General features: G+C 40.1%; 3 protein-coding genes and 2 long non-coding RNA genes across 7 annotated transcripts; 1 reads left to right on the top strand and 4 right to left on the bottom strand.

Moving 5' to 3' along the window:
• Positions 1–11,583: 11,583 nt before the first annotated feature.
• LOC306841903 lies at positions 11,584–25,827 on the bottom strand. Of its 2 annotated transcripts, XR_013781610.1 has the most exons (4): positions 25,758–25,827; positions 21,313–21,339; positions 20,239–20,560; positions 11,584–11,672 (listed from the first exon to the last, which is right to left on the bottom strand). It is a non-coding gene; the product is annotated as an uncharacterized lncRNA (long non-coding RNA). The 2 variants fall into 2 exon arrangements; XR_013781611.1 differs by lacking the exon at positions 11,584–11,672 and having other exon boundaries at positions 20,202–20,560.
• On the bottom strand, positions 15,695–20,180 carry LOC306841590 (uncharacterized protein; the record flags this gene model as incomplete). Its single annotated transcript, XM_079371533.1, has 4 exons — positions 15,695–15,712; positions 15,768–15,883; positions 15,984–16,164; positions 19,944–20,180. Coding segments are annotated over 4 exons (552 nt in total), but the record flags the coding sequence as incomplete, so codon positions are not given.
• Positions 19,161–19,719, bottom strand: LOC306841905. Its single transcript, XR_013781613.1, has 3 exons — positions 19,638–19,719; positions 19,511–19,554; positions 19,161–19,411 (listed from the first exon to the last, which is right to left on the bottom strand). It is a non-coding gene; the product is annotated as an uncharacterized lncRNA (long non-coding RNA).
• LOC306841902 (uncharacterized protein) lies at positions 23,673–25,831 on the bottom strand. Of its 2 annotated transcripts, XM_079371937.1 has the most exons (6): positions 25,728–25,831; positions 24,910–24,978; positions 24,277–24,431; positions 24,049–24,165; positions 23,922–23,965; positions 23,673–23,826 (listed from the first exon to the last, which is right to left on the bottom strand). In XM_079371937.1, exons 3-6 carry the CDS (start codon positions 24,374–24,376, stop codon positions 23,713–23,715), a joined length of 375 nt encoding a protein of 124 aa, XP_079228063.1. In that variant the 5' UTR covers positions 24,377–24,431; positions 24,910–24,978; positions 25,728–25,831; the 3' UTR covers positions 23,673–23,712. The 2 variants fall into 2 exon arrangements, 1 of the variants encoding a protein (XP_079228063.1); XR_013781609.1 differs by lacking the exons at positions 23,673–23,826; positions 23,922–23,965; positions 24,049–24,165; positions 24,277–24,431; positions 25,728–25,831 and adding an exon at positions 25,111–25,193 and having other exon boundaries at positions 24,593–24,978.
• A 4,631-nt stretch (positions 25,832–30,462) lies between these two features.
• On the top strand, positions 30,463–31,783 carry LOC306841677 (uncharacterized protein; the record flags this gene model as incomplete). Its single annotated transcript, XM_079371624.1, has 5 exons — positions 30,463–30,502; positions 30,598–31,281; positions 31,386–31,517; positions 31,616–31,644; positions 31,730–31,783. 5 exons carry the CDS (start codon positions 30,463–30,465, stop codon positions 31,781–31,783), a joined length of 939 nt encoding a protein of 312 aa, XP_079227750.1.
• Positions 31,784–59,396: the final 27,613 nt, after the last annotated feature.

Below are 59,396 nucleotides of genomic sequence, written 5' to 3'. Positions count from 1 at the left end.
TTTCAAACCAGACTTGCTATACTGCAATGTTACTGAACTGAGGTAAGACCAAGTGGGAACCAAGCACATGTGTATTGTGATATGAATGTATGTGTTTTAATGTATTGTGCACATACTCTGAGTTGACTCGGTTGCTCGGCGACTGCAGATGGAAATTAGTAAACTGCTCTAATCTGGCATGAAGCATCTTTTCTCAATGAAATTAATGTTATTTTTAAATGCTCCCTGACAACTAAACTAATAAACTGGACTATATGAACGAAACCTCTGGTCTTGAAAAATTAAGCCAAAACGGAAGTGTAAATTCCTGCAGTTTGTTGACTGTCCACTTGAGGCTGGTTCCAGGAACACGAGACGTCACATACACATGACTGGCAAACAGCCATTTTTCAGCATAAAAGTTTACAGTCTGGGACTAAAGATTTAAATAGGTCTCATTAGTTGTTATCACGGACACACTGTACAGGTGGTGATTTTTTTAAACAGCTTCGTTTTCACCATTCTTCACCATTCTCACCTGTGCACCGATGTGAGTGGCAGCACATTCAGTAGCTCCATTTCCTGAATTTCCCTCGGGATCAATAAAGTATCTATCTATCTATCTATCTATCTATCTATCTTTTGATTTTGAAAATAATCCAGGTTATCCATAGCTAGTAGTGCAGCTGACATGATGTATATGTGAGCAAGAGACTTAAGACCTGGCTCTAAACATGTTGTTAGGTTGACTGAAAGTTAGGCTGAGACAGGATGTTCTGCATGGCGACTGTCGATGAGTCTCCAGAACTCCTGCAGGAACAGATGGCTGACAACAATCAGGCTTCGTCCATTAGATTCACAGTCTAAGGGTACGACAAGGCTCAAAGATGTAAAAATACTGCTGTAATGTCCCCACTGAACAAGTGGAATTATAGACACAACTTAATACGTAACCCCAACTCTTCCCACTGCCAAGAAATCAGGCATCATCAGTCAAATTCAGAGTTCATGCAGCAGTTTATTTTAACAAAGCGTTGGGCATTGCCCGAAAAATGAAGCAAAAGTCATCTAATAAAATCCCCAATGTTCCACAACCAAAAACACAAAGTTAAACATTTGACACATAGACAGGAGGGGAAAAAAGGACAATCAGAAAAGGTTACTCATTTTTACACTGCTGATAATGTGTTCAGTGATGTATTTATTATTAAAAGTTATTTACAAACCAATACTCAATAAATCCATCAGATTGTTGCTATAGTTTCAAACACAAACTATCTTAAAACTCAGACCTACATAATTTATAGAGCTAAATGCTGGTATTGTTGAGCGTGTGAGGTGAAGGAAAGGGAGCAGGCTGCAGCAGCTTAGGATTTATGGTGCATTACTTTTACTTCAAGATCGTATCTGAGAGCTGGGAATGAAATCACACCCGTGTTACATCTGCTCCAGTTGCCAGTCAGCAATAAGTCAGACAAGAAAGATGGACGCCTTCTGGAGAACCATTGATTTGTTAGCTAATACCAGGCAATAACAACACACTACGTGATCATTTAGTAACATGACAACATGTCCACAGATAACTAACACAATACTATCGCTGTGATTAATTTCATTACACAAAAAGATGACTAAGCTGCTAATGAACACAATATCTACAGCTTAAACGTTACTGTTGATGCACTTAGCAGCCATTTTGGATTTTAACCCACACTCATGAAGTTCCTCTGAATTTTTAAGTCAGAATTCCGACTTCACGGAGCGTTTCTGATGATGTATCAGACTGGATTTTCATTTCGGAATTTCTGACTCCTAAGATCTAATGTAATGCATCATCAAAAGCTTTGATGTCAGGCTTGATCCATTTAGGAGGAAGCAATTCTACTTGAATTGACCCATCAGACTCAGCACCTGCACCAGCATTTCACTGACTGACACAGTCACCACAGACACATTTAACCAAATACACATCCACACCGCAGGCGAGAAGACAGAGCTGCACATAATGTAACACATACAAAAAAACAAACAACAAATAAGTAACATAATTACAGAGAAACTGAAAGTCATTGTCCTAAATGAGTTTATTTTTTTCATTTTCAGATTTGTATTATAGTATTTCTGTTTTACTTGGAATTGAGCTTGTACAGTGCTTTTCTAGTCTTCTGACTTTGGCTTTTACACTGCATGTCACACCTACCCATTCACACACTGATGGCAGTGGTTGCTGTGTAAATTTGACCATCAGAAGTAACTAATTCCATAAGTGTCTTGCCAAGGACACATTGGACATGTTGCTTGCAGAAGCAGGGGACCCTAAACCTTCTGTTTGAGAGACGACGACTCTACCAACAGAGCCGCAGCCGACCCTACTTCAGACATTCCAGGTAAAACAATGTAAAAGGTCCCTGTTGTCTGAGAATCCAAATTACACAGTAAACAGTTTATGTCCTGGCACAGATTACCAAAGATGAAACCTCAAGATTACTTCTTTACTCCAGAGTACACACATTCAGTCATTGTGTCGTCCACATGTCTTCTTGATCTGCTGGCCTGGTTCACCCTTAAAGCAGCGTAATGAAGATTATCTTCATTCATGTGACCCTAAACACAGAAAAAAATGATAATAAGTAAACAGCAAAAACTTAAAGTACAAATATTCAAAGTAATTCTTCTGAGCTTAAGCGCAACAACAACAACAATACAAATCATAAACTGTATTTCTTAAAGAAAATGTTTAAACCCATGTTAAAAAGTGCATTACACCAATGAGTTGAGATAGGGCGGATACAAATAAAAAATAAAAATCCAAAATAGAAGTAATAATGAAATAACAAAAAATATAAAATGACATTAGATTGGGAGATTTACTTTGAGTGATCCAATACCCCCAATTAAGAATAACAGCTGATCTAATCTTCAGAAAATAGGTGCTCAAACAGGCTGTTTGGAGACTTTCCCTTCATGACATCACAAATGGCAGTAACTCCTCCCCCAGGTGGGTGACACTTCCACAGCGAGGTGTTTGTTCTGCCCTCTGAGTCTGCCTTCTCACTGTAAATAATAGGACATGGTGCAAAAAAGCCGAAGCTACCCAAGCCTGTTCTGAGCAGGGCTGACATAGAGGGGTTTATCAATCAAATGCAGGATCAGAGTGTATTTACAACAAGAAACTTCACAGACATGTTTTAGGAGCTCCGAGACTTATTTGAACTTTTAGAAAAGGAGTGTAATATGTGACCCTGAAGTCTTGGCGCCAAAACAGCTGCCACCTTTTGTTTGTATTTTTTTTGCAAAATGAAGGAGATTGTGGCTGGATGACATAAGCGGTCCCTATGTGATGCAAGGGATTAGTGTGATTGAATTTTAACTCAGGCTTAAATAACATGCAGAGATCAAAATCCTGGGTTGAACACACTGGGATGTTATTTGAGGAAATATTCAGGCCTAAAATAAAATGCTCAGTTATGTCTGAAGTAAGCTTTGGGACAATAATTTCTCGATAGCGGCCAAACAGTTTTCTAGAGATATTGAGTTGCTGGAGACGGTCGAGTTAACATAGACAACTGATCAGTGTAAAAGGACAACTGAAGACTAACTCAAGAATAAAGAATCTTTTCATAAATACTAGTTGCACGAAAATGCAGAAGAGACAGATTATTTTATTTGTTTTGCTCTATTTTTGAATATTTTGTTGATATTATCTATATTCTTAATTCTTTACATTTCAACTTTTCTCCAAATGATAAATGATACCCTTCCTCAGGAAGTAAGACTTGCTGTTCAAAATTCAAGTTATTGGTAATTTACTGGTAATTTGTACTTTATACTCCACTGTTGACGATTCGGGAGCACAGATGGACTAAATACAAAACCAAATTGCCCTCCTTTCTTTGAATGATCAGAAATTTGGTGGAAATACCTGTGAAGTCGTCACGGAAGAATCTGACGTTTCTGTAAAACAAAAACGAGCCATTTCATTACAATTCTAAAACTTACGATGATCCACTGTTTTATAGATATGCATAGAAACTAAAAAGTACTAATTACCTCTGGGGTGACAGCAGATTTTTCTCCAAATATTGAACAGTCTCACAGCGAGTGAAAAACTAAGGATGGTGGTGAATGTCAAAGCTCCACTCAAGAAATACACCAAGACATGGGAGTATTTCTCTTCTGCAAAGAGACAGACAACAGAGGTCATTGCTGAGCAGCTTCTTTTTCTTTTTTTTTTTTTTAAGTTTTCACTTGATTAGATGTAATTATAAGTATCAGAAAGCAATAGTTTCTGTAGGAGTTACTTACTTTCAACATTCAGCTTGGTCCCGTTTCCAAACAGAATGCGTCCACATGAGGCGACAGCGCAGTAGTAAGTCCCAGCATGAGAGCGGCTGACGCTCTTTAATGGCAAGTCGTAGACACAGGTGTGTGTTTGTGAGTTGGAGCTCCTCACACACTGATCATTCCTGCCTCCATGGGTGTAAATGAGTCCTGGATGAGATTCTTCAGAGTCTCTGAACCAGTAAACACTGTGTTCTCCATCACAGGTCCCAGTGTGGACTGTACAGTTCAGAGTCACAGAGCCTCCTGTCTGGATGGTCTGAGAGTCTGACTGATGGACAGCGGGGATGTTCAAACCTGAACTTTTAACACTGACGAAAGTACCCTTCACAAATTCAAAAGTTATTGAAAAGCTAACGGCACAGTAGTAAGTAGCTGCATCTGAAATTTGTAAATGTGTGATATTCAGAGAAACTCCACCATTTACAGCTTCCAGTGTAAAGCGTAGATTGTTCTTCCACTCATGATTAAATGCTGTCTTTATATTGGTCCCAAAGAAGGTTGACATCAGCCTTGGTTTCTGTCCGAGAGGTTGCTTATACCAGAAAAAACGTTGTACCGTTTTGTCTTCATGGAGACATTTCAATGTGATGTTGTCTCCGACATGAGCTGATATAAATTCTCTCTCTTGATGAACAGATGAGGATTGATCGGTCATCTGAGCTGAAGTGACAAGAAAGACAAAATAAATGTTAAATAGATTGTTAAAGTCTAATGTACTTTTTTACTATCAGAGGAACACATTCAGAGGCTTTAACAGGTAGAATGACCTGAACCTAAAAGAAAAGAAAAATCAACTCACCACTTTTGTCCAAGAGGAGTAATGTAAAATAGAAAAGTAACTTTGGAGATGTCATCCTGAGGAAATTGCAGTGCTGAATGAGAAGAATCTTGTTCCGTTCTCGTCACCTCATAGAGTAGACTGCCTTTGATTGGTCAACCTGTAGTGACACTTCATGTCCTATTATGGAAACAAGCCACGACATTCACTGTCAGCAACAGCCACATCAAACTGATCTCAGTTGAAAACAGTTTTGTGTTCTTTTTAAACACCTGCAGACCTAATTCTGTCTCCATTCTTTCTGTTGACATCTGATGTATTTAAACTTTGTGATGATGTCGGCTCCAATTATAAGTTTCAAGATAATTTGTTTTATTCTGCTGTGCTGTGTGTCATTATATCTCAGTGATGCAAGTGTCACTAGACAGAGTAGGAGACATCTCTCATCGAGAAATGGACTCCTACATGGCACAAGTCTTGGTTTCAAATTGAGGAGCGCAACAAGAGTTCCTTGTTTATGCCAATGTGTGAATTTAGCAGAATAATGCCATTCACAATGGGTAAAGTTTCCTTTAAAATAAATTCTGCTCACTTCATACAATGTGTTTTCTAGTGTTGCATTGATTCAGTGGAATAGTAACCCAGTAGAAAATTGCTCTCTGTTGTGTCATTTCAGTCAACGATATTGTTTATTTGCTTCGTAATCTGTCAATCAGGGTCGTGTCCTTTAGGTTTTGCTCCATATGGCTTGGTTGATGAATGCTTACTACTGATTGGCCATGGGAGGTTATGTTCAACCCCTTCCCGGGAGATGTCAGAGAGTGCAGGGTAAATTTCTTTCAGGTATGGCTGAAGTAGAAAAAACAACAACCTGTAGTAGCGCTATGAATACAGGAGATCGCAGTAATGCAACTCTTTGGATGCCAACCGCCTTTAAACACACAGTATATAAGATCTGCTGCGAGGGGGCTTTCAATCAAAACATAACAAAAGATGATGTTGAGGCAGGCAGGGAATCGTGGGAGTGATTCTTTCAGCAACTCCCCCCAAACCTCTATTTGAAAATCTAGCTTTTAATTGACAACAAGTTCTGAACAGGCCTGTAGTTTAACAATACCTAGAATGTATTAGGAATTTAGCAGCAGTGCTAACATTTAGCCTCATATATTGTCCATGAAGGGATAAACTTTGGGGCTGTTTCTTTTGTGATAACCTATGTGAAGACCTTTAAAATAATTATGCAGTTTCACAACAGACAATGTAACAACAGCTACCATGTAAGCCAGCAGAATTGCTCATGTTTAGTCTGAACAATATTCTGTGTTTACTTGATGCTAAATCCGGACCTACAAGTGTATGGCCTGGAGGCAGGGCACTGAGCCAGGACAGTCCAGACATGGAGAGTAGATTAGGGGGGCGGCCATGAAGAAGACCAGGAAGAGGCCAGTCCTTTTAGAAACAAGAGTGGGCAGAGTCAACAAGATCTCTGGCGCAGAAGTCAGAAAATGGCACTGGCTTTGTCAGCCCTTGGTCTTTTAGTGGAAAAGAAGAGGCGGAGGTGACAAGAAACGAGAAACCGCACTAATGGGTGAAAGCATGGATACTTCAGCAAGATGCTCAAGGGGCTTTCTCAAACCTGATTCAACAAGTTGAATTGACCAAAAAAAGGCAGACGGGGACTGACGGGTTGCGACACATGGTAAATACTAGGGCTGCTCACCAACTTTATATACAAGCGATAATAAAGATAAACAGCAGTAAAGGCATATACTGCTACAAGCATGTACTTTGAATGAAACATAAATGGCCACGGTGGTATATAAAGTAGCATTTAAATAAAGTTTATTTAGCGAAACAATGTTTTCATTACACAAAAAAACATGTCTGAAACTCAAACTTTGTCCGTCCAGAGTAGACGACAACAGGCCTCCAAAACTGGTTTTGCGAGCCCATACAGTCCCAATGTATGCCGAACAGAGCCTTCAGTCTCTGTTGCATCGCAGGTCACCCATGAGATGAACTCAAGACAAGACAGATCAATCATGTGTTTCAATGGATCAGATCAAGATATATATATATATATATATATATAAACATTACTGACACAATCGCAAATATAATATATACAAACATTTCAGAAAATATATTTAACAAAATGTCCATCTCAGTGCAGGTCAAAATTAATATCATATAATTAACTTAAGACATCAGACTCTCCCATTTATGTGTTTTTTTTTTACCTTTCATAATCTTTTTTTGGGATCATTTTATTAGATCACGTCAGGAAATTGGGAAATTCTAAACAAATGCATTTGCTCTCCTTTGTTTTTTTGTTTTTTTTCAAAGGTAGTAGTGCCCAGACAAGCCTATTGTTTTTAGTGTTTGGATATAACACAGCGCTGGTTTACAGTCTGTGTGCAGAAGCTCACAGAATACAGCAAGCGTTGGGGTGACATTTCTATCGTTAAGTGCTGATTGATGATAAATGCAGACACTAAGAGTCAAAGGCATGTGACTCGAGTCCACATCTCTACTTAACACAAATGATACAACGATAATTAACACAAGTGTCTCTCTGTTTGAGCATTTTGTAATAAGGCCATTCATGTTTTCTCTCACAGAATTAAATTAAACTGCAGAACTCTGAAGTTACACCCTAATGAAACTAAGCTTGTAAAGGCAAGTCTCAATGGTATGGACAAAAAGTCAGCCATTGGGGCTATGTGGACAATATTTATTATATACTGTAAGTATCCATGGAAAAAGTAACGTGTGAAAATAGAATTACTGCATCTCAAGTCAAGTGAAATTCAGTTAAATAGCACATTTCAGCAAGAAGGCAAAAAATAACAAGTGTTTCACACGAGACATGAAAAGACTTGTGACTAAGCCATCAACCATCACAATAAAATTATACATGAAGATATGTTAAAAAAATAAGATCCTAAAGAAATAAAGAAACTTGACATCCAGCAACAATAATAGAGTACAAAATAAATAAAGATCTTCATTTGAAAAGTAATGATGTGATCTGCGTGCCTTTCAATGCTTGTGCACTCTGAAGGAGCCTCATCACCGTCAGGATGATGAGGTCATGATGAGGTCATGACGGACGGATGTCATCCTGACAGACACACCTACTTTATCTTGCCCAATCAAAATGGGTTCAATGTTTACCAATCCAATTCTCAAGTATTTAGGCTCACAGTCTGCGCTGTCTGTGTCGGGCACAGCCCTGAAGTTAGTTTAAGACATCGGCCCCTCCCCTCTCCACTTCTCTCCTTTCCTTTTGTTTCCCCTTCTCTCTCTCTTAAAAACAAATAACAAACTTTTAAAAAGTTTCAGGAAAAAAAAGTTGGAGCCCGCTTCTCTCTTTAGAGCAGGGGTGTCCAAAGTGCGGCCCGGAGGCCATTTGTGGTCCTTGAGTGGATTGTTTGTGGCCCTTGACTTCGTTCGAAGAATCAGAAGATTTTGACCCCAGGCCTCATCAGATGGCATATTTCGTTCTTTTTCTTTTTCATGTCAGCGAGGGAGACCTATAAAAGCCTGACTATTCTTTCCAAAAAAATTAGAACACAACAGTTTCCCACTGCAATTAATTATTGTGTATTTACATTATTTTTTGAAGTGGTCAAAATACAAAAAGCTCCTTCCAATATTTAAAAAAAACCAAACAAACAAAAAACCCTGTGGCCCGTGAGCGATTCTAACATGACAATTTTGGCCCGCAAGAAAAAAAGTTTGGACACCACTGCAATAGAGGCTTGTTAGATGCATATAGGGGAAATCATTTTCAAGCTTTTGTCTTTATTGTGAATGTAGAAGTAGTAAGATAGCAGGTTTGATCAACAAATTGTTGAGATTCAGGTCATGAGGTTAAAAACTGAGATAGGAGCAACCTCGGACACCATCAAAACACAAAAGAAGAGATGCTAATAGGATTACCACCATGTCTTAAAGGCTCATTTATAGTATTGTTATGGTACCCATCACTTTTGTTACAGAGAAATGTTAAACATACATGTCTACTGTTTTATACCTGAGTACACACACTCATCTTCTGTGTTTCGTGGTCTTCTGGGTCGGTTGACCCTGTGTGCCCTTAAAGCTGCGTAATGGATGTTTTCCTCATTGTGGTCACCCTGTTAATAAGACATGAGTATTAGTAAATATCAGAAAATCACCATATACCATCTCAGAGTAAAGCTGAGTACTGAAAAAAGAACCGTATGAAAAACACTATTATTCATTTATTTTTCTTTTAAAAGAAGGGACGCATCCGACCAATAAACAGGTGACTGAATTTCTCTCAGAGTCTTTCGTACTAAATGCAGTGAGAAACTAAAGGTTAGTCATGGACATGTGCCAACATAACTATGAGTGGAGACAACATCACCCATGTGCCCATATGTGATTGAACATGTGTCCCAGTTCAGTGTGTATAACAAGCATACGTTGCGACGTGCAGAACGTTGGGATACATGGACTGGACAAAACACTGTCCATCATGGACGACACCCACCACCCTCTGCACAGCACCTTCACCAGGCAGAGGAGCATGCTCAGTGTCAGACTGCCGTCACAGTCGTGCTCCACGGACAGGCTCAAGAACTCTTTTGTCCCCGTGGACATAATACTGTACAACACTTCACTGTGACAGCAGGGGAAAAGCACACAGGGACTCCTGGACTGATCTTTTTTCCCTCACTTCTAATATGCACTTTGGTCCTGAGAGTCAGCGTCCAGTTGGACACTTTAATGCCGATCTGACAATCACTTTACTTCTGCATCTTTAATGTTTGGACATTTTAATGACAATAACTTTAATTTGCATCCTTAATGTCTGTATTCACTGTCTAATGTCTGTTGTTAATATATGTTTAAAAAAACACACTTTCAGACGGTCAACACTCGGGTATGCACAGATAACATCACTGTTCTGAGTTTCCTTAGCTGTTTGGACTTCTCTTTTTAAATTGCACATATCTTTCTTTTCCTGCAGAGTTCATTTACATTTCTTTTTATAAGTATAAGTCTATTTTTAATAGAGCAAATTTGATTTTAAATGTTTTATTTTTATTTGTATAGGGGCCCTTGTAAATTTTGTTTTGGGTTATTATATATGTAAGGGAGGTGGATAGCAGTTTATTCTTGTGTCCTGCATGTCTTGTATATTGCCTGGATGCATTGCATTTCCCTCAGGATCAATAAAGTATCTATCTATCTATCTATCTATCTATCTATCTATCTATCTATCTATCTATCTATCTATCTATGGCAACAGGGTCCCGACTTTTTTCCCACCCAAAGATTGATTTTAGTTTTTTTGTATTTGTTTAAACAGTAAAGTGGGTATAGCAGCACATCGGTATAGAGATTAGGGAATGACTTGAGGGGCTGCCTCATCGGAGGTTTAAAGCCTCTGTACATGTGATGCAACCTCACAGCTCAGCCATCAGCGCCCCAGCAACACTTCTTTACAGTTTTACTCCCTCATTAGATCATAACCATACATTTAAAGAAAGTGGTCTACAGTTGAGAGAATACACTTTGTTAGCTGCAATTGTAGCTTGTTTCAAAGAATCTTTCATTAAGATTCAAGATTTTTATCACATGCTCATACAGATGGTTAAATGTAAGGACTGTTCTGCAGGCCATACAACTGGTGGAAAGGCTTGGCAAATGGTTTGAGTGCTGAGGGCCCGTACTTCCTTACTTCAATATAACAGAAGGACGAGAGGTCAACTAGCAGGATTACAAACGCCACATGGTGACAACTGATGGTAGAAAGAACTTCTCAGCTGCACGGAAACAAGTGGTGGACTTTGCCGTGCGCCTGGAAACCTTTTTTTCTCTCTGGGAGAGCTCGCAAAACATCCCAGATTTATGAAACTAGTTTTTAAACTGTTTAATTTGGGAGAAAAGTGAATTGAATCATAAAGTACCTGTTCATTTGTTGTGGAGGGAGCCGAAATTCTTGCACCAGATTCTAGAAAATGATGAAAAAGATCCTTTACTATTAAACTGTATCATGTGATCAACACTGTTAAGAAAGGAAAGCGGTGAACGTACCTTTGCATTTGCAGCTCTTTCTCTTGTAGATTACATAGGTGAAGACCGCCAAGCAAGGTGACGGTAAAAGTCAAAGCTCCACTCAAGATATACACCAGGTCAAGGGTGTTCTCATCTGTAGAGAGACATGAGTGTTTTAATGTGCAGACTTGTACTTTAACATAAAAAAGACAATCCCTGCTAAAATACTAACGCACATCTGAACTTCAGCTGGGTCCCGTTTCCAAACAGAATGTGTCCACATGAAGCGACAGCGCAGTAGTACGTCCCAGTATGAGAAACATTCAGGTTCTTCATTGGTAAGTTGTATTCACAGGTTTGTTGGTTGGGTTTCCTCGGACACAAATTATTGCTGCCTCCATGAGTGTAAATAAATCACAGAGTCACAGAGCCTCCTGGCTTGGTGATCGCAGATGCTGACTGATTGATCAACAGCTGAAAGTTCAAACCTGAGCCTTTTACTCTTAGAGTAATGCTTTCCATGAATTCAAACACGGACCTAATGTTACGTGCACAGTAATAAGTAGCCGTGTCTGTGATGCGCACATCTGTGATCTTTAGATGATTATGACCAACTTTATTATCAAGTGTGAAGCGTGGATTATTCTCAAATCCACCGTATAAACTTGAATTTTTGTCATATTTGTAGGATGAAGAGAGGAGCTCAGGTTTCTGTCCCAGAGTTTGTTTGTACCAGTAAAACTTTGTTGCTAAATCACCTTCATAGAAACAATGCAAAGTGACCTCCTCACCAACAGTCGCCGATATGAATCTACTCTCTTGGCGCCCATTAATGATCGATCTTGGATCCGATGTCTGAGCTAAAGTAAGAAATAGAAAACGCTGAAATCATTTCAGATTGAAAAAATGTTCTTAATCAGCACAAAAGTTGAAGTAAATGTCATGAAAAGTGACCAAATAGCCTGTAAGACAATTCTAAAACATAACTCACCCATCTCCCCCAAGCACAGACATAAAAGGAAGAACACAATCACAAGAGGTGTCATCGTGTTCAAACTTCTGTGTCGACTGAAACACATCTTCGTGCTCTCTTCACTCTTAAGAGGGAGGACAAAATCTGATTGGCCAGAGAGAAGTGACACGACACATCACTGCAGATGAAAAATGTTCTTCTTTGAAATACCGCAGGAAAACAAATACGATTTGGCCAAGGGTATTTCAATTTTTGCAATTTAAGGTGAACAAACAACATTGGTGTTTACTTATTTAGATAAGCTATTCTATAATTGCGTCGTCACTACATTCCTTCGATGAGGATGAGACTTAATGAAATGAGTTTAATTTACTGAATAAGTAAGTATAAGTATAAGTTTGAGTAAAAAACACAAATATCTGTTATCGTTTTGAAAAAAAAAAGAGATTTTCAAAACCAAATTTAAATTGTAGTCAAGAGTGAAGATGTGAGGTTTCTTTTGTGTTATAGTGTTGCAATTTTTTTTCTTTTGGTGTTAACGTGGTTTTCAGCTAAAGGAACATGACAGAAAACCACAAAGCTTTTTCCACCTAAAGAGGAAGAAAGTGAAGGCATAGCAAAGGTTAACTTACTTTTTTATAGACACCTTCGGTTAATGTGACCGCTGTTTACTTTGTTTTGCTTCGATATTTGAAGAAGTCTTTTCAGCTGCAGATAACTTTAAGTGGTCTTTATCTAAAGAGATTGTGACAGAAAACCACAAAGTTTTTTCCACTGAAAGAGGCAGGAACTACAGACAAAGAAAAAAACTGTTGAAAAAACAGCAAAACTTGTAAAGCATTCACACTACCCCAAAACAGACGCAACTATCCGACAAATGAACCAAACAGCTGAGGTGTGACCACACTGTTAGAGTACGAACAACAGCAGGAAAGGTTGAGCTATCTAACAAGGGACGCTCAAGCTCCTAAATTATGTTCAAGTGGTGCCTTTATCTGCAGTTCCCACTTCTAGTTTTGACTTGAGTCCAAAGCTAACATAAGGCAGAGTGGCTCTGAATCTCTTTGATACACAACTTAAAGGGACAGAGATTTAACAAATCAATGCTGCTTTAAGACAATGAAAAACCCCAACCACTGACTGAGGTTCCGTCCTTCTCCAGTGCCTTCAATATTGTCTTGATTTGATCAGGAAGCTTTGATATAGAAGTTTCTGTAATTATTTAAGACTTTAAATTTGGTATATAAGTTATGATCTCAAAATGAATCAGTGTCGCCACAGCCACACGTGGTATAACAGAAGATTATACTTATTTTTTTTAAATGCCATGGTTGTTGGGGAGGTACCTTCTGGTGGTGCAAAAAAAAAATTAAAAAAATCATGATCAAACCAGTCATTAATCCAGGTGCCATCTTGTTTGTTCAGCCATGTAATGGAGCTCAGGGTAAGATCAACCAGGGAGACTGCTTATTCTGTCACATATTCATTCATCTCTTCATTCAATTTAACCACTCCCCCTCACACTTCCTGTCTCTCCCTGCTTTGGTGATCAGCTGATCATGGGCGTTCATTCTTTAAGTAATAAACCAATCATATTCTGCTATAATCCCCGACCCTCCCCCGACCCAGTCACCCTAATTCTAGCTCAGCGGAGGTCAGATACATCAGAAACCAACTACTCATCACTTCCTTTTGTCTTCACCACCACCAGTTATAGACTCCATGAGAGGTCCTATCCTGCTATTGGCCTCATTACCCCTCTATGAAGTCATTATGATTATTGCTTTTAGCCTCAAGCGTATTGGGTTTTCACAAAGAAGGTAGTTAAGTGATGGGTTGAATGATATAAATGTCCCTAAAGCTGACTATCAACAGATTGGATAATATTAACGCATCATATCACAACCGTGGTTCTGATCTAACAGACAACACTGAGACTCTGTGCAGGCTGAAAGATAGACAAAGTGTGGAGCCATTATATACAGTACAACAGGTGTCATAAATTCCTTCCCATTTTGGATATACATGGTCTGGAGAATCACATCACCTTTACTCTTTAAATGTCAAACCTCTATTTGAGGAACAGTTCATTCTACGGTCTACTGAGGCCATACATTATACTTTTGTGATACCTCATATAACGTGTTTCTCTTCAAATATGGTCATAGCTTCTCAGAATAGTTCGTAGTCTGCAAACATCAAAGTCACCTCTACACAGTGTAACCAAACTGAACGTATTCACAGAAATTCGTACTATCATTAAGATATTTCATATTAATGCGAAGGTAAATGTGGAAGGAGTCTTTTCTTAGCATATATATATATATATATATATATATATATATATATATCCCCTGTGCAATGTGACCTTATCCACAGCACTCCAGCTTGTTTATTGAAATATTTCTGGGTCTTCACTGCCAAGGCCGATTTATCAGGATCTGATGTCCGTCAAGCCCAAGAAGATTACACAATCTGCTCCTTTTTTTTTTCTTAAATAATTTTAACTAATGTTACCAGCTATCAATCATCAGTTGTCTTTGTAAGTTTCTCCTGTGTTGTGATGTATGATATGATACACTTTAGCAGTGAACAGTCCCATTAACAACTGACAAACAGAGACCACACAACGCTTCAACAAACATTTGTTGATGTCAAATGGAAATGTACTATATAAATACATATAGGTTCAGAACCACTATCACTCACCGTGATTGATGGCCATCACTGTGTAAAAACAGATTTTTTTGGGTACAAAATAAAGAATTTAGATTTCTTTATGAAATTGCTTTATTGCAAAAGTGAAAAAAGGTACAAAGATTTCATTTTCATGATTTTTTTGTAATGGAAGGAAAACCCACATTAACTTCCTTTTACATCAAAATAATCGTTTGAGTTATTAAGCTCAACACTATTTTCAATAAACCAATAGTTGTCAAGTTTAATGCACTGGAAACACAAAAAAATCTCAATTATTCATGATTCAAAATTTTAAAAAATGACTCCCCATGTCCGAGACATCTTTTTCTTGCCTTTTCTCTTTAAATAACATCCAAAGGACAAAATAACCAGATCAATGACCGAGATGTGCAAAATGTTTCATTTGTCCTGGTAACAGTGACACTGAAATGACTAAAACCAGAGATCATGCTTCCCCAATAAGATAATGAATACAGTCAAAGCTTTTTATTTCCACGTGGTTGTTAGTGATAAAATAAAATCACTGATTCGGGTATAATTGATCACTGCACTAACAGCATCATGTCAATTGTAGATGAGATTTGTTTCTAAAAATTTAAATGTCATGAAATGCTTAATCCTAGAGCTTCACACTCGAGTACACGCAATCATCCTTTTCTTTGATTCTCTGTCTTCTCGATCGATCAGGCTGATGAACACTTACAGAAGCATAGAGGAGGTTGCCCTGGCAATACAGAAATGTACAAATTAAATCACTATATAGTCCTCTGTAGAAATTATGAACATGTTCACAAGGTTGAAAAGAGATTACATTTACCTCGTCGTCTCCACTTGATGGAGCAGATAATCCTGACTGAGACTCTGGATGTGAAACACAAAATGTACCTTTACTGTAAAGCTAAAATCTGTAAATAAAATGGGTCAAAACTCTAAAAAAATGTAACACTTACCTCTACATACACAGATGTTTCCCTTGATTTTCTTGAATAATGAGAAAGCCAGGGCAACGACCAGGATGGTGGTGAATATCAAAGCTCCGATCAAGACGTACACTAAAGCGGGAGTGGTCACGTTATCTGTCGAGAGACGACATTGGAAACAGATTTTAGGGTTTTCATCTCTAAGTTTGGGCAAGAGTTACAATTAACTACAACTCGAATGACTCAAGCTAACCACCTTCAAAGTCCAGCTGGGTCCCGTTTCCAAACAGAATGTGTCCACATGAAGCGACAGCGCAGTAGTACGTCCCAACATGAGAAACATTCAGGTTCTTCATTGGTAAGTTGTAGACACAGGTGTGTGTTTTAGAGTTCTTCTCACTCTGATCATTCCTGCCTCCATGGGTGTAAATGATTTCCTGATGAGATTCTTCAGAGGTTTTGAACCAGTAAACACTGTGTTCTCCATCACAGGTCCCATTGTGGACTGTACAGTTCAGAGTCACAGAGCCTCCTGGCTGGATGGTCTCAGATTCTGACTGATGGATTAAAGCTGGGACGTTCCAACCTGAGTCTTTTACACTGACTACAGCTCCCTCCAGAAAATGTAATACAAATTTAAAACTACTTGCGCAGTAGTAAGTAGCTGTGTCTGAAACTTTCAAATTCAAAATTGTTAAGTGATTTGTTTTATTTTGAGTTTGGAGTTTGAAGCGTGATTCGTCTGCAAATTCATCCTGGAAAGTTATTTTTGTATCGTACACGTAGAAGGTAGAAATAAGCCTCGGTGTCTGACCCAGACTTTGTTTATACCAGTAAAGCCATGCTGAATCTTCACCTTTATAGAAACATCGCAGAGTCACAGTGTCTCCAACTTTAGATGAGACAAAACTTTTTTCTTGATGAACAGAGACAGATGGTTCCTGATCAGGCAGCTGAGCTGAAGTCAATTAAAGAGAAAATAGGTACAAAATCAGTAATAAGATGTCAAACAATGAGCCGAAGAATACTCTGAAATCTGAAAAACGGAAGTTTAAGAAGTATAGTCTTAAAAACACAACTTACCCATTCCCCCCAAGAACAAATGGATCAGAAAACAGACAAACATTGTAGATGTTGACGTGTTGGAGTTCCTGTATTGAATGAAAAGACTCTCAATACCTTCTCCACTCTTGAATAACAAGCCTGCATTTGATTGGTCAGCCTGATGTGACACAATACGTCCTCTTCAGGAAACAAAAGATCACATGTTCACTGACATCTGTACTTTGTAGTTTGTTTGGGGAGAGTTATATGAAGAATATAACTTGATAGTGGTAGGATGTTTAAAATTGATTATAGAGAGTTTACAGTAATGTTGTACAGTAAAGTCTAAAAGTGTTGTCATAAAACTTTTATTCTCATCTTAATTTGATTTCATACATATCAGGGCACATCTAATTTGTGTTCATTGTTAATATACAGTATGTATGTATTCTTGACCTGCCCTTCTCATTACCATATTTAATGGATACAAGTAAAAATCCATGTAAACCTAGACGTTGCTTCAGCAATCCAAGCATTGTCTTTGTTTTAAACCAGGAACATTATCTTCACTATGGAAATTGTTACGTTTGCTTAATTCACAGTTGGAGTTTGCCTTTTTGCTGCCTATTCAGCCCGAACTTATTGAGCCACCGTAGTAAAACTGACAAGTAATGTAAGCTAATAGCCCAATGCTATTTAGCTTTTCAACCATTTTAAGAACCAATTAAATGAGACCGCGAATAACTGCAGATTAATAATACAGTACGCATCATTTAGAACTAACAGGTTCTAATATAATTTATACTTTATTAATCCCACGAGGGGAAATTCAGTTTACATTCTGTTTAATGGACATGAACACACACAGGCCGAAATACACTCATGCACAAACAGGATACTAGTGTCATGCATTAATGGAGAGGTCTCAGATTGAGGAGTCTGCCCACAGCAAGCGCCCCAGAGCAGTTTTGGGGTTTGGCGCCTTGCATAAGGGCACCTCGGCAGTGCTCAGGAGGTGGACTGACACCTCTCGAGCTACCAAACCAATTTCTAGACTTCTTCCGTGCCAGGACTTTAACCGGCGACCCTCTGGTTCCCCACCCGGGAACTGCTGCCCCACTTGTCCTGCTGTATACATGCAGGCTGAAGGTGATACTGACACACATGCAACGTAATATAGCAAATCACCATCATACTTGTGGGTTCGCTTACTATAATGTGCGTCTTATTCTGTACTACACTGAGAAGCCTATGAGTCTGTCATTGAGGAACTTGGTGAAGTTTAAAGTTTGTACCACTTTCTTTCATAGAATTCCACAGAAGTTTGATAAGTCAAGAAATTGCGTTCACAGTGTTGCTTGTGTTGGCGTACAGGTAAACAACTGTTTTTGGATGCTTTGTGGTATTCGTCTATGTGAGGGCAGACCTCTTCCACTTCCTGCTAAAAACGGTAGCTGTTCTGACAGAGACAAAACCCCCCAGAAAAGTTGAATTATCACTCAAAATGACAAGCTCTGATCATGTTACTTCTCAAGGCCACCAAATCAAAAAAGTGAAGTGCATTTGTTGCTGAAAATCAGCTCCATCATACAAACAAAAGGTTGATAGTTGACTGTGGTAGGTTGAATGCTAAGATCCCTTTCTAAACTGTAAATCCCCAGGTTCTGTACACACATCTTGTACTTAGATTACTTGCCAAACAAGAGTACAATGCAATGAATGACATCTGGCCCCTTTGGCCATTGAGCAGATTTGCATCATTCAAATTTATCAGAAAACCTGAGTATTGACTGACAAAGTCCAACAGCAAAACAGTCTTTCAATGGCCAGCTGAGCGTCCAGAAAGTCTTCATTAGAGCAGCCTTTCTAAACAGTACAGGCTTAGATGTCTCAGGAGCAGCGACCTGAGGCTAAAAATCCCTGAGCTCTCTGAAGAAGCTGAGTGCAGCATTTCCCCCCCATTATACACTAGAGATCTGCAACCCAAGCCCCATTTAGCCTTAACCCCGGGCTCGTTTGGTCCGAGCCATGATCTAACCCACACACTGCTGATAATCGCTCAGACTAAAGTAACATGCGAGTTGACCCTGGCTAATGCCAGAGAGCTAATTATTGATCATCTCAGGAACCTATTAAATCATGTAAGCGAAGTCAACTTCATCCACTGACTGCAAACACACTGCTTCAAGTTTATAGTTATTTCAGATGAACAGTTTAATTTCTAGGTTACAATTTACACAAAAAAGACATTGGCATAGTTTAAAATCTGAAAATGACAAATACAGTTTACAACAAGGCCTTAAAAACTTCTACAGCATCAATTAATTAAACTGAAAACAAAATGAGGCTAATATGCAAGAATGAATTTCTTACTCACAAGAAATAAAAGAATGTTTCATCTGCTTCAATTTGGGAAAAAATATTTCCTGAAAATCCAATTAATCCAAATTTTATTAACTCTTAAAATGTGCAGATAATAAAATCTGCAACACTTTAGAAATAAGCACAAATGTAACAGGTGCAGTTTTAGCTCCTTAAGCCGTGGTACACACACTCACTCCAGGTTGGATCCCTCTGACCTCTTGATCTGTTGCTCAGGTTGACAGCAGCATAATAAAGGTGGTCCGTGTTTTGGTAACCCTGGTAACAAATATATATTTGACAATCCATTTCATTCAATTAATGCAATATTAATAAAATTATAAATACAGTATGAGATGGTAATGTAGGTGAGCTCACCTCTGCCGTGGCGGTCGATGAAGCTGAAAAGCTTTTTTCACACTCTGTTTGAGACGCAAAGAAAACAGTTTTTTCATTAAAAAGTTTTGCACAGACAACATGAGCTTTCAAAACTAAACAGTCCTACCTGGAGATTGGCTGCTGTTCCTCTTGTTCATCATGCAGAGTGTGAAGGCCAGTAAAGCAGAGAGCATGGAAGTCAATGTCACGGCTCCCTTCCAGAGGAAAGAAGAGTCTGCAGAATCTGTACAGACAAGAGGAACAGAGATGTTGCATGTGTTCACTTTTCCCTGATAAGTTTGTTCAGGCACTAACAATGAGTTCCTTTCATATGCCAACAAAATATACCTTCAAAGTCCAGCTGGGTCCCGTTTCCAAACAGAATGCGTCCACATGAAGCGACAGCGCAGTAGTACGTCCCAATATGAGAAACATTCAGGTTCTTCATTGGTAAGTTGTAGGCACAGGTTTGTTGGTTGGGTTTCCTCGGACACAAATTATTGCTGTCTCCATGAGTGTAAATAAATCCAGGGTGAGATTTTTCAGAGTCTCTGAACCAGTAAACACTGTGTTCTCCATCACAGGTCCCAGTGTGGACTGTACAGTTCAGAGTCACAGAGCCTCCTGGCTTGGTGATCGCAGATGCTGACTGATCGATCAACAGCTGAATGTTCAAACCTGAGTCTTTTACTCTTAGTGTAATGCTTTCCATGAATTCAAACATGGACGTAAGGCTACGTGCACAGTAATAAGTAGCCATGTCTGTGATGCGCACATCTGTGATCTTTAGATGATTATGACCAACTTTATTATCCACTGTGAAGCGTGGATTATTCTCAAATTCACCGTATAAACTTGCATTTTTGTCATATTTGTAGAATGAAGAGAGGAGCTCAGGTTTCTGTCCCAGAGTTTGTTTGTACCAGTAAAACTTTGTTGCTATATCACCTTCATAGAAACAATGCAAAGTTACCTCCTCGCCAACAGTCGCCGATATGAATCTACTCTCTTGGCGCCCATTAATGATCGATCTTGGATCCGACATCTGAGCTAAAAGTAAGAAACACAAATAGCTGAAATCAGTACAGATTGTAAAAATGTTCTTCATCAGAACAAAATTTGAAGTAAATGTCATGAAAAGTGACCAAACAGTCTGTAAGACAATTCTAAAACATAACTCACCCATCTCCCCCAAGCACAGACATTCAAGGAAGAACACAATCACAAGAGGTGTCATCGTGTTCAAACTACTGTGTCGACTGAAACACACTTTAGAGCTCTCTTCACTCTTCAGAGGGAGGACAAAATTTGATTGGCCAGAGAGAAGTGACACAATATGCCTATATAAGGAACATCACATCCTCCCTCCATTAGGGGCCAAACATTCTGACGTGTAATGGACGTGGTGAAGATTTTCACCAGGTTTCTTGACTTGGTTAAGCTTCTATTTGTTCCAATATGTGTGATTGTGTTTCATCAATTGGATCACTTCCCACCTTGTTTAGGTGGTCACTACCCTCAACAGATTTTATGACCAAGCCTCTGCTGGTCAAAAGATTGTTCCATAAGCCTCAAGCCTGGTTGGGTTTACTTGAAGAAGGAAATAATATTTTAATGTTGATGTTACGGTAGATGTAGCAGGAGTTATTTCAAATAAGCCTATTTAGAAATAATCTGTCCTGTTTAACTAACGTATTGCCCCCAATGCAAGGGCCAAAGGTCACAATTCAGGAAAACAGGAGGAGGACGGAAGTGCAGGTCAAGAAAAAATATTTTTTTAAACAAAAAAAGCAAACGCTTACTATTCAAAATGTCCAGCTGAAAAAAACCTTAGGAGCCACGAGAACCCACCAGGAACAGGAAAAGACTGACAACTAACATTCAACAGCAACATATGACAACGAGCTGACAGGAACACTGAGACTAAATAAACACTGGGTTAATCAGACACAGGTGACACTAATGACACAGGTGAAGACAATCAGTTGGTGTCCGAGACAGACGGCCGGAGGTCAGATGACACGACCGCAAAGTCTATCATCGTCCTCCGGCCTAGGGAGTCCTGGTGCCACGTGCACTTATGGACATCCCTGTGCTCGAACATGGTGTTTGTTATGGACAGACTGTGACTAGCACAGAAGTCCAATAACAGAACACCACTCTGGTTCAGATCAGGGAGGCCGTTCATCCCAATCACCCCACTCCAGATCTCACTGTCGTTGCCCACGTGAGCATTGAAGTCCCGAAGTAGAACAATGGAGTCCCCTCTCAAGGAGCTGGGTTCCAGAGCCCAAGCAGTGCGTGGAGGTGAGCCCGACTATATCTAGCCGGTACCTCTCAACCTCCTGCACAAGCTCAGGTTCCTTCCCCCCCAGTAAGGTGATGTTCCACGTCCCAAACGCCAGAAGCTGCGCTCGGGGATCGGGTCGCAGAGGCCCCCGCCGTCGACTGCCGCCCGATCCACACTACACCCGACCCCTACGGCTTCCTCTGTGGATGGTGGGTCCACAGGAGGATGGGCCCGCGTCGTCCTTTCGGGCTGAACCCGGCCGGGCCCCACGGGCAAAGTCCCGGCCACCAGGCGCTCTCCTGCGGGCCCCAACCCCAGGCCTGGCTCCAGGGTGGGGCCCCGGCTCCGCCATGCCGGGCGACGTCACGGTCCTATTTGTGTTTTTCATCATAGAGGTTTTATGAACTGCATTTAGTCTGACCCGTCACCTAGGAGCTGTTTGCCTTGGGTGACCCTGCTGGGGGCTCAAAGCCCCCGACAACATAGCTCCTAGGGTCATTCGAGTGCTCAAACTCCCCCACCATGATAAGGTAGCAGTTCAGGGTGGAGTCAAGCTCAAATATATATCACTTTTACTTAATTATTATGATGTACATGGCCTGTGCAATGTGACCTTAACCACAGCACTCCAGCTTGTTTATTGATGTATTTCTGGGTCTTCACTGCCAAAGCCGATTTCTCTGGATTTGATGTCCTTCAAGCCCAAAAAGATTACAATTCTGCTCTTTTTAAAAAAATAAATATGTGAACTAATCTTACCGTCTTTCACTCATCAGTTAAAGGTGTCTTTGTAAGTTTCTCCTGCATTGTGATGTACGATATGACACACTTTACCAGTAAGTCTTATTAACAACTGACCATCAACAGAGACCACACAATGCTGCTTAAAAAAAAAAAATTTAAATAAATAATAAAATACATGTAAATTGTACTCTGTTGTATTGGTTCAAAATAAAAAAAGGAATATTACCACTTACTGGTATTGATGGACATCACCGTGTAAGAGAAGCTTTGTTTGGTACAGAACAAACAGAGACATTTGGTTTCTTAATAGAATGGTTTTATTGTAAAAGTTAAAAAAAAAAAAAAAAGCTACCATATAAAATGCATCTTTTTTTCTAATAAAGAGAAAAACCCAAGCTACTTCACAGAAACTTTGTACATCCCTTCTATGACAACAATGAACCCGTCTTCCAATGGCCAGAGGCGCCACCAGAAAGCCTTCATGAGAGTGGCCAGGTGGGGCCTTTTTGAACAGTACAGGCGAAGATGTCCAGGCGAAGATGTCTCAGTCGTAGCGACCTGAGGCTAAACATCCCTGAGGGCTCGAGAGAAGACGTCCACACTAAAAGGTCTGCAACCTGACCCAAGCCCTCCAGAACACGAAGCCCGACCTCAGGCACGGGCTCGGGTTGGTTTGGGCTCGATTTTTTGGAGGCAAGCCTTGATCGAACCCTTTGCACTAACTAAAGATGTACAGTATGTAAAATCAATATCTTCTGACTGCAAGCCATCACTGTTTATAGTTCATTGTGATTCCATGTTAATTAACAGTTTTGGATCCAGTCTGTCAAACAATTTAAACATATTTGCTGATTTAAAGTCTGACGAGGACAAAAAGAAAACTGTTTACAACAAGTCCTTTCAAGCTTCTACAGCATCTATTAATGGAACCTCAAAATGAGGTTAATATGCAAAAATGCATTCCTTACTCACAAGAAAGAAAGAAGAAAAGAACTATTTATATAAAGATGATTTCAGAGGATGTTTTACCTGCTTCAATTAAGAAAAAAACCCATCAGTTACATTTCCTGGAGACCCCATTGATCCAAATTTACATTAACTCTTGAAATGTGCAGATAATGAAATCTGCATCACTTTAGAAATAAGCACAAATGTAACAGGTGCAGTTTTAGCTCCTTAAGCCGTGGTACACACACTCACTCCAGGTTGGATCCCTCTGACCTCTTGATCTGTTGGTCAGGTTGACAGCAGCGTAATAAAGGTGGTCCGTGTTTTGGTAACCCTGGTAACAAATATATATTTGACAATCCATTTCATTCAATTAAATATTAATAAAATTATAAATACAGTATGAGAGAGTAATGTAGGTGAGCTCACCTCTGCCGTGGCGGTCGATGAAGCTGAAAAGCTTTTTTCACACTCTGTTTGAGACGCAAAGAAAACAGTTTTTTCATTAAAAAGTTTTGCACAGACAACATGAGCTTTCAAAACTAAACAGTCCTACCTGGAGATTGGCTGCTGTTCCTCTTGTTCATCATGCAGAGTGTGAAGGCCAGTAAAGCAGAGAGCATGGAAGTCAATGTCACAGCTCCCTTCCAGAGGAAAGAAGAGTCTGCAGAATCTGTACAGACAAGAGGAACAGAGATGTTGCATACGTTCACTTTTCCCTGATAAGTTTGTTCAGGCACTAACAATGAGTTCCTTTGATATGCCAACAAAAAAACGTTCATACCTTCAAAGTCCAGCTTGGTCCCGTTTCCAAACAGAATGTGTCCACATGAAGCGACAGCGCAGTAGTACGTCCCAATATGAGAAACATTCAGGTTCTTCATTGGTAAGTTGTATTCACAGGTTTGTTGGTTGGGCTTCCTCGGACACAAATTATTGCTGTCTCCATGGGTGTAAATGAGTCCTGGATGAGATTCTTCAGAGTCTCTGAACCAGTAAACACTGTGTTCTCCATCACAGGTCCCAGTGTGGACTGTACAGTTCAGAGTCACAGAGCCTCCTGGCTTGGTGATCGCAGATGCTGACTGATCGATCAACAGTTGAATGTTCAAACCTGAGCCTTTTACTCTTAGAGTAATGCTTTCCATGAATTCAAACATGGACGTATGGCTACGTGCACAGTAATAAGTAGCCGTGTCTGTGATGCGCACGTCTGTGATCTTTAGATGATTATGACCAACTTTATTATCCAGTGTGAAGCGTGGATTATTCTGAAATTCACTGTATAAACTTGCATTCTTGTCATATTTGTAGAATGAAGAGAGGAGCTCAGGTTTCTGTCCCAGAGTTTGTTTGTACCAGTAAAACTTTGTTGCTATATCACCTTCATAGAAACAATGCAAAGTGACCTCCTCACCAACAGTCGCCGATATGAATCTACTCTCTTGGCGCCCATTTATGATCGATCTTGGATCCGACATCTGAGCTAAAAGTAAGAAACACAAATAGCTGAAATCAGTACAGATCGTAAAAATGTTCTTAATCAGCACAAAATTGGAAGTAAATGTCATGAAAAGTGACCAAACAGCCTATAAGACAATTCTAAAACAGAACTCACCCATCTCCCCCAAGCACAGACATTCAAGGAAGAACACAATCACAAGAGGTGTCATCGTGTTCAAACTACTGTGTCGAATGAAACACATCTTAGAGCTCTCTTCACTCTTCAGAGGGAGGACAAAATTTGATTGGCCAGAGAGAAGTGACACAATATGCCTATATAAGGAACATCACATCCTCCCTCCATTAGGGGCCAAACATTCTGACGTGTAATGGACGTGGTGCAGATTTTCACCAGGTTTCTTATTTGTTCCAAAATATGTGATTGTGTTTCATCAATTGGATCACTTCCCTCCTTGTTTAGGTGGTCACTACTTCACTACCCTCAACAGATTTTATGACCAAGCCTCTGCTGGACAAAAGATTGTACCATAAGCCTCAAGCCTGGTTGCGTTTACTTAAAGAAGGAGATAATAATTTCAAGTTGATGTTACGGTAGATGTTGCGGGAATTATTTCAAATAAGCCTATTTAGGAAGAATCTGTCCTGTTTAATTAACTTAATGCCCCCAACGCAAGGGCCAAAGGTCACAATTCAGGAAAACAGGAGGAGGACGGAAATGCAGGTCAAGAATTATTATTTATTTTTTTTTAAACAAAAAAATCAAACACTTACTATTCAAAATGTCCAGCTGAAAAAAAAAACAACCTTAGGAGCCACAAGAACCCAACAGGAACAGGAAAAGACTGACAACTAGCATTCAACAGCAACATATGATAATGAGCTGACAGGAACACTGAGACTAAATAAACACTGGGGTAATCAGACACAGGTGACACTAATGTCACAGGTGAAGACAATCAGGGTAATCACACAGAGAGAAAATACAAGACAAGAAACACAGAAGACAAGAACTACCCATAATCCAGAACCTCACAAAGCACTCAAGAATATAACAAAACATTAGAAGTTAAAGTTTGCAAAACAAAAAGGAAGCACTGAAGACTACGAGGAAACATAACAAAACACACAAGAGAAACAAGCAACACCAGGATATAAATCTGAAGTCTGAAATATGAAACTAAATAAGACCAAATCCGGACACAAAGGGTGGGCTTACATAAGGAATGCTAAATGGATTTGAGCTTATCTAGGGGCTTTATAGTTTTCTGATTACTTAAAGTGCTTGGTCACTGCAGGTCACACCTACACATTCACACCCTGATGGCAGTGGTTGCAAAGTCGTATCATCCATCAGAAGTAACTAATCCATTCATACGCCTCCACTGAAGCAGCGGGAACAACGTGGGATTAAGTGACTTGCCCATGAACACATCGGACATCTTGCTCAGCCGGGGATCAAACCCTCGAGCTTCAGGTTGAGAGACCACGACTCTACTCCCAGCTTTACAGCTCAGCCCCTCTCTTCACCCGAGTGTCCGAGACACACGGCCGGAGGTCAGATGACACGACCGCAAAGTCTATCATCGACCTCCGGCCTAGGGAGTCCTGGTGTCATGTGCACTTATGGACATCCCTGTGCTCGAACATGGTGTTTGTTATGGACAGACTGTGACTAGCACAGAAGTCCAATAACAGAACACCACTCTGGTTCAGATCAGGGAGGCCGTTCATCTCAATCACCCCACTCCAGATCTCACTGTCGTTGCCCACGTGAGCATTGAAGTCCCGAAGTAGAACAATGGAGTCCCCTCTCAAGGGGCTGGGCTCCAGAGCCCAAGCAGTGCGTGGAGGTGAGCCCGACTATATCTAGCCGGTACCTCTCAACCTCCTGCACAAGCTCAGGCTCCTTCCCCCCCAGTGAGGTGATGTTCCACGTCCCAAACCAACCCGAGCCCATGCCTGACGTCAGGCTTCTGGTTCCGGAGGGCTTGGGTCAGGTTGCAGACCTTTAGTGTGGACGTCTTCTCTCGAGCCCTCAGGGATGTTTAGCCTCAGGTCGCTACGACTGAGACATCTTCGCCTGGACATCTTCGCCTGGACTGTTCAAAAAGGCCCCACCTGGCCACTCTCATGGAGGCTTTCTGGTGGCGCCTCTGGCCATTGGAAGATGGGTTCATTGTTGTCATAGAAGCGATGGACAAAAAAGTTTCTGTGAAGTAGCTTGGGTTTTTCTCTTTATTAGAAAAAAACATGCATATGATATTATTGCATCTTTTTTTTTTTTTTTTTTACTTTTACAATAAAACCATTCTATTAAGAAACCAAATGTCTCTGTTTATTCTGTACCAAACAAAGCTTCTCTTACACGGTGATGTCCATCAATACCAGTAAGTGGTAATATTCCTTTTTTTATTTTGAACCAATACAACAGAGTACAATTTACATGTATTTTATTATTTATTTAATTTATTTTTTTTTTTTAAGCAGCATTGTGTGGTCTCTGTTGACGGTCAGTTGTTAATAAGACTTACTGGTAAAGTGTGTCATATCGTACATCACAATGCAGGAGAAACTTACAAAGACACCTTTAACTGGTGAGTGAAAGATGGTAAGATTAGTTCACTTTTTTTTTTTTTTTTAAAAAGAGCAGATTTGTAATCTTTTTGGGCTTGAAGGACATCAAATCCAGAGAAATCGGCTTTGGCAGTGAAGACCCAGAAATATATCGATAAACAAGCTGGAGTGCTGTGGATAAGGTCACATTGCATAGGCTATGTACATTATAATAATTAAGTAAAAGTAATATATATTTGAGCTTGACTCCCCCCTGAACTGCTACCTTATCGTGGTGGGGGAGTTTGAGCACTCGAATGACCCTAGGAGCTATGTTGTCGGGGGCTTTGAGCCCCCAGCAGGGTCACCCAAGGCAAACAGGTCCTAGGTGACGGGTCAGACTAAATGCAGTTCATAAAACCTCTATGATGAAAAACACAAATAGGACCGTGACGTCGCCCGGCATGGCGGAGCCGAGGCCCCACCCTGGAGCCAGGCCTGGGGTTGGGGCCCGCAGGAGAGGGCCTGGTGGCCGGGACTTTGCCCGTGGGGCCCGGACGGGTTCAGTCCGAAAGGACAACACGGGCCCGTCCTCCTGTGGACCATCTCCACCTCCACCATCCACAGAGGAAGCCGTAGGGGTCGGGTGCAGTGTGGATCGGGCGGCAGTCGACAGCTTCTGGCGTACAGTATGTAAAATCAATATCTTCTGACTGCAAGCCATTACTGTTTATAGTTTATTGTGATTCCATTTTAATTAATAGTTTTGGATCAAGTCTGTCAAACAATTTAAAATATATGTACTGATTTAAAGTCTGACGAGGTCAAAAAGAAAACTGTTCACAACAAGTCCTTTCAAGCTTCTACAGCATCTATTAATGGAACCTCAAAATGAGGCTAATATGCAAAACTGCATTCCTTACTCACAAGAAATAAAGAAGAAAAGTAATATTTACATAAGATGATTTCAATGATTTCAGAGGATGTTTTACCTGCTTCAATTAATAAAAAAAACCCATCAGTTACATTTCCTGGAGACCCCATTGATCCAAATTTACATGAACTCTTAAAATGTGCAGATAATAAAATCTGCATCACTTTAGAAATAAGCACAAATGTAACAGGTGCAGTTTTAGCTCCTGAAGCCGTGGTACACACACTCACTCCAGGTTGGATCCCTCTGACCTCTTGATCTGTTGGTCAGGTTGACAGCAGCGTAATAAAGGTGGTCCGTGTTTTGGTATCCCTGGTAACAAAAATATATTTGACAATACATTTCATTTAATGCAATATTAATAAAATTATAAAGACAGTATGAAATGAATCAAATAAACAGCCTCTATCAAAAGTGGAACAATAAAAGCATAGATTGATAAACTATAAACCTGAGCCAACATATGACCACCAACTGGTCAATTAAAAACTCCTTTTTTCAATAAAGCTGAAAATATTCAGTTAACAAGACATTTAATAAATGGTCCTCAGGGCCACTTGAAAATGTAATCTCCAGTGCACATCTCAACACAATTATCATCTGTTCTGTCTCATGATTAGCACGAGCAGACATGCTAGCAGTTCATGTTTATATGCCACTAAGTTATTTCTTTGTTATTTCAACAACAAGCACGGGCCTCTTCTTGTTTGGACTTTTTCTTTCTTTTGCTAGCTCCCGAATCGTATTGACGTTTGGAAGCCATCTCTCTCTCTCTACCTGCAAACAACTGCCTACCGGCCCATCTGACTGCTGATTGGTCAGATGGTGATGCTTCGCACTTTCAATCATAGCGTCTCTTTTTTTTCTCTCTCTCTCTCCTGCCTCAGGCTGACTTGGTGGCGGTGCTCTAAGCGCGCCTCTCAGCAAAATGCATGCGCATCCTTTGCGCATTTGCAGAGCATGATGATACTTTATTGATCCCGAGGTAAATTCAATTTACTTGCACAAAATGGGGCCCCCCATGGATCGTGTGAGCGCGTGTTCTGCGTCTGGGCCTGGGGGGAGGGGATGCGGTGCCGTGCTCAAGGGCTTAAGGGCACCTCTCCAGCAAACAACAAATTTCTGTATTTGGTCCGCTCGAACCAGCGACCCTCCAGTTCCCAACCCAAGTCCCTACGGACTGATCTACTGCCGCCCCAAAGGTCTTGAGGAACACCAAGTTCAGAAGCTTGATGTTTTAAATTTTTTCTATTCTTCTGACTCAAAGCACTTTCACCAACACATTCACTCCCTGAATTATACTTCCTCAGATAAACTGTTGGCACTATACAAATAAAGACTGATTCATTGACACCCATTCACACACTGATGGCAGAGGCTGCTATGTAAAGTGACCCTTGGTTTTAAATGAGCCATTCACACACGTTCGCCGCGGCCGAAGCAGCAGGATTAACTGAGGGTTAGTTTTGCCCAAGGACACATCGGACATGTGGCTGCAGGATCCATGTGTCCAACTTTCCTGTTCAGAGATGTCTGAGTCTACCAACGGCAAAGAGAAGGAAACAAACTTATTAATGTGATGGTTGCAGTCTGTTGATGAATAAAAAGCACTTTTGCTGTTTCTCTGGGTCCATCCAACTCTTTTCCGTTCTACCAACCCACCCTTAGAAAACACACATCCTATAAATAATCAATTCAGCACATCTTCAACTGACAGGCAATGAAAAACTTTTGTCATTACTGAAGACCAGAGCCAAAAATTCTCCTGATTGAGAGAATCACCTGGGAGCTGAAATGTCCTCGAATTATATAGAAACACATCACACCCACTGTCCTCCAATTTACTGACAAATAGAAACGATGTAACTACAGAGACTCACTATCACCTCTGGCCACCAGATCAGATTCTGTTTAACCAATCACTTGTCTGAGTGTAAAGCAAACCATCAGCCAATCACGACCAGCCTTCATTTCGTGTGAAAAAGTTGAGAGCGTCAGTCAGCACACAGTGCAGCCACGATGTCACTTCAACTTTTTCTGTTCCTTATCAGTAAAATCTGTGAGTATACAAGACTTGATTTCCTGAAACTATGTTGAAAAGTGAGATTGATGAGGTTTTATCATTCGTGGAAACACGTTTTAATTTCTTTCCAGATCAGGTTGCAGCGGTTACCTCTGATGTAAAACAGGACAGCGGGTTGATAACGGTAACACTCGGACAGAAGGTGACTCTGCACTGCTCGTTTGAGAACGATGCTGTGACTTACTTTACTTGGTACCAGCAGCGCTTGGGAGGCAAACCTTTCATCATATCAAAACTGAGGACAGGCAGCAGAGAAGCTTCCATCTCCCCAGCGTACAAAGACAGGTATGAAGTTGTAGGACAAGGAGGCGTCAACAATCTTGTAATCAGAGACGTTCTCTTGTCAGATTCAGCATCATACTTCTGTGGGATTTTAGAATACGACACAGTTGAATTTGGGAAAGGAGTCTTTCTGCATGTCAAATCGTCATCAGCCAACACCCAAACTGTCGTTCATCAGTCAGCGTTAGGGCCGCTCTCGATGGGAGATTCTGTGAATTTGAGCTGCACAGTGCAGACTGAACCATGTGCCGATGATCAGAGCTTCTACTGGTTCAGACGTGGTGCAGCTCAGCCTGCAATCATTTATCACAATGCAGGGGAGTGTATTAAAGACTCAGGGTCTCACATGAGAAACTGCACTTTAAACCTCCCATTAAAGTCTGTGAGCTCCTCTGATGAAGGGATGTACTACTGTGCTCTGGCTTCATGCGGGGAGGTAGTCTTTGGAAACGGAACACGAGTATGGATTGGAGGTAAATTCTTTCAGCTTATAATGCAAGCTTTTGTTTTTCTTATTTCTGTTCAAATAAAATACAAATAGTGATGTGAGACTTCTTTTATCTTGACTGCAATTTAGGATATACTGCCAAAGTCCCCCCTCTCCTTGCATATTTCTTGAGTGTGGCTTTGGCACTTTTCATCATTGTGCTACTCGTCTTGGCATTTATCATGCAAAAGATCAAGAAGAAGTCATGCTCCATCTGCAAAGGTAAAACTTTTAGAATAAATGGGCCAAGAATTGGCTTGTGTTGGCCTTTCTCGATCCATTATGAACCTTGATTAACAGAAACTGTTTCTTATTTGCAGCGTCTGATGCGACGGGAGGTGAAATAAATGTAAGCTAGAAGCAAAATTCATGAAAACGAGCTACTTTTTGGGTTCACATCTTTTACATGGTCTGTTCCACTTTGTCATTACCAGAGCCATGATGCAGACCATCTCCACTATGCAGCTGAGTCTGAACAGAAGGATTAAGCGGCATCGCCAAGAGGAGAACGTGACGTCAGACTGTGTTTACTCTGGAGTGAGAAGGAAGTGAAGAAGGACTTTGTTTTTATGTTTTTATTACTTTTAACTCATCTGTTCAGTCATTTCGCACAAGTAATTGTACAACAGAAAATTCCATTGATGAAAATAAACAATATTTAGTGCAATGTGGTTGTAGTGGTTTAATGGTGGATAAAGGACAGTTGGGTCATCATGAATGCACACAGTACGAGACTGGATTGAAAAATAGACAAAGCATGCTCATGAGAGCCCATGTAATCTATAAATATCCTGCTAAACCTCTGTCACACACACAGGGTGTTTCTTTCAATCTACAGCCAGTTCTCAACAGTTACATCTCACGCATGTGGTGAAGGTGGTGAAACCTTGAGTTTCCATTGGAGGAAGTTCGAGACCTTGCTCTCAGGCCTCAGCATTTAGCACCTCTGCAAAGCTGCCCTCACAAAGCATAGTGAAAAAAAAGCATCATGCACTGCACACCATCAGACCCAGCACTCAACTTTAAACAGGCAGCTTGTTTTTTGTTGTTGTTGTTGTTGCTGCCACTAATAAACTGCAAATCAATATCCAAACAAGAATAAAGTAATCGAGTTCAGGGTGACATATATCTCACAGAACCATATTTATCTCCAGGCTTCTGTGAATATGGTCTAACACCTTTTCACTTAGTAGAAAGGAGAGTACTCTACAGCCAGTCTGTATTTCTATGGCTTTTCTATAATGCTGAGCTGTAAACTTTGCTCAAGCTGTGCTTTTGAGGGAAACTTATTTTCATGATTCATCCATGACATCTATTCGAATCAACTGGGAAGATGTTTGAGGTTAAAAAAAATAAAAAGAGGTACATTTGTAAAGACTCGAGCTCATGGACAGTTACAATGTACTTGATACATCATAGACACAACAAGACATTTTCAGCTGGATCAGTTAGGACCTAAATAACGAAAATATGATGAACACATGCTACCATTGAAATGTACATGGTAATAGTAAAGCTATAGTAATAGAAAAGCTTTGGCTTTTAATACAATCTGAGCTTGACATCTTTTTATTTAATTTTCCTACTTATTGTATTTTAATTGTTTTCATTGTCTTTTTTATAGTGTGACTTCTGCCTGTATAGCACTTTGGTCAACCAAGGTTGTTTTAAATGTGTTCTAGAAATATACTTTGATTGATTGAATATGGACTTGAGGTTGTATAATGCTTTTCTAGCTATCTCACTCAAAGCACTTTCACACCTCAGGTCCAACCAAGCCACAGCCGACCAATAGGAGCTCAGCACTCTTTCTGAAAACACCCCATGACAAACCTTCTACAGCACATCGTCTCAACCACATGGTGAAAAGTCTATTTCTAAATTTGCTGGTTAAACAACACACCATATCTGGGTGCTAAGTGAGACGCAGGGCTTGAAGAGGTTGGACTAACTCTGATTATTCAGAGGTGCTTTAGGTGTAACATGCATCAAAGCAGTCAACATTGCTTTGGAGCAGTTTCCTCCTTGTCGTATGATAGCAATGCGTCAACTGTGCACCTGACCACAACTTATTTTAAGACCAACATGCTCATTGTGGGCTTCTGTGCAGTTGTCTTCACAAGGTTTGGTACGGAAATGAAAGTAATACTATAGCAACAACACTTGCACTGCGATACTGTTTGTTGCCAAGTGTAAGAGAGGGCCGAAAATGCCTTTCATGGTATCAAACTTTTCTTCTTAGCTAAATAGTTTGTGTTTGATGAATAAACTAACCTTGTAAGTGTGCTACCATAGGTCTTAAAGAAATGTTCTGACCAACCATGGGTACCAGGTTAGAGAAGAAATATTTTGGAAATACTAGCAGTTATGGGAGGAAGGGTAAGACTAACAAAAAGAATGGAGGGCATTTGTGCCTGTGCATATGTATCGAAAAGACACAAAGCAACAGAACACGCGGTGTGTTAATGCAAGGATAACTGCACTGCAGAGCATACAGCGTCCTGTTGCCCGTTGCGCATACGCATTAATAGAGAGATGTCAGAGTGCAGCGGCTGCCACCACTGGAGGCGCCCCCTGGTGGGGATTTGATGCATTGTTTAAGGGCACCTCGGCAGTGCTCGAAAAACCAGACCAACCTCAGTATTTTGTTCCGCATCGGAACTTGAACCGGCGACCCTCCGGTTCCCAACCCAAGAGCTACTGCCGCCCTTTATGCGAACGCTCTTGGGCAGTAATTTGAGCTGGACCAGTCAGGCACTAAATAACTTCTTCATAATATCATCCATGTAACTGTTTCTAAAGAAAATATGATTAATACAAGCTACCATTAAAATGATGAAACTGCTTCCTTTCTATGCAAAAAAGCACAATTGGAAAAAAAATAATATCGGGTAATAGATTGTGGACAGCAAAGGATGGAGCTATTTGTGGTTGCAATTCGTTCTTAGTGGGTGTAGCGCAGATTCACTAGTGTCTCCTCTTCATAGTAAATCAGATTTTACTAGATCGTCGTCTTGAGACATTCAAGAAGTTTCTTATAGACGTTTTAGTTTTTAACAGGGCTATAGGATAAAAGACTCCTTTATTCATCAAAACAGACAATTCAAGAGTGCTCTTTCTAACTCAACACGAGACATGTACTCAGTAAATCCATGCTATGTGCTTCACTGTGTGCGTCTAGTGTGGTAACTAGTCATGTGACCAATCCTGACGGGCCAATCAAACAAAGTCTCGTCTATAAAAAGGAGACAACATATAAAGTTCTTTCAAGAAACCACATCAACTTCAACAATGACACCCGCTAAGTTAGCTCTGTATGTGACGTGCGTGCTCATGGGGAGGATGGGTAAGTTAAATTGTTTTCAAGTGTTATATCATTGTCTTTGTCTTTGATGGGTTCTACAATGTGTTTGTGTCTTCACATATGCTCTCAGGAAAGGTGTAAAGTTATTCATTTGCTTTGGCACTGTTTTCTCCTCAGCAGACGTGTTAACCCTGGAGTCGTCCTCGTCTTCACGTTTCCTATCGGTCAGTGTCGGTGAACACGTGACTTTGGAGTGCGTCCATGAAGACAGTTTGGCGTTAATGTTTTTTTGGTATAAACAAAGTCTGGGGCAGAAACCAGAGCTGGTGTCTAAATTCTATAAGCATGACAAAAGTGGCTCCCTGATTGGTGCATTTAAGAATGATCCACGCATTGAACTGGAAATCAGCTCTGGGAAATATAACGTTAGGATCTCAGGTGTGCACATTTCAGACTCGGCTACTTACCACTGCATGAGTGGCTTTTCCTATGTGTATGAATTTATTAAGAGCATCACTGTCCACGTAAAGACTTCAGGTTTGAATGTCCGACCAGTCATCCATCAGTCAGCATCTGAGACCATCCAGCCTGGAGGCTCTGTGACTCTGAACTGTACAGTCCACTATGGGAGCTGTGAAGAAGAACACAGTGTTTACTGGTTTAGAAACTCTGAAAAAACAAATTCAGGACTCCTTTTGACCCATGGAGGCAGAAACGAGCAGTGTGAGATGAACCCCGACGCAACAAACACCTGCGTTTACAACTTGCCAATGAAGAAGCTGAATCTTTCTCTTGCTGGGACATACTACTGCGCTGTTGCATCATGTGGACAAATCGTGTTTGGAAACGGGACCACGGTGGACATCGGTAAGGAACTTTCATACAAAGACTTGTTATGTTACGTTATATATTTCATGAAAGAAAGTGAGAAATGTTTGAAATCTCCTGATGTTAATCTGCAGATGGTGAAGACAATCTCCTCTTGGTGTATGTAATGAGTTCAGCTTTGGCTCTTACTACCATCCTTGCTTTTTTACTGGCTTACAAAGCATTTACAACATACAAGGCGACCAGCCTCAGATGCACAGGTAGGTCACACTGACATTGTTTAAATCTGTTTCTGTGTTCAGGGACAAAACACTGAGACAAACCATTTTCTCAACCAACATACGACTGACAAAAAAAAAAAAAAAAAAAAACAGATCGCTGTCCCAGTGTTTGATTTTAAACCATTTTGCATCAGTGGAGAATGTGAAATATAAAGGAAGAGAGTGTTTCACATATACAAACAAAACAACTGTAACGTTAAGCCATTTACAGAAACTTCATTTTGCTTTTAGTACGCCTTTTTTACGAGCTTAGCTGCCAGATGAATGCGGGAACGACTACGACTCACTCCTCAGTCTTAACTTTTAAACAGATGGTATGGTTTAACGACAGTATCATGGTCCAGTCTTGTAAAGGTCGCATGTAAACAGAAGAATAAACAGAAACATGTTTAATTTCCTGTGATAATGAGTACAGTTCAACGTTTTATTTTTGAGTAATCTGAAGAAATCTATTTTGTCATCTCTGGATATTAATGATGGTTTTTCAGTGATAACAACTTACCATGTTACATGTAAAGCACTCTGTTGACATTCAGTCAAAATGAAATGAAAATGATCAGTCCAACATAAGTGAGCAAGGCTGGTTTTAATAACTTTTCTTTCTTTTTTTTATTTATCCAGGCCCTGAAGCAAGAACCTCAGCTGAATCGGATCCCATAGAGGTGTGTGTTTTCTCTCGATGGAAACCAGTATACCTCTGTTTAGGCCTGTTCTGCTATTTGACCAGCTCTTCATTTACATTCAGTACAACCTCTCTTAATTAATCTCTCAAGCTTAATCTCTAAACTTTACATATGTGGTTTTTGTCTATATAACCTATTAAACAATATAAAGCAGTGATACTATTTAATATTATTACCAGGGTGAACAGGAGAACCTCCATTATGCTGCCCTAAGGAGGATCAAGACCAACAGATCAACAAGAGTGAGGGACGACATCTTAAATGAATGTGTTTATTCCAGTGTCAGGCAGTAAAACTATCGACTGTACAAAAGATGGACGTAGTCTCAGTGATGTCCCCCTTTGGTTTCTGAAGAATCGTCAAACAATGTCGTTCCCCAAATTAGAAATGCGGCCTGCATCTTTCTTTAAAGCAGTTTAGAAAAGAGCGAAGAGGTGGAACTGACAGGGGCCTCAACCCTCCTGGCAAATAAGTCCAGTGTGTCCACCTGTCCTGGATACTTGTTGATCCAGTAGATGTCGTCCTCGATCACCAGCATAAAAACAAAACAAACCGCTGTTTGGCGACACTTACCTCAAAGTGAAGCCTCCCTTCTCCTCTCGCTAAACACACCACCAACCCCACTCTCCTCGCCTTCACACGAAGAAGAACATAACTCAGCGCCATCATGCCCAGTCAGTGCTCAAAATGTCCTTCGCTCGAGCTGCAGTTTCCTTCGATCTGCATTGTTTTGTTAGCAGGCTAATGTTAGCATGCTTCAGTTGGTCTGTAGCTTCACATTGTAAATTGATACAGAGTGATGTGATCTAAAAACGCTTGACATTCAGTTAAGCAATGAGTATGTTATTCTTCTCATCTCCTAGTCCTTGACTTAAACAGCATTTATACGCAAGGCCGTCCCGTCCATGTAAATGTGGTGTAAACACGGCTCAGACAACCACACAGCCAGTGTTCTGTCTCATCGTAGACAGTCAGGACTCAGAGAGACATTTACACAGGATTTCTGTTGTATTTACAGTATGTGTAAAATGTCTTTAAAGGCTCCATATTCTTCTTTTTCTCTGGGTCTATATGCTCTTTAGTGTGTTTTCCAGGTGTCTTGTTCGTCTTTAAGCACATCTGTTTGCATTTACATCTATCTGGCTTTTAAACACAGCTTCAAGTCGATACTTGAGGAACTGCCGTTGGTAAGCGGAGGCGGACACTTCAGTAAAGACTGGGCTGTGTAAATGTGACAAAGTAAACTTGAGCTACAAGACTCACTCTGCACAGATCAAATAAAATGTTTTCTTCCTCTATAGTTAAGCCGCGCTTCATTCATGTGATCGAGGTGCTATATTTCCACTCTCACGACTCACCCGTCTTCAACAATGCACAAACACGTGACCTTACAAACTGATGCCTGTGGTCTTTGTGGTCTCTGGTCGTTGAACAGGCAAATAAATAAGTAGAAAGATCAGAATGTGCTTCTAAATGCACAAACACCTCTGTCTTCTACCATCAAAATCTATCTATCCATCCATCCATCTATATACAATCAGTATGTCATTAAAACCACACTGTGTTTTATTCAGACATGACACCAGTGTGGTGGCGTGCTCAGAGACATCATGGTGACAAGAGCTGCTGCATATCTGGTGATGTGAGGATTTTACACCACAAACAAACACAAAGGACTGTTTTTTTTTTTTTTTTCTTTCTCGAGCTCCTATGTGGTCAGACGTCAAGTTCAGTTCTCAGTAAACTTTGGTCAAACACTTTCCACTCATCTGCTTGTGTGTTCTGTTCAATATTCGGACGTTTTTCCACACCCAGAAGTTGTTCACCTAAGTTTTCATCTATGTATTGATCTTGTCCTTTGTGAGTCAGCTCTATGAGCCGTTGTTGTGAAGTGCTGCCTTGTCGTAGTTTGTGCGTTTCAGTCAGACAACTCACGTTTGTATCATTTAAAATATTCACTGCAGCAGAACATCATTTTTTTCAGAAACAAATCCTCAGTTTTGATTGAATGCAGATGCAGATAGTAGGCTCTGACCCCCCCGCAGTCAGAGCCTATAGGTCACAGGTGTCAAACTCCAGTCCTGGAGGGCAGGCTTCCTCAGACTGTTAGACGTCTTCCTGCTCTAACACACCTGCTTTAAAACAATGTGTTGTCATCAAGCTCTGCAGAAGCCTGATAACGAGTCACTCATTGGATTCAGCTGCGTCCAAGCAGGGAGACGTCTAACAGTCTGAGGAGCCCGGCCCTCCAGGACTGGAGTTTGACACCCCTGCTATAGGTGGATGCCGGGGTGGTGGGTGGGGCTGAGCGAGAGTAGACTGTACTGGTGTAGCTCAAAGCTTGCAATGAAAGAGCAGAGGGAGAGGGAGGACTTGTCAGGTGATTGTTGGGAATGAGGCATGTCAAGTGTTTCGTCAGAACAGCTCGAGTTGACTGCCTTAACTAGCACGCAAACGTCACCTCCTGTTGTGGCAAGGGGCTAATCGTTACAGATTTCAGGGGACATAAATCTCATTGGACAATTGTTCTCTATCTAATAATGCTGGCAGCACAGTCCCTATGCTGCCTGTAAGCCACAGAGCTTTCTTTTGTGAAAGACAACAGAATAAAGATAAATGCATAAGGGATATTTTCTGCACAGTGCTCAGCCACATGCACACCATGCAATGACTAATACTGTATCATTGTGTGCAGCGGGCGACCAATCAGGAAGCGGTGAACAAAAAATCCTGGTCACTATCTCCTCCTCCATCTTTTTATGTCTTAGGACAGCTTTAAGTCAGCTGTATGAGCTGTGAACTCTGTTTTAAAGCTGTATTTTGTGTTTGTTTTTACCTATTTAAAGTCATTCACTTGTAAGTGCAGAGGACTAATGGGTCTGTGCTGAGTTTTTTTCTTTTTTTATGAACAGTCGAAACAAACAACAGCATCGAAGACAACAAAACCACATAGACATCCTGTCAGAGGGGGAGAGAAGGGGGCGTAAAAACCACATGGGCTGAACTTGACGAGAACAAGCTTGACCAGGGAGGAGCAAGTTTCTTTTTTTCTATTTGGCTGTAGAATTTGAAAACACATGTAGTGTCTTTTCCTGTAGACGTGCGTATCTATATTATGTTATTATCTTGTGTAATCACAAGAAATCACTCAACAAACTGTCTGTCTTAATAAATGTCACATTAAAGTGCAGAGTGTGTACGGTACATCACACAGTTAGCATAATCCACGAAGGCTAAGAAATGCAATCTGCACCTACTGTATGTGCAGATCAAAAGCTGAGAGATGTGAGAACAAAATCACCAACAGAGATGACAGCAGCTCGTCCTGCAGAGTCCCCAATTCTACCTCAATGACAACACACACTAAATAAAGTGTTGTGTTTTTTATTGGATTCAAGCTTCGGCTACTTCTCACCCTAGCCTCATTTCACACTACACACACCTTGTGTTGAAAATTAGGTTTTTTTCTGTGACAGTAGAAATGTTTTTATTTATTTTTTTTTACAGGACTTGTTAATCAAACATCAGGGATGGGGAACTCTGGGTGCTGAGCTATTCTTACAGTTCTCCAGGGATCTGACAACAAGACAGATTTCTTTTATCAATGTCCAACAAACACAAATGCACCTCAGATAACATGATGTTGGTGAAAGACACAGGACTCATCTCTTAAAGGATCCTTCTTTAGGTCTCTATATAAGTTATTAGTTTGTAATGATGATCTAATTTCAGCAGCAGGTTGACTACTGACTCCTACTGGACATTAGCTGAACTGCATGCAACAAGCTGAAGGGAAAGGCCCTGTTTATGATATACAAGGATTAAGCCAGCAAGTGTACTGATGAGGAGGTGTTAACTCTGTACAGAGAAACACTGAGCCTGTGAAAACAGCCAATGTGACCGCGACTTTAGCGAGAGAACAGGTGTTACCGGGGGGGGACCAGTATGAGTTGAAGTTCTGTTCTTTAAGAAAAAGAAATTTTCCTTCTTATCACAGTCATGATGTGGAAACATAGCCTCTCAGAGCTGTTCTTTGCCTGTCTTGATTTAAAATCCAGAGTCTGCCTCGTCTGCGGGCGAGACAAGGAATCCCCCCATCTGCTGGAAGAGACAGATATTATGCAACATTTTCCAGATGCAAAATAAAGAAATAAAAATAAACATTTTAAAATCTCTAACATGCTTCAATACATGTCATTCAATTTCTCAATTTTCAAAGTATTATTAAAATAACGCTCAGCATCATAGTCTACCTACGTTACACACAAGTAGCAGCAGCTGTTATACTAACGCTGCATCATTCAAAGTAGCTAACACAATGACAATGAAATGACTTTCAAATTTCATTTGTAAACCAATCGCTTCTAAAAAGAGCACTGAGCCGGATCAGTTTCTTCATGAAAACATCCCGACTCCCACCACCACTTCTTCGCCTGCTTCTTCATCACTTAGTAATGCCTCAAGGATTACTGACTAAGAAAGCAGGAGAAGCCCAGAGGAGCTCTCTGCTGACCATGGGATTGGATAAGTTGTACATCTCTGTGTGCTACAGCCTTTTGGACTTGTTTCACAATGTTTAGCTATTCTCTCATCTGTAAAACAGAATCTGCTCAATGAAAGTCGGACACACATCTCATACATAAAGCCTTCTATAAGTACGCAAAATGACATGTTTACTTAATTGCTTGTATTCAATCTGAATCAATAAAATAATTTTCTGTACACACTATCATTTCTTCACCCCAACGAAATGCATCTTCCCACAGATCTGAATGAGGTCAATACATGTAACTTGTTTTAAATCAAGGTGTAAGCAAACCACATTCCTGAGCTACCTTATCTATCCAAAATGCTCTCATCTCATTAACATAAGACTTTGAGCCTTAAATTGAGTGCTCTTGTTGCTTCAAATTAACTACTGAGTCGAGGGTGCAATCTTGCACCCTGCTGCCTCCAGTGATGAGTCCACTTTAGACTTAAACACAAAATGAATTTATTACATGTAACATGGTAAACATGTTATTTTAAGCAAATCTAGCCAAAAGTTTGCTGTAGAATTCCAGAAATGTCCACGATCTGCTACAGACACTGAAGGTAAAACGCACAAAATCAAAGAAACAAAAAATTAAACCACACAACTTCCCACTTCCCTTTATGCAAGAAGTGACATAAAAAAGCTGCTCATCTGGGTCAGTATACATTTTTTCAGACGAAAGAGAAGACTGTCTTTATGACCCAAATAACAAAACCACCTTCATAGTCTTCACAGCAGAGAGTGAAGGATGTTCACGTTTTATCTGCTCTTTCTTGTTCTCCACGCAGCATGTATGTCGAGGCATTTTACGTTTACTTCAACTTTCTACATCTGCAAATATTTACATGAAATGCTCTTTAATGAACCTCTATGTCTTTCAGATGGAGCTCTGCTGTACGCTGAGCCCGGCCAACGTGTGACTTTACCGTGCGCTGTCCCCTCTGGTGCAAACTACCTGTCTTGGTACAAGCAGGTGGCAGGGGAGAAACCTCAAATGATGTCCTCCTTCTACAAACACCTGCCTGGTGTTGTCAGTTTCTTCAAGCAGTTTAAAGATGAGAATCGGTTTTCAGCTCAGACCGGAGAAGGGTTCTACCATTTCATCATCTCTAACGTGCAGGAGTCTGATTCGGCTATGTACTACTGTGGACAAACCAGCATATCAACCATTGAATTTCATGAGGGAATATTTTTGGTTTTAAAAGGTATCTGGATGATTTACAATGCTAAGCTGCACATTTCCCTTTCATTGTCCTTTTAAACATCTTTCGAACATGTCTGATTTTAGATTCCAGTGCCCTCCCTTTTATCCTGCAGCCGGCGTCTGAACCTGTGAAGCAAGGAAGCTCTGTGACTCTGAGCTGCACCATCCACACTGGGACCTGTGATGGAGAACACAGTGTTTACTGGTTTAAAAACTTGGAGGAATCACCCCCAGGACTCCTTTACACCAGTGGAGGAAGGAATGATCAGTGTGAGATCAAACATATCTCACAATCACTCACTTGTGTCTACAATTTGCCGATGACCAGTCTGAATCTTTCTCATGCTGGGACCTACTACTGCGCTGTTGTCACATGTGGACGCATTCTGTTTGGCAATGGCACCAAGCTGGAAATTGATAGTAAGTCGCTTTTCTAAAAAAAAAAGGGCTTGTTCCATTTTGTAGCCGGTCCTAAATCTCTCTTTAAAACACATTTTCTGATTCGCAGCAGATGAGGGGAAATTTTTAATGAGAACTTTGACATTCATCACCATCCTGGCTGTTGTGATTGCTCTCTCAGTATGCATGATGAAAAAGAGAAACAGCTGCCGATCTTCAGGTAACTGTTTGAATTTTATAGCGTGTTAGCATCGAACATGAGTGTTTCATAAAAAAACACAACTCTCTTTTTTTTCCACAACTAGATTCCCAAGCAACAGTTTCAGCTCCATCCACGACAAACGCAGAGGTGACTATAACCGCTTCACTGTATCACTCTTTTTACACAACGAGATACTTCATTCAGTGGATATATGTCAATGACTACATGCTAACATGGATTGTCACATGTTGTCAGGGTTACCGAAACAAACTCAACCTCTACTATGCCGCTTTAAGCATCAACCTGACCAACAGATCAAGGACGCAGAGGGATCCGACCTGGAGTGAAGCTGTGTATGATTGTGTGAAGCATTAGAATTTGATTGATATTTATATTAAGTATGTCTTCTGTGGTGAGACAGGATTTTATCAGTATTTTTGTGATTTCTTTAACAATGCTTTTTTTTACTTTCTGTGGTCAGCCGCCAAAATTCAATAGGATTCAGTTTTTGTGTGTAGCAGAATATCTCTACAATGTTGCCTTGTTTCTAACATATTAACCATTTATTTAAAAGTCCAAGGATCTTCAGTACAAAAGGAATCATTTTAGTCCAGTTGGATGGTTTTTGTTCTTTGACTTTGAGTTTAATTGAAGGATGAGATTCAGGGAAGAGAGTCTCTTAGAGGAACGGTTGGCGGTTGATTCACAGCTCCTCCACTCTACATGCACAAAATGTCGTTGGGCAAGAAATCAATGTGATAAGTGGGGATTGGTACTTAATGTAACAGCGTCTGCCGTCAGTGTATGAACGTGGATGTGAATGGGTGAGTATAACTTGTGTTAAAGCCTTTTGAGCAGTTGGAAGATTACAATAGAGCCGAATATAGTCTTTTGTTTTTAGGATAATGTTCATGGTAATAATGGCCTTTTTTGTATTTATTTATTTTACATAATTATTGACCAAATAATAAATGGTTGAGAGAAGAAAAAGTGTGTGTGTTTAATCTGTAGGTAAGCGCAGCACCATGTTTATCAAAGAAAGTAGCTGACCTCACTCGCTTCATTAAGGGAGTGATTGGTAGAAATGATGTGTGATTTTATCCACTTAAACATGCTGACGTTTTTCTGTTGCACAACATTAACGCTTCGGGGAAGATGAGGCAAGCAGGACTTTTCATGTCACTTGCATCATCATCAAAACTATTGTCAGAAGAAATTAATGTTTTACAACCTTTGAGGACATTTTCATTTAAACAAATTGAATTCTGTCATACACTTGTTAACAGAGCAGAAGGTATAAGATACTCTTTCATACATTTCACTATATGTGGACAACAAAACAATCTAACAGGTACATAACTGTGAGAACATCTTGAATCAAAAATGAGTCAATGGACGAAGCCTGAGTGACATTGCCCTTCTGTTACTGAAGGGGGCTTTGGAGTCCCATCGATGGCGGTTGCCATGCTCTCTGAAAATGATTTTCAGTCAACCTAATGACAGGCTGAGAGCTGGAGCTGAGGCGGGTTTTAAGCCTCTTGACAAACTGCAACACCACGCCCACCTGTCAATCAGATCAGCCATCAGAACAGCCTTATTGTGAATAACTGTTATCCTTCACAAAAGTCTCAAGCAACCAATCGATGAACTGCAGAATTTTGCACTTTCGAATCAGCTTTAGTTATCAACTCTGGAGGTTGCAGCTTGATCAAAACCCATACGCCTTATTTAGAATTTGCTAACCACAACATCAGAAAGCATTGGTCGCTTTTTATCTAACAAGCTGTCGGCGGTTTCACCCAGAGAAAAAACCCAATGTATGATGTTCTGCATGATAAAATAAGGAGGGAGCCACACTCTGTAACTACGAGATGAATGTTCTTCAGAAAGTAAGATTTACTTCAACATGCATCAAGTCAGGGTGGAAACTACAAAATAATCAGATAATCCCACCTTAAAAAAATCCCAAACAAATTAAGATTTTTTGATGGTTTCAAAGATTATCTCGTCAGATGCACCTTGACAATGCAAGACCTGTAAATTGTGTCATCTGAAAGGAAAAGTTGCATATCTTGTGTCCTGTCTTTCAAAGACCTGCGTAGGTTTTGTTCAGTGGCTCATTTCAGAGAAGAACTAAAGACATCCTGTCTGAAACCACAAAGACAAAGAAACGGAGGGGCCTTATATGTCTTTACTCTCTCTCTTTAATCTCTGCTAGACAGTAAAAAGGTACAGAAACCAGGCCAGCCTCACTGCCTTACACCCGAGTACACAGATTCATTTACGTCATAGTCCCTTTGTCTTCTTGATCCATTGGCCCTATGAACACTCAAGGCAGCATAGTGCAGGTTGTCTGGGTCTTGATGTAACTAAAAACACAAAAAAGAAACGTCTTTATGATGAAATGTACAGCATAAAAGTAGCATGTTTTGTTTGATTATTTAATCATAGAGGATACTTACCATTGTAGCTGGGCTAGAGTCTTCTGTTGTGAAAGACAAAATGAAAGTCCTTTTATTCTACAATAGCAATATGCAACCCAAACATGATGTGAGCTGATTGCATTAGCATTAGTTACCTGTACATGTGCAGATTCTGCTATTCATCTTGTACAAAAAGAAGGTTAACAAAGCAACAAGGATGGTGGTGAATGCCAAAGCTGTGCTCAAGATGTACACCAAGACAGGAGGGTCATCTGAAAACAGAGAGACACACAAGAAGACATTTACAGAGTGTGTACGTGTGTCCATTAAAGCTCCTGTGAAGAGTTTGAAGCTGGTTAAAAAATACTGAACTCATTATCTATACCTCAACAATATTTGACCTAAAAAAGCAAGACAGAGCAAAATTGACATAATTAATGTATAAGGGATTCTACATGCAAAATGCCTTTTTAATGTTCCTTTGGCATTGGTTCCTAGTAAGAGATAAGGAACAAAATCAGTGGTGAACGTTTTACTTTCATACACCAAAACTTTTATGACAATGCAAATAACATCGTTGTCTACTTCTGACGTCCCTTTTACTTTAACCGTTGGTTTCAAACCTCATGGCTTTGTCTGCTCTAAGAACGTCAACATTGGATTTGCAAATTTTTACTAAAATCACAACACAACTTGCAGATAGTTTCAGACATCTTTTGGTAAAAACAATTTCAATTGATAATAATTTTGTTAGCAATGGCTCACTTCTGGGTCCTGTGGGGGCATTTTATTTTAGAAAATGTTAACGTGTCTGTGCGACACAATGGGTGGATGAAGGACATATGCAGATGCTTTATCCCGAGTTAAATGACCTGAAAAAACAATTGATAAACTGTAAGATATCGGCAACCAAATCTACTGTATACTTTCTCATGTAAGTTGGTAAACTACAAAATACACTTTTTCTGTGTTCTGGGAAACAGCTTACAGGCTTAGGTATGTTAAAGAAAGAGTTAGAAAATAGAAATTGAAAGAGAAACATACCCTTTAAGTCCAGCTTGGTCCCGTTTCCAAACAGAATGTGTCCACATGAAGCGACTGCACAGTAGTAGGTTCCAGCATGAGAAAGATTTAGGTTGGTTATTGGTAAATTGTAGACACAACTGTGTGTTTGTGGAGCGTGGCTCCTCACACACTGATCATTCCTGCCTCCATGAGTGTAAATGAGTCCTGGATGAGATTCTTCAGAGGTTTTGAACCAGGAAACACTGTGTTCTTGGTCACAGCTCCCAGGGTAGACTGAACAGGTCAGAGTCATGTTATCTCCTGGCTGGTTGGTGGTCTCAGACACTGACTGACGGACAGTGGTTTGGATATCTAAAGCGTCTGCACTGACAGTCGTACTCTGACAAAATTCAAGGTTATATAAATCACTCCCGATACAGCAGTAAGTCGCTGAATCAGAAATTCCAAAATCCAAAATCTTAAGTTGATATTTGTGGTTTGTAGTATCCAAGGAGAAACGTGAGCTGTCCTTAAATTGGTTATGAAAGGTGACAAGATCATTATGCTTATAGAGTGTAGATATCAGCTGGGGTGTATGTCCCAAAGATTGCTTTAGCCAGTAAAACATCACTGCTGTTTCATCTTGACAGGTGCATGGCAAGATCACACTTTCTCCAACAATGACAGTTTGAAACTGTGAAAATGAACTTTTGGAAGTTGTTATCAGAGCTGAGGAGAAAAGAAAGACAAAAAAAGATATATCTTAAATGTATCCTTTTTTTAAAGACTTGTATTAAACTAAAAAAACTTTTTTGTAAAGTAATGTAAAATAGTGAACTTACCCACATTCGCAATGAGAAGGCATGTATAATACCAAGCTAAGGTTGGAGGTGCCATCGTGCTGTGATGAATGACTGAAATCTCTGCCTCTTCTTCACTCTTCACAGAGAAGACTTTGAATTTGATTGGCCAATCAGGTTGACTGTCTTTTTTTGGAAACTCTGTAAACATGTTCCGTATGCCCTGAATGACAATGATGGTGCTTGACAACAACACAAAAAAAGACAATATGATACCTCCTGAACATGATCTAAAGTTTAATATCCTCACCATGAAATAACTGTTTCTACTAAACATTGTTTGGTCACTACTTGCCACACAGGTGTAGGCGTATAGCAGTTATAGAAATCACTTCCTACACTATATTCATTCAGACATTTAAACCTCTGTTTGAAACACTTTAAATGTTTGCTTGCTGCACAGTTAAATGGCTTTCTTTTAAACAAAGAATGCAGCACTGCAGTTCTGAGACAAAACTCTTTATCAACAAACAAAAGGCTTCATGGTCGTGCTAAACTGGAAATAGACAGTTGACAGATCTACCATATACGAGTACATATATGAGTGGGCAGGATTTAACATTTACAATATTATTCCAATACTTGAGTCAGATACAACAGTTTTTGCGATTTGTAACATTGCGATTTGCTGAGAATTGTGTTAAAATATATTATGATTAGGCTTTTTCACATGCTTATTTGTCCACTCTACCCAATGAGAGTCAAGCCCACAGACGGACACTGAGATCAAAGTCAAATCCTGTAAAGCGCTTCGTGCACCTCACAATCTGAACTGTTATTATTTCAGTCTGACTGGACTTTACTGAACACAAACATGGACGGAAAACTGAACAACTGCAGGACTTTTAAACAACACAATGAACTGTGCAACTCCTTGAGCATTTAAACTAAAAAAACATATTTGCTGTTGCTATAATGAATATGTCGATACATGGGGGCCATGAGATGGTATAATATCGCCACGCAATATATCGTGACACTTTGCTGTACCAAATTTTTTCCCCCTCCTCGTAGTGTTCAGAAGTAACAGGAAGTGACAAGTGACAGGAAGTGACGGACCCTGCAGAGGTCTTTAAATATGAAGAGCTGCTGTGGTAGGAAGTGACAGACGCTGCAGGGGAGTTGTCTCAGATTCTTCAACTAGAAGACTCATTTGAAGGATGTTAAATGTTTAATTTTTCTACAATTGGATCATGTTGACAGATTTGTAGTTTTGTAGAGGTGGCTCGCACTTTTAGAGCACTTGAAGTCCACCGCAGCATGTAAAACCTCTCGAACCAAGAAAAGAGATCATTAAATAAATGCTATTTTAGCACTGATATTGGATATAAAACGACCATTCTCATTATACAGTGTACTTTGTTGTTTTTATATTAAGTACTGTCTACTGCTTTCAGGAGTGCATATGAAATTGATTAAAGTCTGCACAGTATGGAACAACTGGTGTAGCCAGGGTATTGATGCTTCAGATCCCTCAGGTGTGCATTTGTCAGTGGAGCTGTCAGTCATGGTGTAATATCTCTCTTAAATGCATCACATAATTGCATTTAATGTTCCCAAATACTTTGCAGTATTTTGCACTGCTGCCCTTTTACAAATGTCATTTTGTTTGTTCTTGGCTTCTGTCGGAGCTGCTGCAGGCTGTGGCTTGGAGGCCACACACTCTTCTCTCTGACTTTCAGACGGGGCTGAAGTTTCTGCCTGCAGAGCCTTTGTCACAGCAGTTCACAGCTTTTTTTTAAATCTCAGGAGTCAGAACAACAGTTGAACACTGAAAGATCACACGTTAGAAGGCGACACCCCTCAGACTCTCCTCCCCTTGAAAGAAGATTAAAATAGACCAGAGGGGATTTTTGCTCTACGCACACAATGCTGTATAGGAAAGTGATGTTTGATGTTTTCACATCCCTTTTGATGCTTCAAATTGAATTGAGGTTAATTACTACTACTACTACTACTACTACTACTACTACCACCACTACTACTACTACAGGATAATAACTTTTTATTTCCTTTCGCCTTCTACTGTTCAAACCTCACCATGCCACATGAAATTAGCAGTGAGCGTGTTGCTACGTCAGATCTCTAAATGTCTATCAGATAGTCGTTGATTGACTATCTCAATGATTTGTGTGGGACTAATAGCTTCATGCAATAAAGAACAAAAGAAAGACACAGGAATATTCTAAATATGGCACTGACTTAGTACATTATATTGTGAAATGTTCAAGGCAGAAATTGGAAACTTCATGAAAATAAAAATTGCACTTTGAAGAATACATTTTTCAGTGTCTTAGAAGTATTAATGACTGATCATTTAATCCAATGTGGGACAGTTATCAGAGGTTAAATACACATGGCTGTTAAAAGAACAAACACTACAAGTGAAAAAGGTAAAGATTTTTATTTTTTTAATGGCCTTTTTTAACATTGAGATTTCTTAGTTGCTGCTCAGCTGGACATGTTTTCATAGTCAGACTGCAGGTCTTTGCTACGCATTAAATAAAGGAAACATTTTGTATAGTTTAACCTTTTATCCCTCATCTGTTCAGTGTTAATCATGACAAGCAAGTGTAATATATCAATTGTGAACCAAAATAATCCACTGTAACAGGCCGTATTGTTGGCATTACCTCAAATCCAGAATTCAACAAGAAATTTCAAGAAATGTCGTGTATACTCGTGTAACATCTAACAATCATGCGTGTTCAAAAGGGATGAAGGCAGAAGGTCATGGGTATTTGGTACTCTTGAGCTAATTATATGACTATATAGTGTGTTCCTGTATTCACTTCTTTGCAGGTCTGTGTGTGACCTTGAACAATCAAAAGCCCTCAACTCAACAACAAAACACTTATGCCTCAGGCGTTGTGTTTTTTTTGTTAAATTATTTTTGTTGACATGTTTTTATAACAACTCAATCAGTACCCATGGATATACACACCCACCCGCCTTTCTTTGTTAGCGACAGTACACACACCTGGAACCTTACAAAACTATCTCAACAAGGATGTAATAAAATAACCTCTCTGAAATAAACACCTGATGGAGCCATTATTTGAGTCAAAGAGCAAAAACCATGGAAGTAACTTTCTGAGATTTTTTTTCACCACAATTTGCTGAGCTGGATGTAGACCATGACATGTCACTGGAGAAGCTTGTTCAGTAGGTTTATTGCAGGTCAAGTAGTTACATGGATCATTATATGGGTGTGTAGTAATGTTTACAAAAGCGGTGAAAGAAAAGCCTTGTTCAAAATCAAATACAAATGTATTGAAAAAAAGAAAAAGCATTATTTAGCTTTTAATGATACACTTACACAGTCATGTTATTCAGAGACTGAAATATATCCTGTTCAGCTTTACTGCTTTGCATACAAATACACACACTCACTCCAGCTGCCGTCTCTCTTCATTTTTGAACTGTTGACTTTGTTCTGCCTTTCTGCAGCATGTTGCACAATATCTTTGTCTTGGAAGCTCTGCACATGAAAAGCAGGACAGGATCAACACACTGAAGTTTAAACGTATTTCTTAAAAACAGTAAAACACAATACCTGTGTGGGGGTTGTGATGGGAGTGGAAGGTTCTGCACCAGCCTCTGAAAAACAAAGAAGAAAAAAACAGATGAAGTATATGCCTTGTAAAATGAACACTCGACAGTAATACCAACACAATGTTACCTGTGCATTGATCACACTTTGTCTTCATGATAACAAACACAAGGACTGTAAGGATGACAACCAGGATGGCGTTGATAACTAAGAATCCAATATTTAAGTATTTTGTCATTGCAGCGTAATCTGCGAACACAGAGAGGAGACACTCAGTTCCATTAATTTGTAAAGTAACACAACAGTGTAACTTTCTGTGTGATTTGTTTTAAAAAGTATAAATGAGATGAATAAATGGAAAGTCACTTACTCCAAATGTCCAGCTTGGTCCCGTTTCCAAACAGAATGTGTCCACATGAAGCGACTGCACAGTAGTAGGTTCCAGCATGAGAATGATTTAGGTTGGTTATTGGTAAATTGTAGACACAACTGTGTGTTTGTGGAGTGTGGCTCTTCACACACTGATCATTCCTGCCTCCATGAGTGTAAATGAGTCATGTTAGTGGAGTACGGTGCACCTTATCAAAATACGAGCATTGGCGAGAGAGGCGGTGATTTGCTCCGGAGTGCACATGACATGGACACTTCACGCAAGGATCATGTGGAAACTGTGGGGGACATCGACATGTGGACCAACACACACCTAATCTTTTTCTGTTAAGTTTGACTTTGTTTTCAGAACAACTATGTTTTACTTCTGACTTATGATTAGTACAGATCAGCAGAGCCATATTCACTATTAAAAAAATGGGGTGACAATAGCCCCAAGTAACCTTTATTGGAGAAATTTAAGAAATGCAATTAGCATACAAACAAATAGAAAAATAGAGTTCACAGCAGTGTTGTACAGGGCTTCAATGAAAGGGAACAACATTAGAAAAATTACGTTCACAGTAATTACATTCTATGTTAAAAAGATTCTTCACAAGACAGCCACATGTACAAAAACTAAAATCATTCTAATCATTTCAGAGGATTCACCTGATTCATTTCCAAAAAAAAAACGCTGTTCTTCACAGTTACTGGAGATCACGCAGATCCAAGTCTACAATAAATCTTCAAATGGGCGGTAAGAAAATCTGTCTCACTGTGGAGTTAAGCACAAATGTAACAGGTGCAGATTTTACTTTCTAAAGCCGTGGTACACACATTCAGTCCATGTTGGATCCCTCTGTCCTCTTGATCTTGTCAGGTTGACAGCAGCATAATAAAGGTGGTGTGTGTTTTGGTAACTCTAGTGACAAAACAGGGAACAATGCAACATGCAGTAAATGTTCAGCTGGAATTCAATAGTCATTTAAATGTGAGGTATTTTTGTTCACCTCTGACGGGACAGTGGATGAAGCTCGATCACTTTTTTTAGACTCTGGTCGGGGCACAAAGAAGATCGCGTCTTAGTGAAGAGATGTGCACAGACAACATGAGCTTTCAAAACTAAACAGTCCTACCTGGAGATTGGCTGCTGTTCCTCTTGTTCATCATGCAGAGTGTGAAGGCCAGTAAAGCAGAGAGCATGGAAGTCAATGTCACAGCTCCCTTCCAGACGAAAGAAGAGTCTGCAGATACAGACAGAAGAAATGTGGATTTTGCACTTTTTCCCTGCTAAGTTTGTTGAGGCACAAACAAGTTCCTTTCACATGTTCACAAAAAAAAAAAAGTAAGAAATTTACCTCCAAAGTCCAGCTTGGTCCCGTTTCCAAACAGAATGCGTCCACATGAGGCGACAGCGCAGTAGTAAGTCCCAGCATGAGAGCGACTGACGCTCTTCAATGGCAAGTCGTAGACACAGGTGTTTGTTTCTGTGTTGGAGCTCCTCACACACTGATCATTCCTGCCTCCATGGGTGTAAATGAGTCCTGGATGAGATTCTTCAGAGTCTCTGAACCAGTAAACACTGTGTTCTCCATCACAGGTCCCAGTGTGGACTGTGCAGTTCAGAGTCACAGAGCCTCCTGGCTGGATGGTCTCAGATTCTGACTGATGGACCACAGCTGGGGCATTTAAACTTGAACCCTGCACAATGACTGTAGTGCTCTCCAAGACCTCCAACGCAGATAAGTATGAATGTATGCAGTAATAGGTAGCTGAGTCCGAAACACGCAGATCTGCGATTGTCAAATGATTCGTACCATTATGAGTCTCCAGTGAGAGGCGTTGATTCCCTTTGAATTTACCATTAAAAGTGCCATTTTCATCAAACAAGTAGAATGTAGAGATGAGCCTTGGTTTCTGTCCCAGCACCTGTTTGTACCAATAAATCCTTGCTGCAACGCCAGTTTCATAGAAACATTTCAGGATCAAACTCTCCCCAGTGTGTACAGATACAAAACCACTCTCTTGACCAACTGATGACAGATCTACGGCGGTTGTCCAAACTGAAATGACAAAGTGAATATAGATGTAATATAACGAGACAAAAGTCAGCACAACCTGAACATATACAAAGCAAATATGCAGAAGTCAATACATCACAACTCACCCATTTCCCCCAGGAACAAACATGTCAGACAGATAGCGAACGCAGGCGATGTCATCGTGCCGCTCGTGTGTGAAATGAAAGGACTTAGTAGCTTGTCTCTACATTTAGCAGACGAGATGGTGCCTGATTGGACAGCAGAAGTGGTGCTGCAAATTGTCCTACTCAGCAAACTTTAAGTTCACTGCTGCATACGGTGCCATTTTTTTTCACTTTTTTTTTTTTTTGTAAATGGTTGAAATTTTAGAAATGACCTTTGAATCCAACATCAAAATGCCAAGAAAAAAAGCACCTGTATCTGGTTCTTTCTTTTCCATCTCCTTTTTAATGAACCACATCAATGAAATGAAGGTCATATTTGAATAAATTATGAGTTGATGCTTAAAAACTTAGGTAGGTAGGATTTTGTCTTACAAGCACACTTTGCATCTTGCTCAAAACCGCAAACATTGATGTTCTGAAAGACAAAACTTGTATGTGGGTGAAAAGGTGAACAGCTCAGGGGCTAATGGTTGTGTAATTTTTTTCTCCACATTTTTTTCACATTCACCACAGCGACAAAACCTTTAAGTGAGCTTTGTAGAGCCTCTGTTACTGCTGCACCTGATGAAAATCAGCTACTCAGCAAAAGCAGAGCGCAGCAGCAGATGTTCATCTGTATTAGCTTTAGTGCAGCTGTATACATTACACAAGCGGTGTACTGTACTTACACCTTGACTAAAAAATTTCAGTATCAATTAATTTAGTTTATTTACAACAAACGTGTAAATGCAGCAGCTGAACGTGATGTGCAAAACAAACACCCAAACCAAATAAAATCATAATGATTCAAGAACAGGAGAAGAAGGGGAAAACTATAATAGCACACCAGTAGCCTTTTCAAGACAAGAAGACTCAAATGTTTTCATGTAAAACAAAGTATGGAGCATACACTATAAATGTTAATGGTTAAAGACTGTTACTGCCAGTTGTTGTCGCCATGCTGGAAAATCTGTCTCAAACTAATTTTTGTCCACTAAACTCCAGGCAAAGAGCCTGGCTCATTTTTTTCCAATCTGAGAATCCTCTCAGAGAGCTCCTAACTTAGCTTTAAAAAAAAAAAAAAAAAAATCATAGTAAGGATTTCATTCCTTATCACTCCTCAGATAAAACTCCTTCAGAACATACACATGCTGAGTCTGAACGAGGAAAGGACATCTGAGTGAGGAGCCTGTTTGTAGGTATGATACTCTTTTTTTACAGAAGCTGTGATTGGTTTAACCAAAAAAAATAATAAAAATGCAGAAAAAAATGCTGTGCAAGTGATAATGGGCAGAGATGGCTATGAAAATCCATGAGGCCCAATCATATACTCTAGTCAGCCATAGTTGTTATAAACACTATGAGATTAGCATTTGTGTGATAAATTGTAAGACACATTTTAATGCTCACTTATAACATTATGAATGACTCTCCCTCATGAAATAAAAACATATGTTATAACAAGAATTGTGTGAAATTAAAATCATTCAGACCATTTTTGTCATTTTGGAAACAAGCTTCAAACATTTCTGCAGTAAAAACAAAATAATTGATTTACAAAACAGAGTAAAGGGCAAAAAAAATAAACATTCAAAGATATTTGATTCACAAAGTTTACTAGTCTTCAAAAATATGTTACTAAAGGTCAAGCTGAAAACGAAACCATGAACCAATTAACTTCTACTGTCGAACACTGGAGTATACACACTCGTCTTTGGGTGTGTTTCTCTGTCTTCTTGATGTGTTGGGCAGATTAATGTTAAGAGGGGCATAGAACAGGTCACCTGCATCTCTGTGACCCTGTGGAAATATGCACAATCTGTCATTGTTATGTTCTTGAGAAAACTTAAAACCATGTCAAGAAATGCAATAAAAATGATTGTACTGGTAATTCAACAGGAAAAAACAAAAAAGTCACCTCATGGTTTCTCATTGAAGGAGCAGAAAATCTTTGCTGAGCCTCTGATTGAAAAATCTCCGGAAAAAAAAGTCATAAAGAAAAAATATTTAGTGGACACAGAAAGATGTAAGCCATGTTAGTTACCTTACCTTGAGATAGGAGACGGTTTCTTTTGTTCATCTTGTACAGTAAGAAGGCCATGACGACTATCAGGATGGTCGCAAATATCAAAGCTCCACTCAAGAAATACACCGAGGCAGGAGAGTTGACCTCATCTGTCAGTAAATCAGACATAACAAGCAGACCTTTGCGTTTTATATCAGTGTTCATGTTCGGTTTGATTAGACAGTCATCATGAATCAAATGAGATATAAAACAATCTGGTGGTTAGTTTGCATCACATGTAAGGAGGCTGTGGTCCTCTAAAGGTGGACAGCCCGAGCTCGAGTCCGGCCTGTGGCTCCTTTATCACATTTCTTTCCCCAATCTCTCTCTCATGAGTTCCTACTATATCAACTGTCCTGTTGAATAAAGGCAAACAGCACCCCCAAAAAAATTACAAAAAAAAAAAAGAGTCTTTGAGCGATCAGTATTGTCATCACTGATCCTGGATAGATGTTAGTCAATAACTACATGAGAGCATTGACAACTTTAAATACAGTCATTGAACATTATTGTATTTCCTGCTCACTTTTAAATTGAACTTTTTTTTTTATACTTTGTACTGAACAGGATATACTTGTGCTTTCTCGTGTGTTTGTAGCATTTTATAATGTCGTTAGGGTTAGTAATTAACTCAGGTCCAGGGGAGACTGCGACCTGAACGCAGCGCCTTAGACCGCTTGGCCATCCTGACTGTGTTGTGTGTTCGCTCTCTCTCTCTTTTCTATGTGCAGCCAAATGCTGCCCCCTCACCCAGTGATGGCAGCTGATAGAGCTGACCTGTTTAAATGCCAACCAAGGGTTAGAGAGTATTGATAGTACATATTTTCATGGATCATTCATCTCATTCATGGATGTATCTTTTAATTGTGTCAACCATGAGATATAAATTCTTTTAGGTTTCTGAAGATGTACTACATACGTTTGTAAGAGATCGCATCACAGAAGCAGCAGAGTTATATTTGGTTTGGAGCCAATTGTCGTCTTTGTTCTAGCCTCATAGAGAAGTATACAAATAGTCAAGTATTTGTTGGCTGTCTTTGTAGCAGACTATAAGAAACACTGTGAAGAAGAATACTTGGGCCAGTGATGGCGGAGTCCTGCTCCCGCAGCATGTCAACTATTGTGAGATTCTGAGCAGCATGCCAGTAACTGAAAGGTTCTGTTCATGAAGCATGTCTGAGCTATTGTTTGTCATGTTATTATGTTATTTGACCATGGCTAAATAAATCTAAGATGATCCACAGGTCTGTTTAATGATGTCGTCTTTATTCATTTAACACTGTACCTACTCTGTTTCTTCAACATTTTCTCAGATGTGTAACCGAGCATTGCGGGTTCGTTGCACCTAGTACCCTTTAACTAAAAAAAAAAAACAATAAATAAACAGGACGTAGACAGGGAGCTTCTTCAGTCACAGCTTCCACTTTATTTTTCCACACGAGGAGAGCCAACCGGAATCACAACACTTTTTACCGCTTTACGTCAGCTATGGTAACTCACAAAGAATACTGCACTCTAAAGGGGAGTGGATGTACAATTCAAATAATAAACACACAACAGTCTTTTACCTATGTCCCCCCTCAACTAGAAATGTCCCAGTTTTACTGTAAACAGTGCAGATATACATGAAACACCTTAAAACAGTCCCTGAACATTGACAGTCTGTCATGATGCACCACCTGAGCCCTCTCCAGAGAGTCCAGAGGACTGATGATGCGGTCAGTCAGTGCAGCCTCACTTCAACACCTCCACAACTTGGTATAGGCCCTTCCAATGAGGCGCCAACTTCATCTGGCTCTCAGTGGGGTTATTTAACCACAACATCTCACCCACCTTATAAGCATGGTGACAGACGGTGTCGTGATACAGTTTCTGCCTCTCATAAGCCCCTGCAGCATTAAGCCTGGCGGCTGAGAATGCATTCTCCAGCCCTTCCACCAGTGAAGACACATACCCTGGCAGAGAACCAGCCAACCCAGAGCCCGAAACAACACAAGGTACAAGCACATCCGCTGGGACACGTCTCATGTCCATGCATGAGGTGAAAGGGGGTGTATCGGGTGCTGGTGTGTCTGGAGGTGTTGTATGCAAAAGCAGCCTGTGTTAATTAACTGTCCCATTCACCCCCATGAGAGAGAAACAATTTAGGAAGCTGATCAATAAGAGTCCAAATATGCTGCTCTACCATCCCATCTAACTTCGGATTATAGGCCGTGGTGCGCATCTTCTTGATCCCCAACATCTGACAGTGACCCTTAATCACATCTGCCTCAAACTGACGGCCTTGGTCCTAGAGCAGGACCTCGGGAAAACCATGTACCAAAACATAGTCCTCAAAGAGACAGTGAGCAACTGTGGGGGCAGTCTGGTCGCGAAGGGAGTAGACATTAACAAGCTTGGTTAAATAATCCTCCACAACCACGCTGACAGGGTGATCAGGACCCTGACACAAAGCGTGGTGGTATTGCTCCCCCTAAAGCTCACAATACATTAGCCTGCTTATTACACAACTACTTACTACTAATGTACTTACTTAAGAATCAATAATGTGAACACAAATAGTTGATATGAGATTCAAAAGTGATTTAATTCTGCAGCTTGACCAACAGTCAGTTGAAATCTGCAGTTAAAGCTTCAACAGTTGGACTTTTTCAATGTATTGGTAAATGGACTTTAGCTTGTAGAGCATTTTTCTGGTCTTCTGACTACTCAAAGTACTTTTACACCTCAAGTCACACCTACTCATCTACACCCATTCACACACTGATGACAGAGGTTTCTCTTTAAAGTGACCATCAAAAGTCACTCATTTCAAACAAATTAATTCGCAGCTGCAGACGAAGCAGCAAAAACAACTACAAGTTCAGGATCTTGCTGAAGGACACATCAGACATGTAGCTGCAGATCAAACCCCCAACCTACTGGTTGAGCGATGACCAACTAAGTGAACCACAGCTGCCCCACATTACTGACATTGATCTGCATGAATAAGTAAGGTTTGTTTTTCTTCCTCATCATGTCAGAGTCTGATGACATTTTCTTTTCCATTCAGCAGCATTTGAACAACACTTTGTCCAAAAACGTCCCGTTATGTGTTGACTTCATGTGACCAGGCCTTTTAGCATAGCAGTGATTTAGAAACATTCTCAGATCAACTCTGAGAGAAGAAGAAACAGAAACTTTTATTTTTGAGAGGAGTCGTGGTTGACCCCTTTCCAAGTGTAGTAAATTATTTCGTAAACTGTGATTGGTTAATCCCCAAAAATAGAAAAAAAAGTGCTCTTTGTAAGGATGGGCATAGAAGGACAGTAAAAATCAATTCGACCCAATCACAGAATCAAATCAGACATTATGTAATTATAAAAACTATAAATATAACATCTGTGTGATACTAAAAAAAAATGTTTTAAATTACATGCTCACGAGTGACATTAGGAATAACTCTTATCTTTCATAAAATCAAAACAGATGTTATAACAGTAATTTTGTGACATGAAAGACACACCGTTCAGACAATTTTCATTTTTGTAAAAAGGCTGTACATTTTTTTATTTCTGTAGTGAAAACAGACATTGGTGACATGGGTCTGTATGTGACTTCATGGGCTCCTGCAGCCAGGCTCAAGTGGAAACTCGAGGAACTGCAGGTTTTTGCTGTTCTGCATGAGGTTCGAATTCAACACTGAAGGTTGCCACTCATGTCCAGGAGGCCTTGTCCAAGCACAGCCAGGCTCTACAGTGGACCGAGCTCCCCCAACCTTCAGCGAGGTGATCTGGCTCTACTACCTCCCGACGTCCCTGACACCCAGCCACTACCATCAGACTGTCGTCCCACCGCTGTCCTAATACATGCACAGCCTGCTCCGACCTCCACCTCAGCGACAAAGAATTGTGGAGAACAGGAACACGAGGAATACAAAGAGAGAATGCATTAAAGCCCCAAAATGTACCTAATTATCTTTATAATGAGATGCCAAAAAATGGAGGTACGTACAGAATGACCCCAATCTTAAAGCATGTACAATCTTTTCAAAAAAACGTAAAAGCAAAATAACTAAGCATATTCAAAAAAACTAAACATTCAAAGACATTTGATTCACAAAGTTTACATGTCTTCAAAAATACGTTACTAAAGGTCAAGCTGAAGACAAACAATGAACTTCTACTGCCGAACACTGGAGTACACACACTCGTCTTTGGGTGC

Source organism: Symphodus melops (genome assembly GCF_947650265.1).
Source record: "Symphodus melops genome assembly, chromosome: 20".
NCBI lineage: Eukaryota > Metazoa > Chordata > Actinopteri > Labriformes > Labridae > Symphodus > Symphodus melops.
The sequence above is the reverse complement of the archived record's forward strand: the minus strand, read 5'-3'. Positions and strand labels throughout refer to the sequence as shown.

Bases quoted from the DNA above. Each gene is read 5' to 3' on its own strand.
- LOC306841902 (XM_079371937.1), bottom strand. From the start codon at position 24,376: ATGAAGAACCTGAATGTTTCTCATATTGGGACGTACTACTGCGCTGTC. The intron at 23,966-24,048 runs GTAGGACTGTTT...CGTCTCAAACAG, and splicing joins GAACAGCAGCCAATCTCCAG to AGTGTGAAAAAAGCTTTTCA. The intron at 23,827-23,921 runs GTGAGCTCACCT...ATTTGTTACCAG, and splicing joins CATCGACCGCCACGGCAGAG to GGTTACCAAAACACGGACCA.